This window comes from Chanodichthys erythropterus, chromosome 12 (genome assembly GCF_024489055.1).
Source record: "Chanodichthys erythropterus isolate Z2021 chromosome 12, ASM2448905v1, whole genome shotgun sequence".
Classification (NCBI taxonomy): Eukaryota; Metazoa; Chordata; class Actinopteri; order Cypriniformes; family Xenocyprididae; genus Chanodichthys; species Chanodichthys erythropterus.
In genome coordinates, this window is record NC_090232.1 from 37,164,746 (window position 1) to 37,236,834 (window position 72,089).

At 37.4% G+C, this 72,089-nt stretch overlaps 4 protein-coding genes across 4 annotated transcripts in view; 3 read left to right on the plus strand and 1 right to left on the minus strand.

Annotated features, from left to right (window-relative positions):
• The first annotated feature begins 362 nt into the window (after positions 1-362).
• On the plus strand, positions 363-5,279 carry btr01 (bloodthirsty-related gene family, member 1). The gene is made up of 7 exons (XM_067404115.1): positions 363-998; positions 1,088-1,183; positions 2,536-2,769; positions 2,923-3,070; positions 3,306-3,350; positions 4,570-4,596; positions 4,714-5,279. Exons 1-7 carry the CDS (start codon positions 363-365, stop codon positions 5,277-5,279), a joined length of 1,752 nt encoding a protein of 583 aa, XP_067260216.1.
• Positions 5,280-11,142: 5,863 nt separating this feature from the next.
• LOC137033106 (adipose secreted signaling protein) lies at positions 11,143-16,940 on the plus strand. The gene is made up of 5 exons (XM_067405220.1): positions 11,143-11,161; positions 11,456-11,589; positions 11,744-11,894; positions 13,867-13,992; positions 16,870-16,940. The coding sequence occupies exons 1-5, from the start codon at positions 11,143-11,145 to the stop codon at positions 16,938-16,940; spliced, it is 501 nt and encodes a 166-aa protein (XP_067261321.1).
• Positions 16,941-22,599: 5,659 nt separating this feature from the next.
• On the plus strand, positions 22,600-27,281 carry LOC137032360 (uncharacterized; the record flags this gene model as incomplete). The annotated part of the gene is made up of 3 exons (XM_067404116.1): positions 22,600-22,698; positions 26,061-26,262; positions 26,497-27,281. Coding segments are annotated over exons 1-3 (1,086 nt in total), but the record flags the coding sequence as incomplete, so codon positions are not given.
• A 43,476-nt stretch (positions 27,282-70,757) lies between these two features.
• The window catches only part of zgc:111983 (uncharacterized protein LOC550501 homolog), a 4,033-nt gene continuing 2,701 nt past the window's right edge, over positions 70,758-72,089 (minus strand). Inside the window, exons 8-9 of the mRNA XM_067405095.1 lie at positions 72,077-72,089; positions 70,758-71,526 (exon numbers count right to left, since the gene is read on the minus strand). The exon at positions 72,077-72,089 is cut by the window's right edge and continues 154 nt beyond it. Coding sequence (XP_067261196.1) covers positions 71,441-71,526; positions 72,077-72,089 — 99 coding nt within the window. The 3' untranslated portion in view covers positions 70,758-71,440. The remainder of the gene's footprint in view (positions 71,527-72,076) is intronic.

Sequence of the window (72,089 nt, forward strand, 5' to 3'; positions counted from 1 at the left end):
TGGTGAGTTGGCTGCACCTAGCTTTGTTGTATCTGTGTAGCTGGTCTGACTTCATTCCAGCATTTCAGTTAGCAATAGTTTAGAATAACTGAAAATATTTCCTTTTTTAAGCCATTTTGTGTATTTTGCTTTTGACAGGTAAGTAAAAATTAATGTTAAGGGAATTCAATTTTTGGGAATTCATATACACTACTGCTCAGAAGATGATTTCTGAAGGATCATGTGATTTTTCTATGTATAAATGATAAACTTGTAAAACAAACATCTGTATAGCAGTTATTTATGCAACAATGGTTGACATCTTTGAGTGTATCTGCATATTTTTTTTTTTTTCAATCAGTCTGTCTGCTTTCAGGTTTAGAATGTCATTTCCTGGTGAATTCCTGTCAGAGGAGCAGTTTACCTGTTCCATTTGCCTAGACGTCTTCACCAATCCTGTGTCAACACCCTGTGGCCACAGCTTCTGTTCATCATGTATCACTTCCTACTGGGAAGGCCAGGGAAAAAGCTGCTTCTGTCCTTTGTGCAAGGAAAGCTTCCGCAAGCGCCCTGAGCTCCACATCAATCACACGCTCAAGGAGATCACAGAGCAGTTTAAACGGATGGCGGAGACCACTATGAGCGCACCCAGAAGTGCACCTGCAGATTTACCCTCCAATCCTTTCTCTGCAGCGAAGCCTGGAGGGCAGCACAGACCGGTAGCGCTACCCAGTGGGCTATTGCCAGAGATGAAGAGCCGCTTCCAAAGAACATCATCCAGTGAGCTTTTGGCATCCCATGATGCTTCTGCTCTGCCTCCAGCCAAGACACCTAAACGAAACTTTAGTGTGCATGGAGTGAGTGGAGCAGGTTCCAATGGGCCACAGTGTCCCAGGCATGGGTATAGTTTGGAGCTGTTCTGCAAGTCTGACCAAACATGTATTTGCACATTATGTGCAGAGAGGGAACATTATGGACATTCTGTGATGGAGGCCAAGAGAGAGATGAATATTAAGAAGGTTAGTGTGAGAATGTAATATTGAGGTGGGCTCAGTGTCAGTGTTTATTTATGTATGCATCCATTTTAACAATTCATATCTCTGCTCAGTCCCAGTTGCGTATCTTGGAGGTGGAGCTACAAGGATTGATCACAGTCAGAGAGAAGAAGATAGAAGAGATCCAAACATCACTTGCAGAAATTCAAGTGTGTGCATCTATGTCATATAATGTTTTAAAGGAGTAGTTCACACAAAAATGAAAATGTCATTTACTCATCTTCATTTTGTTCCAAACCCATATGCTGTTTTTATCCTATGAAACACAAAAGGGGATTTTTTTGAAGAATCTTCACATGACCATATATGTTAAAGTCAGCATGAAACGGAAGCTTGCAATACCTTTTTCTTCCCTGTTGTGGCGTATATATCTGATTGAAGTGGCTTCTCGAACAAAAAAAAGTAGGATGGGACTTGATTTTGTCCATTTGGATTGATTGGCTTTGATGTCATGTGAGTGACAGGTTGTCCTACCCTCACTCTAGTAAACGTCAACAGAGAAGAGATGTTGAGGGAGGGGAAGTTACCTATTTTAAAAGAGTAATTATGTGTACAAATAAATCATTTATAATAAATACCTCATTATTCCTTAAAAAAAGAATAGTCAATTTTGATTTCATGATGATTTTAAACTCTACACGCAGAAAAATAATAGCTCAAAAGTCACTGGGGCGGTTCCCTTTCAAAAGCCCTGTCAATCTTTTTTTTTTTTTTTTTTTTTTTTTTTGAATAGATTTCGCCCACAAACATTTGTTGAACAACAGTAAATGTGATCACACCTATAGTCTTCTGAAGTCACGCAAGCTTTGTGACAGCAACAGACCAAAATTTAAGTTGTTTATTCACTTATTTTTCAGAGTAATGACTTCAGCTATTTTTTGTACAAACCAAATCTTCACAGACCAAAATCCATATGGGCTGAAAGGGATAGTTCATCAAAAATGAAAATTTTCGCATCATTTATTCACCCTCATGTTGTTTCAAACCTGTATGAGTTCTACTGTTGAACGCAAAATAAAGTATTTTAAATTATATTGGTAATCAAGCAGTTGACATTAGCATTGACTTCTACAGTAGGAAAAAAATGGCTATGGTCAACTGTCTGATTACCAACATTCTTTAAAATATCTTCAACAGAAGAAAGAAATTCATGCAGGTTTGTAACAACATGATGGTAAATGAGTAAATGATGACAATTTTAATTTTTGGGTGAACTATCCCTTTAACTGTCACAGTCACCATTAACTGTTGCTGTGTGGAAAAGATGTTTGTGAATATTCTTCAAAGTCTCCAATTTTTGTTCCACAGAAGAAAGTCATATAGGTTTAAAGGACAAGAGGGTGAGTAAATGATGATAGAATTTTTCATGTTTGGGTGAACTATGCCTTTAAATATTTTATCTATACTTAAGCATTTCCTCACCCTCATAATTTTCTTTATTTACATTCTTATCTACTGGTTTCTACTACAATATTTTCTCACTTCATTTCCTTGCTACAAGGTGAATGCAGAGCGAGAGAAAGCAGGAACAGTGAGTATGTTTGCTGAGTTGATGAAAGCTGTTGAGAAGTCCCAGGCTGAACTTCTGGAGGTGGTGGAGATGGGACAGCGGGCTGCCGAACTGCGCTCTCAGGCCTTCATACGTGAGCTGCAAACGGAGATGTCAGAACTTAAACAAAGATGCAGCAACCTCAACCAGCTGACCCAATCCCAAAATCATCTTACCTTCTTCAAGGTCTCATTTGAATCCAGACTTGAACTGTTTTAGTTATTGATAGTCGAGAAATTGTTGCATATATTCTTAAATATTTTAACATGTCAAAGTCAATTGTATTGTTCGTTTTTTATTTTATACTCCAATATTTTATTTATTGTCGTTTCTTCTCAGACATATCCAGCCTATAGTAGTTTACCTGTGACAAAGAGCTGGGCAGAAGTGGCCTTGACCCCTGACCCCACTGCAGGGGCAGTGCTGAGAAATGTCACTCAGATGGTGGAGGAGGTTCAGGAAAAGCTGAGGAGACTGTCTGCGATCTGTAAGAGAAAGTTCCTTCCTGAAACATCCTGACATCATACTGAATGCACATTCATGTACTGTATTTCACATTGCACATGGTTCATGTGAACAAAACGAGAACATCTTTGACTCAATAGCACTTCCGATGCTTCACCTCACCAAACATATTAATTGTTTAAAACCCACAGGGATTTTAAGAAAAAAATTAACATTGTTTTCAGTCATATTCATGGTATGTATTGTTGTATTGTCAGGTTTGTACACTTCCACGGAAAACTCACAGGAATTACATCAACAAAGTAAGTTTTTTTTTTTCTTCACTTTTTTGGTATTTTTCAGCGTGTACTCCAATTTCAGCAAAATCATAAAAGTTTCACAGAGTTTTAATGTCACTTGTCATGAACTGCTCCGAGACTCAAGGCTGAGGATCCAAACGCTGTAGTTTATTGAAAGGATAATCCACAGTCGTAGTCCAAAAACAGGCAAGAGGTCAAAAGCACAGGGTAAACAGTCAAAACAATGACAGAGTCCAAGGCACAGGCAAACAAAGAAATCCAGGGCAAAAGATCAAAACCAACACACAGGGAACCAGGATACAAGGCTCAGAAATGCAGTAAAAACACATACAAGACTTCGCAATTAATGACAGAATGATCCAGGCTTACATGTAGGCAGGGACTGACAAGGCAATGAGAACCAGCTGAGAACAATCAAGCATGAGACCAAGCAGAGAATTATGGGAAGTGTAGTTCAGGACAAAATAACATTGAACAAGTAAGTGCCCTCTGGTGGACATCTTCACATAATCATCTCACGCTTTTGCTTTTGACAGTATCAGGGGAAATCTTCTTAATATTATCAGTGTTGAAATGTTATTGCTGTGTAATATTTTTTTGAAAAAGTGTTTTTTTTTTTTACAAGTTTCTTTGATAAATAGAAAGTTCAAAAGAGCCACGTTTATTTGAAATACATTTTTTGTAACATTATTAATGTCTTTTATGCATCTTTGCTGAATAAAATAAATAAGTGATTTTATTTTATTTTTTAAACTAACTTAACCCAAACTTTTGAATGGTAGTGTATCATGGTTTCCAAAAAAATATTAAGCAGCACATTTATATTAATAATAAATGTTTCTTGAGCAGCAAATCAGCATATTAGGATGATTTTTGAAGGATCATGTGACACTGAAGAATGGAGTAATGATGCTGAAAATTCAGCTTTGCATCACAGGAATAAATTACATTTTAAAATATATTCAAATAGAAAACACTTATTTTAAATTGTAATAATATTTCACAATATTACTGTTTTTACTGTATTTTTCATCAAATAAATGAAGCCTTGGTGAGTATAAAAGATTTATTTCAAAAATATTAAAAATCCATATTGTTCCAGACTTTAGTAGTGTATGATTAGGGTGGCTCTGTGCTTTACTAAGTCTTTTACAAAGCCACTTAATTGTGCAATTTTTTATTTTAAAAGTAATATTTTTCTTCTGCTTTTCTTTAACTGTAGAAGTGTGGATAGCGCCGGAATTTGCAAGTATGAGATCATTTTTTATACTCTGCACATCATAAGATACTCTAAATATTTATGTCCCCACTTTCATTTGTATGCCTGCGATCATTGTGTTTTCAACTCTTCTGTTTCTCTCCTCAGTGGACGTGACCCTAGATCGAGACTCAGCCCATCCACGTCTGATCATCTCTGAGGATGGAAAGCAGGTGCGCTGCAGTGACCGCTACCAGATGGTGCCAGACACACTCGAACGATTCGACCGTGTGGTGTGTGTACTTGGCCGCCAAGGTATCATCTCTGGCTGCCATTACTGGGAGGTCTTGGTGGGTGAGAAGACAGACTGGGATTTGGGCATTGCCAGCCGCTCTATAAACAGGAAAGGAAAAATAGCTGCAAACCCAGCTAATGGATTCTGGTTCCTAAGCCTGCGTGACAAGAATGAATTTGTCTTTCGCACAGAACCATCGACGCCTATAAACATAACCCCAAAACCGCAAAGTGTTGGTGTGTATGTGGACTATGAAAAAGGTCAATTGTCCTTTTATAATGCGGAAACAAAGTCACTGATATTTACATTCATAGACACCTTTACAGAGACTTTATATCCTTTCTTCAGCCCATGCACCAACAAATCTGGCAAAAATGAGGCACCCCTTATCATATGCCCTGCCTATTCAGCTGACCCAAGCTGGCTGACTGAAAAATGACAGAGTAGTGGTATGAAAAAAAAATAAAAATAATAATAAATATATATATATATATATATATATATATATATATATATATATATATATATATATATATAGCTCACAGATTTTATTTACTTTAGTTATTTAATTCCAATTCAAATGATATTTTTTATGGTTTTAATTTACAATCCATGTGATAATTTCATTGATTTTATTGCTTTATATATATATATATATATATATATATATATATATATATATATAATATTCAACAAAACATTAAACAGTTCATCTTTTATAGACTTATGAAAGGTTTGAAATTTAAATGAATTTGACACTGAATAATAAAACATTGAGTGCTGATCTTACATGTAATTGTAAAATAACCTCCCATTTAATTTGTATTTAGCTTAACCAAGCATTAAAAATGTATAAAGTTCAAATATGTGTTTGGTATGTTATAGTAAAACAAAAATAAATGTGAATAATAATAAAAGTTGAATCTGTATACAGTATAGGTGACTGCATCTCCTATTTCTGGGTTGTCTTTACTCTTTGAATCTCTGCAGTCTGGAGGGATTATGTATAGTCCTGCATGCATGACAAACCAAAAGGAAATAATGTACAGTACAGGATTTTTTGCAAGCCAGGGACTTTATGTTACACAATAGTCTAATAATAAAAAATAATTTTGCCTTTCATCAATAATTCACAATTCTTTTCATATTCTTCCAAAAGCACTCGTGTTGCTTCATAAAACTGTAGTTAAACCACTGGAGTCGCATGGATTACTTTAAAGGATTAGTCCACTTTCAAATAAAATTTTCCTGATAATTTACTCACCCCCATGTCATCCAAGATGTTCATGTCTTTCTTTCATGAGTTGAAAAGAAATTAAGGTTTTTCATGAAAACATTCCAGGATTTTTCTCCTTATAGTGGACTTCAATGGAGCCCAAACGGTTGAAGATCAAAATTACAGTTTCAGTGCAGCTTCAAAGGGCTTTAAATGATACCAGATGAGGAATTAGTGTCTTATCTAGTAAAACGATCTGTCATTTAAAAAAAAATACAACTGCATATGCTTTATATAAACAAATATTCGCCTTCCAAGTGCTTCCGCCAAAACCGCAGTTTCGTATTCTTCAAAAAGCTTACGCAGTATGTCCTACGCCTTCCTTATTCAACTTACAGTTGAATAGTTTTTTTCCGTAAGTAGCATTTGTGTTTATATAAAGCAGTTGTATTTTTTCGAAAATGACTGATCGTTTCTCTAGATAAGACCCTATTTCCTCATCTGGTATTGTTTAAAGCCCTTTGAAGCTGCACTGAAACTGTAATTTTGACCTTCAACCCTTTGGAGTCCATTGAAGTCCACTATAAGGAGAAAAATCCTGAAATGTTTTCATCAAAATCCTTAATTTATTTTCGACTGAAGAAAGAAAGACATGAACATCTTGGATGGCATGGGGGTGAGTAAATTATCAGGGAAATTTTATTTGAAAGTGAACTAATCCTTTAAGGATGTCTTTACTACCTTTCTGGAGTTTGAAAGTGGTAGTTTGCATATAGGCTGTTGATGGAAGCAAAGAAAGCTCTCAGATTTGATTAAAAAAGATCTTCATTTATGTTCCGAAGATGAACAAAATTCTTTCGACATGAGTAATTATTGACAGAATTTTCATTTTGGGGTGAACTAATAAACCTTTAAAGCAGCAACAGCATGTTTTTATGTATTGCAATGCATCTTTGATTTTGGCTGACCATTTATTGTATTTCATTCTATTATTGCCAGCAAGCACCTCATTTATATACATATTGAATTTGCAGTGCTGAGTATCAGGACACTGATAGCCAGGGGCTCTGGGACACTGGTCTGGACTTAAATCCATCGTTGTTCCGCTCTTCTTGTTGGCACATTGCATGTATATATAATGAGAGAGGAAGAAAAAGAGAGATAGACGTTAAGTAACCATCAGTAACCAATAGCTGCAGCTCCTTTCTTGTGACCGCGCGTAGCGTCAGACCTGCTGCACGCTGCGTTCGAGGGGACTGATGGCACAGCGCTTCAGGCAACGCCACAAACCTGCACCTACTGTACAGTACATTCAAGATAAGTAAGTTTGATTTACATTGTATTTCCTCTTAGTATTATTTTGATATTAAACTATGTGTGTATAGTCTACGTGCACGCGCACACAGTTCAAAGCCTCATTGCAGAATTTCAGTTTTTAAGTGGGACATATTAATAGAAGACTCAAAATTCCCTCCTAAAGTCGGTCTGTTGTTGAATAATTCTGGAATAAACTGCCTTTAGAAGACGTGTATTTATAATTCTGTTCAAACCTAACATAAGCTATATGATTAATAGACAAAACATTTTCGCTGAACCAGTTACTCTTTTAATGTCAAATTGTTTTTTTATACTGTCAGTGGTGCCGTACGGGACACTGGCACGCGACGCCCAGTGTTATTCCATTTTTACACAGAATATAACATAATGTACTTTAATAAATTATGAACGAGAGATGCCTTGTCGTCAAGCGCTGCTATCGCAGGTTTTGTTTATCCACTAAAGCCGGATTCCTCGGGGACGCCCCATATTAAAAATCGACATCTCTATAACTTGCGTCGCCCATCTCACCGATTTCAGAGCGATTATTATTGCATAAGCCGCTTTTTTCTTACCGTCATATTTGACGTGATTTTGCAGGGGTGGTTTGGAAGAATGGCTGGGTATAGGTCAGTCGGGATGAGAGCGGTATCATAAGCCTCTTTAGTTTGAATGCGAGTGTCATTCTCTGAAATAACCTTGACTGAACTGGTGTAATGATCCCGGTTAAGCCTAAGATTTTCATGTGAAATTGCTGTTTGGGTCACTACTAATCAAGATGGATCTGGAATCCCATCTGCGTGCATGATCTACAGGGAAACAATCAGGGACAGCTTTACCTCTCTGCAGTTCTTCACTCAAGTACATCATTTATGGCACAAAACAAAGATTACAGTGTGCAATGATGTGATTACAACAGCTTCAAATTGGCAATTAGGATTGATTCTATAAATTTGCCAAAACATTTTTTAAGGGTGCACACACTATTAAAAGTTTTAAACTTCAAGATATGAACAGCAGTTTTGTAAAATAATGTATGTTTTATGGTTTTGTTGTTGTTGTTGTTTTATCATGGGCGTGGCCATGCCATATGCACCGATAAGGCATAACATTGTGACCACCTTCCTAATATTATGTTGGTCCCCCTTTTACTGCCAAAACAGCCCTGACCCCTCGAGGTAGACTCCATAGACCCCTGAAGGTGTGCTGTGGTATCTGGCACCAAGATGTTAGCAGCAGATCCTTCAAGTCCTGTAAGTTCTGAGGTGGAGCCTCCATGGATTGGAGTTGTTTGTTCAGCACATCCCACAGATGCTTGATTGGATTGAGATCTGGGATATTTGGAGGCCAAGTCAACACCTCAAACTTGTTGTTGTGCTCCTCAAACCATTCCTGAACCATTTTTGCTTTGTGGGAGGGCACATTATCCTGCTGAAAGAGGCCACAGCCATCAGGGAATACCATTTTCATGAAAGGGTGTACATGGTCTGCAACAATGCTTAGGTAGGTGGTACGTGTCAATGGATGGCAGGATCCAAAGGTTTCCCAGCAGAACATTGCCCAAAGCATCACACTGCCTCCGCTGGCTTGCCTTCTTCTCATAGTGCATCCTGGTGCCATGTGTTTCCCAGGTAAGAGACGCACCCAGCCATCCACATGATGTAAAAGAGAACATGATTCATCAGACCAGGCCACCTTCTTCCATTGCTCCGTGGTCCAGTTCTGATGCTCACGTGCCCACTGTTGGCACTTTCGGCGGTGGACAGGGGTCAGCATGGGCACCCTGACTGGTCTGCAGCTATGCAGCCCCATACGCAACAAACAGCGATGCACTGTGTATTCTGACACCTTTCTATCAGAACCAGCATTAACTTCTTGAGTAATTTGAGCTACATTAGCTCATCTGTTGGATCGGACCACATGGGCCATCCTTCGCTCCACACGTGCATCAGTGAGCCTTGGCCGCCCATGACCCTGTCGCCGGTTCACCACTGTTCCTTCCTTGGACCTCTTTTGATAGATACTGACCACTGCAGACTGGGAACACCCCACAAGAGCCGCAGTTTTGGAGATGCTCTGACCCAGTCGTCTAGCCATCACAATTTGGCTCTTGTCAAACTCGCTCAAATCCTTACGCTTGCCCATTTTTCCTGCTTGTAACACCTTTGAGGACAAAATGTTCACTTGCTGCCTAATATACAGGTGCTGTGATGAACAAATAATCAGTGTTATTCACTTCACCTGTCAGTGCTCATAATGTTATGTCTGATCGGTTTGTGTCTGTATATATATATATATATATATATATATATATATATATATATATATATATATATATATATAATATATATAGTATTTTTAACATTCTCCCTCCATCAGGTGCAATGCAAATTTTATGGTCTTTAACATACATGCAGGTTATTTCCCCAACCTCTAAATTATTAATTGCGTGTCCCACAAGATTTGCATTTCATTGATATTGTAGCAAATTCCCACTGGGTTAAACACCACAGGATGGAGGTCCCCCACAACTGTAATGCTTTATTATCATCATTAGTTCTCAGTAGAAATTGAGGTTAATATGGCGAATCATCTGAGTAATCTTTTATGAGGCCTGTTATTTGGCATGCCAATTATTATCCTTCTCCTCCAATTCAGAATATAGAACCAATTTGTTTCCTGGAATGTCAAAATCAAGCTAAACATGAAAATAAAACTCCAAGGAAATAAGATTCCAAAAATTAAGTACTTGTAATAAGATAATGTTATGTATTAAAATGCTCGTAATCAGACTACAGCTATTTTTTTGTTGATTACATGATTACATGTTATTCTCACAATGACAGTAAATTATTCATAATCCACTGATTCTCCCTACTACTACTTTATTTTGTAAATTTTCCTTTCTAAAAAAAATTCTACTGCTTATATACGTTCAGAAGCTCTTCCAGGTTTGTGGAATTGCACACAGCGACCAGCCACTAGTCATGTGACACTGAAAACTGAGACCTACAGCATGATCACTGGATTTACAGGAATCATTTCACTTTTAAGAAGTGTTTTCTCAACATTGCATATCAGCTCCTGATGAACACATTCATTATAATTAAAATTATCACTCAGTAAGTCATTTAACCATGTATTACTGTATCTGGAAGGCTTTTGTTTTTTAAACACATTAATATGTACAAATTCACATTTCATATTTACATGCAATGCAGGGATTCCCAACTTTTTTGTCAGCTGAACCTCTTTGACCTAATATATTTACTTGTACCCCCAGAGATTTTAAGTTAATAAGTCAAATATAAAATTAAGTCAATAATAATAACAACAATAATAATAATAATACATATAAATATATATATATTTTTTTAATTTAATTAATAGCTTTTCATTAAATTCACAAACCACTGCAGTTCCCAATTCTGGGAAACCCGGAAGTAATTTAATATGTAAAGCACTTCATGTTGTTGATAACAAAGAATTGAATATATTTTCTGTCTCTTTGTATTTTTATATCAATATGACAATATGTACAATATTACAATATCTACAATTTCTGTAGTCATTACAGTATATGTATATTTGTGTGTGTGTGTGTGTGTGTGTGTATATATATATATATAGGACATTATAGGATCACAATTCACAGGCATCTTCTGTTCCTCTGCAGGGTTTATTCTCTGTGACTCAATATCTGTTATTTGGAGATGAAATCACATTGACGGCAATAATCATCCCTTGATTTCCCTGGCCTTATGTCGACATGGCAACAGGAAGGAAAAGTCAGTGTCTATTCTGTGTTCCCTAATGTCTGTCAGAATGTGTGTGTATGTGTGTGTATATATACATTTTTTACATAATAGTAAAAAAAATGCTGGACATTATGATTTGATCTAAATGTGCTTTAGGCCTATATATTTATAGATCCTGATTTCTCGTTGTCTCAACACTTTCAGAGTGTGTTTGTTCTAGCAGCTCTCCCACACTGGGTGCAGCCTGCATTAATCATCTCAGCATGTATCTTCTGGTCCAGTATCCATCTTTGTGATATTAACTCCATGCTTTCTCTTCACCAGGCTCCACTTCAAAAGGTGGAGTACATTTCCCTGATGATGACGAAGATGCTCCCATTAACAATAGCTGTGATGAAAAGCTTCAGGATAAACTCATTACTGCTCTACCAGAGCCTGATGGTGCATATCTTGTTAAGGTGAAAGAAAGCATTTTCTCCTGTCTTGAGTTAAAAAATAAGCAAAGAAAAAAAGATATTATTTTTCAATAAAATGTAATAGTCTAAAAAAAAACATTGCCAGTATAAGATGTGTTGCATGCTGAAATCACTGTCTGCTTAACTCTTTATTCAGGTGGGATTTTTAAGGAGCCATCACAAATATGAAATCATCTTTTCTTTGCCCCAAGTCCCAACACTGGGCAAAGATGTCACCCTTTCCCCTGCGCTTCGTACTACGGCAAAACCACGGCTACGTGCAACACGCATCACTCCACGCCCTGAGGGTATGCATTTTTGTGGTGGTCTTAAACCAGCTTTTACTATACAGATAGTCTTACCACCCTTGAATGTTTATATATCCATATAAACACTATTGAGAGGTGTTGAGCTGTTCAACAGAGCTACTTACAGAAGACTTATTACAAACAGAGTCCCAATGGAGCAACCTGGGTTAAGTGCCCTACTTAGGAGTAATGAACAATACTTGTGATTTTGAAAGTCTTGCTTGGGATTGAACAAGCAACATTTGTTATTCCTAACCATTCACAATGAAATCAAAATTGACAATTCTTATTTATTTATGGAATATTGCAGTAAATGATTTATTCGTGATTTGTCATGTGCCCTCATAATATTTAATCAAAGTAACTTCCCTTTCCTCTTGCAGCGACATCTCTTATTGTAGCAAGGTTTGTGTTCAGGGAAGAAAGAGGTGGGAACCAGCGAACGTTCAACATAAAATTTATTCTCAAAAATAAAACAAAACGAAAGTAAAGCAGTAGCCCCTCATGGACGACTGCCTCATATAAACAAAATAAAACACAACATAAAGTCCAGGCCTGGTCCTCTCTTGTCCGACAGTGTCGTCACTCCTCCTTTTATCCTTCCGGATCTTCCCTTATTTGTTTTTTTATATGTACGGGCCACAAGAAAAATGTTAAGAAGACTGTTATATACCATTATCAGAACATTTTGAAGTAAATTCAGCTCTCATCGGACAGGCTCAACGTGACATTTTTCTTTATCAATAATTGCTCGCAAAATGATGGACAGCAATTCACATTTCAAGTACTGTCCTACATTTTGGATGTTCAAGAGGCCATTTCACTTGGATATATGTTACAATTATAGGAAAGAAAAACTATCACAACTTCCGTTTCCTGCTGACTTTAGGTTAGTTCACAATCAGCAAAAAAGGGTCAATTTTCCATTGTCAATGGTGTAGCGATGTATGAAGCACTACTCACATAGAAATCATTTACAAACCAAGCAGCCTCCTGTTGGTCAGCATGGCACATTCGCATGACAGCATAAGCATCTGTGCGGGGAACGTTTTCGCCTTTGCTCGGATTGCTATTGAAATAAATTGGAAGTTGCCTGCGAAAATTTCGCAGAGCAGCAGTAAATGTGACCACAACTTCAGGCTTCCTTGATGACTCAATGAAGGATGTGAAATGACAGAAAACATGCATTCATGCACATGCACCACTAGATATATGTAGCTAAAACTAAGCAATAACATACTGTAAATAATATGAAAAGGTTATAAAACGTACAATACCAGTCAAAAGTTTGGAATAATTAACATTATTTTTCATGATTTTGAAAGACTAAGGCTGCATTTATTTGCTCAAAATACAGTAAAAAAAAATCGTTTTCTACTTGATTATATTTTAAAATGTCTTTCTGTGATGGCAAAACTGAATTTTCAGCATCATAACTCCAGTCCTCAGTGTCACATGGTCCTTCAGAAATCATTCTAATAAGATGATTTGGTGCTTAATTATTATCATTATTATCAAAAATCTTAATTATTACAAACTTTTAACCAGTAGTGTAAGCACTATCAGAGCAAGACTGTCTGTACCCCTGATGGGTAATAAAACATCAAGCCAAATGCTAGACGTCATGTTACGATCAATAGTCACACTCCCATTTCAATCCGTCATCGATCTCTCCATTAGCTGAAACACATTTAGTGCGTTTATAGTGGTGTCATTTTTCCCACAGTTGAATCTCTAGGGAAATCTAAAGTAGGTTTGCCGTATCCGAGAATACAATTTGCCTTCTAAAAGAAGATGCTAGCACTCTGCACTCAGTTAAATGATTGTTTCTCTATGATAATTTTGATCTTCAATCTTATGCTGGTCATTGATGCTTTTACCTATCTTTTTTATTGTCACTGTTATTTTGTGTTGTCTTGCTATCTTTATCCATCCCACTCATTGTCTTCCATCTTTCTCTGCCCTTTTTAAGGGGGAGTGAAGGTGGTTTGTGAGTACATCGCTCAGCAGGAGGGAGTGGTACAGGAGGAACTCACCCTGGTCAACAGGAGCAGAAGGGACAGCAGCATTAAAGTTAGATTACAGGCCAGAGTTATGGGTGAGACACACTCTCTACACACACTCACTGCCAACAGATCTCTAGACATTCATAACAGAGCGTGAAGTGAAGTGTGTTGTTTTTGGTCCAGCAGTTGTCTCTGAATATTAAGCTGGGATAGCAGACATTATTTAAAAAATAAATAAATGAAAATAAAGTTGGTAACACTTTACAATAAGCTTCATTATTGAAAATAATAAACTCTCTAAAGCCCTCCTTTCCATGAGCCTACTTTGCTCTGATCTAGTCCTTAAAGCTACAACAAGTGTTTGAGGGTAGGTCAAAGTAGACGTTGTTTGCGGGCAGCCAATGAAGACCATAGGCTGGTATTATGCAAATTTGTTACAAACCTATATAGGTTGCAGGAAGTAAGACTGGAATTACTGACTAATAACTTTAAAACTTTGCAGACCTTTTACATTCACAAACAGCCACAGTGGCATGAAAAAGTATGTGAACCCCTTGCAGAATCTGTGAAAATGAGAATTTTAATAAAATAAGAGGGGTAATAAAAAATGCATGTTATTTATTGTTTAGTACTGTCCTGAGTAAGATATTTTACATAAAAGATGTTTGCATTTAGTTCACAAGACAAAACAATAGCTGAATTTATTGAAATAACCCCATTCATAAGTATGTGAACCATTGATTTTCAATACTGTGTGTGGTTACCTGATGATCCACGACTGTTTTTTTTTGTTTTGTGATGGTTGTTCATGAGTCTCTTGTTTGTCCCGAACAGTTAAACTGAGCTCTGTTCTTCAGAAAAATCCTCCAGCTCCTGCAGATTCTTCAGTTTTCAAGCATTTTTGCATATTTGAACCCTTTCCAGCAGTGACTGTATGATTTTGAGATTCATCTTTTCACACTGAGGACAACTGAGGGACTCAAACTCAACTATTAAAAAAGGTTCAAACATTCACTGATGCTCCAGAAGGAAACACGATGCATTAAGAGCCGAGGGGTGAAAACTTTGAATTTGAAGATCAAGGTAAACTGTACTTAATTTTTCTGCCGGGAAACATGCAAGTATCTTCTGTTGCTTCCGAAGGGCAGTACTAAATGAAAACCAATGTTTAAACAAATTAAGAAAAATTGTGGCATCTTCATCCTGTTCAAAAGTTTTCACCCCTCGGCTCTTAATGCATCGTGTTTCCTTCTGGAGCATCAGTGAATGTTTGAACCTTTTTTAATAGTTGTGTTTGAATCCCTCAGTCGTCCTCAGTATGAAAACACAGATCTCAAAATCATACAGTCACTGCTGGAAAGGGTTCAAATACTCAAAAGATGCTGGAAAACTGATGAATCTGCAGGAGCTGGAGGATTTTTCTGAAGAACAGAGCTCAGTTTAACTGCTCAGGACAAACTCATGAACAACCATCAAACAACATAAAAACAGTCAATGATCATCCAGTTAACCACACACAGTATTGAGAATCAATGGTTCACATACTTATGAATGGGGGTTATTTTAATAAATTCAGCTATTGTTTTGTCTTGTGTACTAAACAAAAAATAACATGCATTTTTTATTATCCCTCTTATTTTATTAAAATAATTCTTATTTTCACAGATTCTGCAAGGGGTTCACATACTTTTTCATGCCACTGTATATTACACTACATGAAATGTAATATCCGAAAAAGCAGTTTAATTAACACAACATAATAATGAGCCATTTATTAATAATAAGATTATATAATCCTGTAGGAGTATTGTTCATTGTTAGTTTATTTAAACTATTATATTTAGCTTGTTAACAAATGAAACCTTGTTATAAATTGTTACCAACTTATTATACACATAACCTTTAATTTTGTCAAACAAGTAATCTACCACTCGAAACTTTCTAATCTGCCTGGGAAACAATAACAGAATTGGTAATATTACTATTTTTGGTAATATTTTGTAGTAAGGACACTGAATTAGATTTATATATATATATATGCCAAAAAGTTTTCAGTTTGATGCTTAGAATTGTTAGGAAACATTAAAGGGTTAGTTCACCCAAAAATGAAAATTCTGCCATTAATTACTCCCCCTCATGTTGCTCCACACACGTAAGACTTTCGTTAATCTTCAGAACACAAATTAAGATATTTTTGATGAAATCCGATGGCTCAGTGAGGCCTGCATTGCCACGAAGATAATTAACACTTTCAGATGCCCAGAAAGCTACTAAAGACGTATTTAAAACAGTTCATGTGACAACAGTGGTTCAACCTTAATGTTATAAAGCAATGAAAATACTTTTTGTGCTCCAAAAAAAATAAAAAATAAAAAAAATAACGACTTATCTATGACAATATCTAGTGATGGGTGATTTCAAAACACTGCTTCATGAAGCTTTGAAGCTTTACAAATCTTTTGTTTCGAATCAGTGGTTCGGAGCGCGTATCAAACTGCAAAAATCACGTGAACCATTGCAATTTCAAAACACTTAATGACGTAACAAAGCTTCGTTTACTGAAATCATGTGACTTTGGCACTCCGAACCATGATTCGAAACAAAAGATTCGTAAAGCTTCGAAGCAGTGTTTTGAAACACCATCATTAGATGGAATACAAAAAAGTATTCACGTCATTTCATAACATTAAGATTGAACCACTGTAGTCACATGAACTGTTTTAAATACATCTTTAGTAGCTTTCTGGGCATTTAAAAAATGTTAATTGTCTTGCTGGCAACGCAGGCCTCACTGAGACATCGCATTTTATAAAAAAATATCTTAATTTGTGTTCCGAAGATGAACAAAGGTCTTATGGGTGTGAAACGACATGAGGGTGAGTACTTAATGACAGAATTTTCATTTTTGGGTGAACTAACCCTTTACGTTAGAATAACTAAAATAAGAATCTACCTATTGTCTTTCACAGAGCGCCACCACGGGACACCAATGTTACTTGATGGAGTGCGGTGTGTTGGTGAAGAAAAACACACAAAATAATGACATAAAGATGTGGCTAAACCAGTTTGTGTAAATGATGAGAATAAACTGAAAAGAATACACATGAGAATGTGAACAAACCATGTCACCCCTATCCTGGAAGATCACAGATTCATCTGATTTGTTTCTGCACTAACACAAAAATAGAGCCACTATTTTAGAGGCTGCTTATCATGTATGCTAATGGAATCACAAATTTGACTTTAGTTTTAAATGAGTTGTAAAGGTCATGGGTTTTTATTACAGCAGAATTTCATTAAAAAGCAATTTAAAGAGAAAAGCAATACCAATGCACCTGGTCAAGGATAACATATGTCAGAAGTTCAGCTTAGTTCAGCTATGTGCTGTTTGGTAGCCTGAGTATGAGTAGTTATTAATTCACTCTAGAATTTTACATGAAGCTTCTAATTTGGATCAGCTTGTTACTGTGTTGAATTTAAAGTGTGATTCAAGAACACTCACTGCTTTAGTTATTTTGCAAGTTCTTACTGAACCTCATCATAGTATTGCCTGAAGAAAATAATGTGTGCATAATCATGTGCATCATATACACTGTGTATACATAATTAATAATAATATATAATCATATTTTTATTCTAGAAAAAGTCATTATTTTTGTCTTCTTGTCATTTATATGGAAATATGATAGACCAAGACACTGGACTCCCACGGAAGGTCATTTTAAAGAGGACCTATTATGCTCTTTTACAATGGCTTGATTTTGTTAAAATAGGTATTCATGCTTGAATGTTTTTTTCACGTATGTGATATTGTTGCAGCACCTCTCTTCCCAGTCTGTCAGTAACGCTATGGGGTGCGTTTCCCATACAATGACGTAACTTGATGCTTCACTACCATAGTACGATGCATCGTTGAGCAAATCAACTAGCTAGTTACGGCTGTTTCCTGAAACCGTATTGTCGCAATCCTGACGTTCAGCCACGTTGGTGAATGATGTCAAGCAGGTGGTGGAATAATAATAACCTCTTTAAATGAATCCATTGGAGATCGAATCAATGCTAGATTTTTTTTGCTATAAATTATTTACATGGCATCTGATGACTAATTCTCATTTTTCTCAGTTATTTTGCTTTATTTCCCGATTGAATCATAGGCTCGTTCTAGAGCATAAACGCACATGCGCACTCTTCAAAAACGGTGCTTAAAATCTCTTGACAAACTAAAATATGTAAATGATATTTGTATATATTCAAAATAAAAGATATACATTGTACCTAATGTCAGCTTGCTTATTTTGCTCAAGATAAGGATTTATTAAGTCCACATGTCATAAACAAGAGCTGTCATTCCAACCACACATTTGTGGTGCAGTTTGCGAATATTTGTTTAAACTATGGTTTCAGGAAACACAAAATCATTGAAATATGTTAGTAACGACAGAACTTGCAATGTTAGTTGGCTAACGACGCTTTTGGGAAACACACCCCTTGTTTAGTTTCTTCTTCCGAAAAGCTCTGTGTGGTCTGATTGGTTGGCTGGACCAGTGCGTTGTGATTGGTCAACCGCTTCGAGTGTGTTTCGGAAATGTCATGCCCCTTTCAACAACTGCTAATGTAACTCAACCAGACCTGGCCCTATTATTTTGCGTATGTCTTGGGTGGGAGTTATTTAAATGAGAGATATAGTGACGTGTACGCTCCTGGAAGAAAACTCAAAGCGTTTCAGGGAGTTCAGAAACAGTGCTTACTGATATAGAGACATTGTGCTCTTTAAACTGCAGACATTTTTCATGCTCAAACAGCAACATTACACACAAAAGAAAATTGACAATGTAATAAAGCATATAGGTCCACTTTAACTTCTGTAGAAAACACGTGCTGCTAAATTTTTTGCAGACATAAATGCTCTTCGGACCAAGACACACAAAAGTCACAATGTATTTATGAGTATTAGTGACATTTTCTCTGAAGCTGCAGCTTAAACCTGCAAATTTGACTATGAAGTTGACAAATATGAAGTGAGGCAACACTTTTCAAATGCCAGTCAAGATGTAATATTGCAAATTCTCAGCTTTTATATTTGAGAGATCTGGTATTTGATTTTGACTAATATGCTTCCAAAACATTTTATGTATATTTTAATAGGGTGATTGCTCTATATAGTTTTTGTTGAGGGCAGTAACAAGAAATGTCTTGTGCAAAATATATTCTCAACTAATCTTGGCTTGGGCCAGGGAAGTAGCACCTTCTAGAAACACTAGATGGTGTTGCTGTCTGTGTTCACACAACAGGAAAAACAGGGGTTATGAATACTAATAGAAAGTGTTTGTATTATGGTGCGTGTGTTCTGTATATACATATGTGAAAATCACTTAAAATGGTTTTAATTGACCAATAAAAGCTATTCATGACTTATATATCTTGCCAAACCAAATAAAAGAAAATTCCCAAACTTTACAGTATTCTAGCTTGTCTTAGTAATAACAAAATGCACTTGCTGATCTAAAATCACATGTACAGGATGTTTTTGATTAGAGGTATCAGGAAGTGCATATAGAAGAGACACTAATGTTAACACAAGGGGAAAAAAAGGTTTAGACAAGCAACTGAATGGAGGAAATGCATATAAATAATAATAAAAAAAGACTTAATTAGTTACACTACTCTGCCTGTTGATTTTTACAGGGGTTATTTCTCTACTTAATATTCCTCCTTTTTTCAAAACAGCTTTGTGACTGACTGTGAAAAGTTTCACAATTTTTCATGTAGGTATTTTATTAATCTCTCAGAAAGTCCAGCCATGTTAAACTCTTTGAGCTACAGGCTTTTTACAACCATTTTTATTGGAGTATTCTTTCAATAAAAATAAATTCTCTTCAGTCATTTTATTGAGCAGCTGAATTTTGTTTGAGGTCTTCAAACTGTAAATGTACAGATTTTAGGAGCTACTTGTTTGTGACTAAGGTCTAGTCTAGTTTAACAATGTACTCTCAGCTTCCTCTTGCTCTGTTTGCCAGTAAAATTATTTGAACACTGTATTGTAGTAAGTAAATAGAATTTGTAAAACATCTTCTATGAAAGATAATATTTTCAAAGTCCTGCATCACTACAAAATCCCCGTTCTGTAAATCTAGGAGTGGTGTGGTTCACATCAGAGAGCTTCAGGGCAGCATGTTAGAAAATCATAAAGGAAGGGAGGATTTTCCATTCAAATGTCACTTAGTTAAGTGTGACCACATACATTTTTGGGCCACTATTATTGTGCATAGTATTTACTTATAATAATATATAATATATCTATTGTTTGTAACAAGTCACTTTTTTGATCAGCATTTCTTTATACTTAAAAGTTCCTTGATGAACCTGTTTTGGGTTTTTTTGTTTGTTTTGATTTTTTGGACTAGAAAGAATGCATGAACGAATCATTCTCATTGGCTGTGCTGCTGATGTTCATGCTCACACTACATGCTCATTGGTATGTCCAAATAAAAAGTAGCTGATAAACATGACTAATAAGGAAACATCGAGCTGCAGCTTGCAAATAATTCATCAGCCATTTTAATTTGCTTCCTTTAAGCACACACGCGCCCCTATGCCCCTAAGACATAGATTTCAATTTGTTTTTTTGTTTTTTGTGGGGACATTTGTGACCCACAAAACCAGTCACAAGTTGCACGGGTATATTTAATCACCAACAATACATTGAATGGCTCAAAATGTTTGGCTTTTATGCCAAAAATCATTAGGATATTAAGGAAAGATCATGTTCCATGAAAATATTTTGTACAATTTCTACAGTACATATATCAAAAATTTATTTTTGTGAGTGGATATGCGTTGCTAAGGACTTCATTTGGACAATTTTTCTCAATATTTAGATTTTTTTAGACTCACAGATTCGAGATTTTCAAATAGTTGTATCTCTCCCAAATATTATTCTATCCTAATGAACCATACATTAATTAAGCTTATTTATTCAGCTTTCAGATGATGTATAAATCTCAATTTTTAAAAAAAAAAAAAGATTTATCCTTATGTCTGGTTTTGTGGTCCAGGGTCATATTAGGTCCACACAATGTAGGATAAACAAGAACGAACACACACACACACACACTTAAATGGGGACATTCCATACTCTTCTTTTGTTGTTTTTTTTATATATTGGCTACAGCTATAAAATTATAAACACATAACCCTTAACAGTTAAAAAAAAAAAATTGCGGGAGGAGGGGTGATGGGTAATATGTGATGATATGTGATAATAACATTATTCATGTTTTATTTGTTTTTATTATATTACAAATTTAATTACATAAACAGACACTTCAAGAAATAGCCAATTATTCCTAAAAAGGAAGCTCCTTGTGCTGGCGAAGTTGGCTCGGGGATGGACTGAATAGCCTCCACATTGGAATGAAGTGGAGAAATGCCTCTCACAGACAAGCTGAATCCCACAAATTCTGGGCTAAGCAAAGAGACATTTGTCACCACTGAGAGTCAAGAGCTGCTTGGCTATCGTGCATCGAAGGCCTTACTTAGGCACTCGCCATGGATCTACCTAGTCACCCCATGCACAACCATATCGTCCAAATAAATGACCAAGCCCAGTATGCCAGCAAACACTGAAGTCATTATCTTCTGGAAGTGGGAAGGAGCAAAGCTAAGGCATCCTGGTATAATGAAAGACCCCCGTGAATGTCACAACAGCTGTCAGGTTCCTGCTGCTTGGGTGTAAGGGCACCTCCAGATACCCATCTCTAAGGTCCAACTTGGAAAACACTGTAAAGCCATAGAATTTGGGCTGTGAATTTCTCTGCAGTCAGCAAATGGTACTTGTCGGGGATCATCGTCATGTTCACTTTCCGCAAATCCACGCAGGTACGTAAGGCACCAGATTTCTTTTGTAGCCACCAACAGATTTGAAACCCGGTGTGAAGCGTACACAGGCTCAATGATACCTGCTTCCTGCAGCCGCTGCAGTTCAGCTGTCACCCCATCACGAAGGCCAGGAGATTGCGGCGTAGTGGTTGAATAACGGGGTTGATGGCGGGATTGAACAGTGCTGGCCAATGTTGCTGCCACATTGTAGTCACCACCAGAATAGCAGTCCCCACTGAGTCCACCAATCAAGACAAGTAAAGTCATTTTCATTTATATAGAGCATTTTACAATAAAGATTGTTTCAAAACAGCTTCACAGTGATAATAAGAAAATGAATCCATTTCTCCATTATCATTGAATTTCATTTTTGAGCCTATATATATATATATATATATATATATATATATATATATATATATATATATATATATATATATATATATATATCCCTCTGAAACTTCTGAAAGTCAACAATAGAAATTACTCAACTACTTAGAAGACATGTTAGAGTTCTTTAGAGATATAACATTCCAACATTCCAGCAAGTCTGCTTAATCAATTACCAAAGAAGCATGTTAAAATTATTCAGGAAAATAACATTTTCTTATCAAGGTGATGAAATGTTGTGTAGCAAAAATGAGTACACCCTCCTAAGTTACTAAATAAAATTAAATAAAAATTTTCTGATGTAAGTTTAAGGCAATGGTTGATCAATAGGTAAGTATGTTGAACCAAAACATTTAAAGAGAAGTAATTTCTTGATAATTTAAAGTGTTATATAGCCCACTGAATCATTCTCAGACTTAATGCTGACAACAATGGAAGCACTTGGGAGAGAACTGCCAGGAGACTTCTTAGCACAAAAGAGGACAGTGGTACAAGAGGATTACCAAATCAAGTGTGAAAATATAGCAAAAGTAACACAGAAATTCAAAACAATGGACTGGCCCCTGAAATAATCAGGCCTTCATTTTAAGCTTTCATTTAGTGATGAGGGATTTTTTTGCTAGACAAACAGCAGGAGAAATACCAAGCGAGTATCTATGAAGCCAGCAAAAGCTATGGAAAGAGTGACTGTTCATCTCACAGAGTAAGATGCAGCCTGCAGAAATGACATGCATGGTTGTTGTTCTCACTGGGACTACCTACTGTAGCCAAAGCACAATAAAGTCAGTTACCCATTTCCAAAGCCCATATATACAAAATATAGATTCTGGGAATCAATACTCTGGTCTCATGAGACCAAATCAATCATTTTGGATCTAACAGCATCCAAAATGTTCTGGTGTTGCTAGAGGAGGAGTACAGTGAGAAGTGCCTGGTTCCCACAGTAAAGTTCAGTGGTAGTAAAGCTCTTACATAGGGATGAATGAGTGCTGAAGGTGTGAGAGAGTTGTGCTTTATCAATGCTGTCATGAATTCCCACAACACTGTGTAATACTCAAAATTGAAACAGAAGATGTTACTCTTTCCTCATTCCCTGCATTGTTGGGCATTTTTTCAACATGACAATGAAGATATGCATTCTCCCAGGGTGAAAAACCTTCTGTTGACATGCATTGCACTCAATCTTAATATTCTTGAGCGCCTGTGGGGAAATCTGTAGAGACGAGTTGAGCAACACTCCTCATTAAAGATCAAGGCATTTAAGGAGCTCATCATCCAGGAGTTAAACAGGACAGATGTGACAGTTTGTCATGAACTTGTACACTCCGTGTCAAGAAGGGTCAGAGCAGTATATTCAAAATTATGGAGGGTATACTAAGTGCTAGACTATTATATTCGTTGATTTAAATCCAGGGTGTACTCATTTCTGCAATCCTAAATTTAAACAAAACTGTCTAATTTACTTATTTTATGGCTATTAATGTCTTATATTTCTCAGTTTTTATTATGTAAATGTTTAATACATTTTAGCATTGCCATCTTTCCATGAATTGTATTAGTGATCATAAAGAAAATACATATTCTTTATTTGTTCAGAGGGGGTGTACTCATTTATGCTGTGCACTGTGTGTGTGTATATATATATATATATATATATATATATATATATATATATATATATATATATATATATATATATATATATATATCGCTCAAGAATATTAAGATTGAGTGCAATGCATGTCAACAGAAGGTTTTTCACCCTGGGAGAATGCATATCTTCATTGTCATGTTGAAAAAATGCCCAACAATGCAGGGAATGAGGAAAGAGTAACATCTTCTGTTTCAATTTTGAGTATTACACAGTGTTGTGGGAATTCATGACAGCATTGATAAAGCACAACTCTCTCACACCTTCAGCACTCATTCATCCCTATGTAAGAGCTTTACTACCACTGAACTTTACTGTGGGAACCAGGCACTTCTCACTGTACTCCTCCTCTAGCAACACCAGAACATTTTGGATGCTGTTAGATCCAAAATGATTGATTTGGTCTCATGAGACCAGAGTATTGATTCCCAGAATCTATATTTTGTATATATGGGCTTTGGAAATGGGTAACTGACTTTATTGTGCTTTGGCTACAGTAGGTAGTCCCAGTGAGAACAACAACCATGCATGTCATTTCTGCAGGCTGCATCTTACTCTGTGAGATGAACAGTCACTCTTTCCATAGCTTTTGCTGGCTTCATAGATACTCGCTTGGTATTTCTCCTGCTGTTTGTCTAGCAAAAAAATCCCTCATCACTAAATGAAAGCTTAAAATGAAGGCCTGATTATTTCAGGGGCCAGTCCATTGTTTTGAATTTCTGTGTTACTTTTGCTATATTTTCACACTTGATTTGGTAATCCTCTTGTACCACTGTCCTCTTTTGTGCTAAGAAGTCTCCTGGCAGTTCTCTCCCAAGTGCTTCCAATGTTGTCAGCATTAAGTCTGAGAATGATTCAGTGGGCTATATAACACTTTAAATTATCAAGAAATTACTTCTCTTTAAATGTTTTGGTTCAACATACTTACCTATTGATCAACCATTGCCTTAAACTTACATCAGAAATTTTTTATTTAATTTTATTTAGTAACTTAGGAGGGTGTACTCATTTTTGCTACACAACATTTCATCACCTTGATAAGAAAATGTTATTTTCCTGAATAATTTTAACATGCTTCTTATATATATATATATATATATATATATATATATATATATATATATATATATATATATATATATATATATATATATATATATATATATATATATATATATATATATATATATATATATATATATATATATATAGTACAATCCAAAAGTTTGGAACCAGTAAGATTTTTAATGTTTTTAAAAGAAGTTTCGTCTGCTCACCAAGGCTACATTTATTTAATTAAAAATACAGTAAAAACAGTAATATTGTGAAATATTATTACAATTTAAAATAACTGTCTTCTATTTGAATATATTTCACAAAGTAATTTATTCCTGTGATGCAAAGCTGAATTTTCAGCATCATTACTCCAGTCTTCAGTGTCACATGATCCTTCAGAAATCATTCTAATATGTTGATCTGCTGCTCAGTAAACATTTAATGTGTACAATTGTACAAAATATTTGTGTACAATATTTTTTTTTTCAGGATTATTTGATGAATAGAAAGTTCAAAAGAACAGTGTTTATCTGAAATCTAATCTTTTGTAACATTATAAATGTCTTTACTGCCACTTTTGATTGATTTAATGCATCCTTGCTGAATAAAAGTATTCATTTCTTTAATTTCTTTAAAAAAAAATAAAAATAAAAATTCTTACTGACCCCAAACTTTTGAACGGTAGTGTATAATGCTACAGAAGCTTTGTATTTCAGATTAATGCTGTTCTTTTGAACTTTCTATTCATCAAGGAATCCTGAAAAAAAAAGTACACAACTGTTTTCAACATTGAAAATAATCATAAATGTTTATTGAGCAGCAGATCAGCATATTAGAATGATTTCTGAAGGATCATGTGACACTGAAGACTGGAGTAACGATGCTGAAAATTCAGCTTTGCATCACAGGAATAAATTACTTTGTCAAATATATTTAAATAGTACACAGTTATTTTAAATTGTAATAATATTTCACAACATCACTGTTTTTTTACTGTATTTTTAATTAAATAAATGTAGCCTTGGTGAGCAGACAAAACTTCTTTTAAAAACATTAAAAATCTTAGTGGTTCCAAACTTTTGGACTGTACTGTATATATATATATATATATGATTAATGACTAAATGATAAATGAAAAAATAACACTTGAACGAGTTAAACCAGGTGTCATCTTTTCTCTCACAGAGCAACCAATTGGATGTCAATCAATCTGGTTTCAAGAATGGCCACTCGACTGAGACTGCACTGCTGTTGGTCACTGAATCCCTGCGGATTGCAAAGGCTGATTCCAAATCATCAGTTCTCATTCTGCTTGATCTATCTGCTGCCTTTGACACGGTAAATCATCAGATCCTTCTGTCCACCCTCTCATCACTGGGCATCACAGGTACTCCACTTCTCTGGTTTGAATCCTATCTCACAGGAAGGTCTTTCAGGGTTGCCTGGAGAGGGGAGGTATCCAAAGCTCATCAACTGACCACGGGTGTTCCTCAGGGTTCAGTTCTTGGACCCCTCCTCTTCTCCATTTACACTACATCACTTGGTCCCATCATTCAGGCACATGGTTTCTCCTACCATTGCTATGCTGATGACACACAACTCTTCCTTTCATTCCAACCAGATGATCCCACAGTAGCTGCACAAATCTCAAGCTGTCTGGCGGACATCTCGGCATGGATGAAAGAACATCATATACAGCTCAACCTGGCTAAGACTGAGCTTCTCGTCTTCCCTGCCAATCCGACTCTAAATCACGATTTCAGCATCCAGCTAGGCACATCCTCATTTACCCCATCAAATTCGGCCAGAAATCTTGGAGTATTCCTTGATGATCAACTGACCTTCAAAGACCACATTGCAAAGGCAGCTCGGTCATGCAGATTTGCACTATACAACATCAGGAAAATCAGGCCCTTTCTAACAGAACATGCAACACAACTTCTGGTCCAGGCCCTGGTCATTTCTAGGCTTGATTACTGCAATGCACTTCTGGCTGGACTGCCATCATGCACAATCAAGCCTCTAGAAATGATTCAGAACGCAGCAGCACGTCTCGTCTTCAACGAGCCCAAAAGAGCCCACGTCACGCCTCTCTTCATCTCTCTTCACTGGCTACCACTTGCTGCTCGCATCAAATTCAAGGCGTTGACGCTTGCTTACAGATCTACCACAGGCTCAGCACCCTCCTACTTCCACTCACTCTTACGAGTCTACACTCCTACCAGAAACCTGCGCTCGTTAAAGGAGCGAAGGCTTGTGGTACCATCACAGAGAGGCACGAAATCACTTTCCAGAACATTCTCATTCACTGTTCCTTGCTGGTGGAATGATCTTCCTGCCTTCATCCGGAATGCGGAATCCCTGGCAATATTCAAAAGACAGCTGAAAACCCATCTCTTTCGTGAGCACTTAACCTCATCTAAAAAAAAACTAAAAAAAAACACTTCTTATTCCTATCCTTTCACTTCCTCTAATCCCTCTCTATTGTAGCTTAGGATAATCTGAGCACTGCCTAAAACTTTTATTGTGAGCACTTCTTGTCTATTTGCCTAGTCATGGCGACTCGCTTGTTGTATTCCTCACTTGTAAGTCGCTGTGGATAAAAGCGTCTGCCAAATGAATAAATGTAAATGTAAATTATTGTTTTCATTTTAAGAGTATTATGTATTGAACTGACCACAAAGTATAAAGTCTATAAACCACAGAGTCGATTTTTATACCTTTAAAAGGGCAACTTATCAAACATTTACAGGAAGATTATAAAAAATGTAAAAATTTAAATTCATAAATTTTCAACAACTTTTTAAACATGCATGTTCCCTCCAAATATTGTACATACGTGAAATATACTTTTAGCTAAAGGTGAGTAGATTTCCCACTACAGGTGGCCATGTTGTTTTTAAATGCTGCCTGTGAGTTAAACAAAGCAGTTAATCTAGTCAGTCTATGAGTTATATATTCTATGAGTTCATCTAAATATCCACAATAAACACCCTTTCAAACATGAAACGATGAGATCTACACTTCCACTGCCTCTCCCCACAGCCACACAAATGTTTGTATCCCCCAGGATACAAAAACCTTTTTGGGGTTAAACACCACACAGACGTTTTCTCCACAGGGGGTTTTCATCTTTTAATTTCTCAAACCAATCAGACCAGTTTTCAGTTAAGCTTGAATTTTTAGCCTAGTCTTCTGACTTATTCTGAAGTATTCTAAAACTTGTGAAGTCCAGTAAGTGAAGAGAAATAGTTGACAGCAGTGGCTCATTTGCACAGCCAATGTTATACAGAGGGTGTGAATCTCGAAAGTCTGTCTGTCTTAAAAAAAAATAAAGTCTGTCTACATTTAAACTATGTAATCCAGCTTGCCTGTTGCTTCAGGGAAGGTTAAGAAGTTAACAAAAGAATGTTAAGAAGAGTTAAACCCGCAGACTTGCACGTTAGAAAAGTAGTTCAGCAGACTTTGCCAGTCTTTATTTTAAATTGACCAATGAATTATATATTGCTTACACGACAGATTCTTTCAGTCCAAACATCACTTCTATTACTTTGGTTAAAGGTTTCCACAAATGGCTATACAAAAACAGATTTAACCATGTTCTCATTCAAAATACAAACGCATTCATTCGAATGAACTCAAGCTAATATAAGCAAATTATCATATTTGATCTAATAATATTAAAGGATTAGTTCAATTCAGAATTAAAATTTTCTGTTATTTCCCCCATGTTATCACCCATGTTTGTTTCTTTCTTTCTTCAGTCGCAAAGAAATTATGTTTTTTTGAAGAAAACACTTCATCCTGTGTCATGCGGGACCTTTCCAACATGAATACGTAGTCACAGAGCTAGTGCAAGACGAGCATTTGTGTTCAAAAAGTATTTAATTTTTTTAGAAAATGACAGAACGTTTCGCTAGACAAGACCCTTATCCCTCAGCTGGGATCATGTAGAGTCCTGCATTTAAATTGCAGTTTGGATCTCCAACCTGTTGGTAGCCCTTGAAGTCCACTATATAAAGAAAAATCCTGAAATTTCATTTTGACTGAAGAAAGAAAGACATAAACATCTTGGATTACATGAGGTTGAGTAAATCATCAGGAAAATTTTATTTGTAAGTGGACTAATCCTTCAAATCGTGTTGTATGACTAGTCTTCAAAAGCAGTTTTTGCATGTTTTGCAGTTGACAGTGTCACGGTTCTGCAAAAAGGACACTGCAATTTTTCTCTGAAGGAAAAACAATATTAAAAAGCTAATTCCTACACTTCAAGTCAAGCTATTTAACGGGAACTGTTGAGTTGGTAATTAAGACCTATACAACATTAGCTTATGAATGATTTTACACATTTTTTTCTGAACACAGATAAATTCCAAGATGTCTAAATATATGGATTTTTGTTTACAAATAACAATATCATGTTCATAAGTCTGAAGACATTTGATATATTTTAATAATTTTTAAGGTAATTCTGTCTGGTGGGTTTTTTTTCATTTGAAAAGGAAGTAGTCTATATAAAAGAAATGTAGAATATTTTTTATAAATATTTGTGGGGGTTTTTTGTGTTTGCAATAAGATCTTGTTCATTGATAAATAATGATTTATCTAATAAACAAGAAACAAAATATTGATTGAAATGAAAATATCTGAAAGTTTTCTTCAAACAGTATTATTCTTTGTTTGACACAATACATTAAATCCTCAAAAGCAGACTAAGTCTGAAAAACAAAACAGGCACAGATAACAACAGCTTAGCTGCCTCAAGGCAACAATCAAGAATGCTATAATAAGATACAATGCTGAAATTCGGGTACGTGATCTTTGAATTCAGGAACGTGCTTGACATTCCAAAAGTCTTTGCTATGATCTGCTCCACCTGGAACCGCAGTATGTACAGCCAACAAAAGAATTAATTGTGAAAGAAAACCCTGACTGGTTTAGTCTTCATTCAGAAATGAAAGCGGAGGACAAGCTTTGTCTGTAGCACTTGTTTTTCAAAATATGATTTTGAATTTGTTATTTTTAGGGTAACCAAGAGAGTTGGACAAGAGGCTAATAATAGGTAAGGATCTAAAGCTGATAAATGATCACAAAATGTATTTGTTATTTGCGGACATCTTAGAATTGAGACACTGTAGATTAAGTTTAATTTTAAGGTTCAATTTCTTCAGATTTTTTTTAAATACTGCTGTTTTATCAATTTGGATTTCCATATTTTATCCACAACATAGCCTCAAAACACTATGCAAATTTCAAACAGAATTAAAGTGGGGTTTTCTGCATGTAGTTTAAAAAATAAAAATTCCCCCAAGTGAATTTTGGCCATTTCCATTGCTGAATGAATTACAAGCAATTCATTAAGTGGCGTATATGAACAAAATAGGGGATTGCTTTAAAAAATATTGGGTTAAATGTAGACATTTCTAAAAGTGGATTCAGAGTTCGACTGCAGAATCAAATCTCCAAACAGAAACATTAGTGTAGTCTCAAAACTGCAAACACTATTATTGTTTACTGACTTTTTCAGCATTATTGCAGGTTCTTAAAGACATTTGTCACTGAATAACTCTGAATTGTTTTGCTGTTAATTTATTTATTTAAGATTTTTAATAACAAAAAGTATTAAATCCAACCCCAAATTTAGGACATTTTGTAAAATGTAATAAAATAAAGAATATGTGATTTGCTAATTCTCTTTAACCTTTATTTAACTGCCAAAAGTACAAAGAAAAGATTTTCAAATTAATTGTATTTTGTAAATATAAACAAACTTTTATTTTGATGGCTTTATTTTGATGACTCCAAAAAAGTCGGGATAGAGGCATGTTTCCCACAGTGTCACATCACCTTTCCTTTTAATTACACTATTTAAAGAGCAGTTGAGATGGTTAGAGAGTCGGACTTGTAACCCAAAGGTCTTCTGAATTTCTGAGTCTCAGTACCGGCAGGAAACTGGGTTGGGGGAGTGAATGAATAGCGCTCTCTTCCACTTTCATTACCCACAACTGAGGTGCCTTTCCCTGATACAAGACAGCTGTTCAACAGTCCTTGGTCATCGTTGTCTGATTGTCCTTTTCATGATGGCCATATATTTTCAGTAAGAGACAGATCTGGACTGCAGGCAAGCCAATCAATAATATCCCTTCTACAGTGTAAAGTGTCTACGAAACCACTCTGTTGTAGCATGTGCAGAATGAGGCTTGGCATTGTCTCGCTTTCCAGGGAAGATGCCATCTCAATGTCACTGTCACTGATAAAAGTCTGGTTGGTTGTCTTTGGGACTGAGACCTTGATGTTAGTTTTTTCCAAAAACAAGCTGAAATGTGCACTGACGTTTCCTTTGTCTTTTGGACCATCTGAGATGAGCTCGGGCTCAAAGAACTCAGCAGCATCTCTGAATAGAATTGATGTATAGCTTTCTCCTTGCTTAACAGACATTTGAGCTGAATTTCTTGACGCAGCAGCAGACTATGTTTTCCAAAGTATTCCTGAGCACATGTGGCTATATTTAACACAGTAGCATAACAGTTTTTCATGTAATGTGGTCTGAGGACTCGAAGTTCAAGCATATTCAACAGAAGTTTCATGCCTTACCCAACCGTGTATCACATGAAATACGTTCTGAGGAAACTATTTTGCAAATCGCAATTACGTTACATGCCAACATATAAGCAGTGCTATTACGTTGGTCCTTAACCTAATAAAGCCAATTTATTGCAGTGCTATTACGTTTGTCCTGAACATAATACATCCAAAGCAGGTTTCTTTTCACACGTAGCAGCTAATGCTGTTCATTTTGTTTTAATTATTTACTCCCTTTTTTCTGATCGGGCTACAAAATATTATTTATGCCAGGGGGAGTCAAATGGCGGCACCCAGATCATTTTTATCTGGCCCTCCAACTGGTTTTTGATGTTTAAAACCGCTCGCAATCTGATATCAAAGTTTTTCCCCGCAAAGGTTTTCATAAGGTTTTCATAATATTCACTCAGTGAATGTCAACCCGTTCTCACTCCTGACCGTTCTCACGCTGAAGAAGTCTCATTCAGAACACATCGCGATATTTGGCATCAGTTCGCGTGTGCTGGATGTTGGTAAGTAGTCGTAAATACGCTGTTCTAATGTTTGATATAATGTCTTTTCTGTTTGCAGATATTAATCAGATTAACGTTAGCTCCCTCATGTTCAGTCACTGCATTATATCTGTCACCTCCGCTGAGGTTTTGCTTTTCATTGCTTTCTATATTAAATACTAAACTAGGGTGATTAAACACTGTCACGTGACGTGCAATATATTGCACAATATATATAACATATTCATATCAGGTTCAAAGTAGTACAAGTGTAGTTTCAAAATGGTATTTGTTGTAGAAGCACGGTAAAAAACAACACTTACCATGCTTTTTACCACAGTATTGGTAGTTTTAATGTGATTTTTGTTGTAAATACAGAGTAACCACAACACTTATCATGCTTTTAATGCCTAATAATGTTAAATCCAAAAACTGTAAGGTCAATAAGAACTTCTTTCCTATATATATTTATATATAAACCTATATATTATAAATAATGATATTTTCTTTTCTCTTGTTTTAGCTGAAAAGACAAAAAGGGCCTTTTGGAAATGGATGAAGGAGACAGAAAGCTGCAAAAGGCAAATAATTGCAATGGTATGTATGTGTTGCTTTTAACCCTTTATCAAACATTTTATCAAGCATTTGTTAAATAGTCTCACAGTAAATTAAAATTAAAGTCAAATCCTGTACATATTTATCACCTTACTTGTAAATCAGTTGTGCCCCTTCTTGGACAGTTGGACGTCCCACACATAAAAGTTTATATTAATTCCATTGAATTCTTTAAAATGATTACAGATTGGGCCCAAAATGTTCCAGTGATACATGACGTCTCTCCACACCTCATAACCTACCTCTGTTTGCAAGAGTGGAAATTATCATTTGACTTGTCACATGACATCAGATATTCAATTATTTTGTCATAATCAAAATAATTGAATATCTGATGTCTATTCAATATCTAATCAGTTACACTGCTGATAATGTCCTGCTTGCATGTGAAACATGTTATTTTTTTTTTTAAATTCTTTTAAATATAAATATAGCTTGCTATTAAAGACGTACTTTTATTCATAGAAATGCCCCCACATATCAGTGAACTTATAATATAAAAATGCTTTTAAAATTTAATTATTCAACACTCTTTACAGAAGGAAATCCTACAGTTATGTGTAAATTGACAACTTGAATGTGATGTATTAAAATTACCTTCCTTTCCGTCTTGCAGGATTACTTGCAGATTACTTAGTCCTTCTTTTTAGGATCTCTACAACATCAAACTCAACAGCTCTTTTAAGAGCCAACCCTCTAAGAGCTACTAGTGAGTCGCTGCAAACCTGCCGTGATCAGCCCTTTCCAGGTAAAGTTTCTAGATATTTAAATCAGTATTTACTCATCAAATGCTCTCCTGGATGGTATGGTAAATTAACTTATTTATAACTGTCTTAATTTATGTTTCAAGAACAATAGTAATTGCACATAGAGTAAGTCGAGACTTTCTTGTTTTTCTGTGCAGAAGAGAAGACCAGTCCTTATATCAAAAGCAAGCTCATCGAAGTCCTTTGTTTAGGGTGAGGAAGGAACATGACCATCTCATGCCCAAAGAAGACAGAAGTCCATTGGTATGTCTTGTGTTGAGGCAATGCTGTAATATGTAGTACAGAATTTAATGTTGTTCTCTCAAAGGACTATTAAGTTCTTAAAAAGTTCTTAAAAACTGTTCCTTCTGTTTTTTTTGTTTGTTTGTTTGTTTTTTTAGATAAAAGCAGACAGGGAAGCTTTGGAAGATAATGAGTTAATATAATATAATATAGTATAATAGGAATTAAATAGTAAATGTTCTTTAAATTATGTGTAATACCTATTTTTTTTGGATTTAAAAAAGGCCTTATACTGCACAGACCTAAAACATTGTATTTGTGTTTTAAAACAGATAGCAAGTGAAGTCACTAACAGAAGATCCTAGAGGAAAAACGACTGATGTGCAGCTACGGAGGAACACAAGAGGCAGAAACTATGCATGGCCATGGCTTCTTCATGAGTACGGTAAGTCCTGTGCCTATTCTTAATTCTTGCCTTAAAGTTTTTATTGCAGTATTTTAACAATTTTACATTGTACAGGTTATCACTTGGTTTTTGACCAAATTATGCTCTTGAAACAAGAAACAGAAGAGTATGTTGTCCTGAAAGAAATCAAGGCTCAAAAGAGAGCATGCCTTTCTAAAAGATCTTTTAAAACAGGTTGCTGTTAATATGGGTAAAACAGTTTTTGTTCAGTTCTTAGCTTACAGTCTGTGCTGCATTTTTATTATAATATATATATTATGTACTGCTGTTTTGTAAAGTTAAATCAGGAACAGGCAACTCTAGCCCTTTTGCTGTCTCCTTTTTGAGGTGGAGAGTTTACCTCCAACCATAATTGAGCACACCTGAAAATTTTAACCAAAGTCTTCAGGTGTACTTATAGACAGTTATAGGCAGTTGGGTTTGAGGTTGGAGCTAAATCTGCAGGACCGTGGACGCTGAGGGCCAGAGTAGCCCACCACTGTTTAAATCATGCAGAACATAAGCTGACCTGGCTGTCCATTAAACTACTTAACTTGAATTGTGTGTTTTTTTGTTTTACTTTTAGACCAGGACTGAACAATGGGACTTTAAGACTTCTTCCTCTGGTTGAGAAAAAGCTACAGCACATCAGTGATCACATCTTCTGGTCATCAGTTGTACTGTAGAGTACAACTGAACAAACTGTTTAGAAGAAGAAGAACATGAACATGATAGAGACATGTACAGGGAAGAGCAAGAACCCAGTTCAGCTGTGATAATGAATCTTTATTTTAAACTCAATATCAAATCTGTTTTCTGGATCATAGTTGACTGGATGGGATTCTGTGGCGCTCATTTGTGCAATAGGAGTAAAGTCTGTGAATGGATTATTATGACGTTAACGTATTTTTGAAGACACGTTTTTATTTATCTTGAATCTCATTTGTCTTTATGCAAATTTCAACCTTATGCTGTATCCTCCAATAAAGTGTTGTGTAATAAATTATGGTGAACGTGGTGTTTGGTAGAGTAAATACAATTTAACTAAGCTGAGTTTATTTCATAATTTAAAAAAATGACATATAATTTCCATGATTGTTTTACTTATTAATACATAAATATATATTACATAAATATTTTTGATCTAATTCATGATATTTGGGACAACAATGCACCAAAAGTTGCATATACTTTCATGTTGTGACAAGGATGGCAGTTTCCAGATAAATAAAGGGAAGGAATGTGAATAAAGAGAGGCTGCAGTGGGTTATACTGACACAAACACTTCAAGCAGAGCTGAAGAAGATGGATGTTGATCATTCTGGTACATCTATACTGCATTCAAAATGACAGCTGGACATTACTGATGTCAGGCATGTGAGGAGCAAGAAGAGGGGGTGATAATGACATTTTGGCACAGTTTCTTATTTTACTGAATAGTGCATTATCCTTGTGTAACAGTAATAGTGAAGTGTAAATATAAATAGTTTTTAGTTACTGCCAACACTGGCAGCTGGATAATGGGCAAGTTGTTGTGGGTTCATCCATTATATTTATTTGTGTTAATAAAAAAAAAAAAAAAAAGCAAAGAAATAATCAACTACTATTCAATTAATCAATTATTATTATTATTATTATTATTATTATTATTATTATTCTATTACAACATTTTGTTATAATATTTCCATATTTCATCAGATGGTCTCACAATACCCATCAAAAACCTATACAAGCATGATGTTAGAATGGAAAATGAGGAAATGATAAAATACTGCAATATTTAAATGTGATTCAACAAAGTTTGTTATCCATGATGAGGAGTACACACCTGTGTAGATTTTAATGCCCTTCCACCCCCAAGGGGCCAGTACCGGCCCCTGGAAGAGCAAAAAAAATGCACATTTCAAATGGCTGTAACTCAAAGTCCGGTTAGCGTATCAAAGAGAAAATCAACAGGACAACTGCTTATGCTATGATTACTAAATAATGTTGGGCACAGTTTTCAGACATACATGGAAAGCTGGCATAAAGGTTTTTTAATAGTGATTACAGTAAAATATTAAATTTCAGCCTGTCGCTCATATATGTAATAAATGTTTGACAATAAACATATTTAGATATCGAGTTGTCCATTAAAGATCTTATTATTTTAACATTTATCATTTTTTTACTAAACGTTTTAAACTACATTACACATATGTCTCTGTCATTCTATCAATGAACAGGAAACATGGCGCTGTAGTTCATTGAGAAGCTAGGGTTAGGGTTGGGATCTCGGTAAAGGAGTAATTTCTCACAACATGGAAACACTTTATAGTTAACTTAATGTATGAGTAACGTAATATTCACACTAAAACAAACTTTGTAAGATAAAGCGCCGTTTTATATGGGTTGAAAGGTAGTCCAATCACAGCGAGTTCTGCGATAGAGTCACAGCCAATCACAACACAGCTGAACAGATGCGTCACGCTTACTTGTCCATTTATGGTAAATGACGACAGATCTCCTTCGGTTCCGGCTGACGAGAAAGATTCCTTAAATATATAATTAATCTAATTAAATATAATAAAAATCACATTTTACAACGAAAGACTCCTTTGTGTTTTAAACTGATGCATAAATATATTTGAAAGAGATATAATTGCATCTACTAAAGTGCTTCTAACATTTACAGTAGATATGTAGTATATTAAAGGTATACATTTAATCACTTATTTATACCATTCTTCACCATTTGAACTCTTGGAATTAAAATAAATATAAATAAAAGCATAATGAATGTACTCGATTTTGTAATCATATTCCAATATTTAGTGTCAAAGACAAATGTAGTCCCCAAACTACTGCACAACAGTATAAAAATCAGTTAATTGTGAGAAAAAAATATATCCAGTTACAGAGGCAATCTATTATAGTGAAATATAACTACACAAATCGATATGATGAAGTATTATTTTTACAAACCAAGAGATGAGATAAAATTCCATGTGAAAATATGTTTCTTTAAAGAATAGGGGGAAAAAAATAACATTTTACATTCTCAACTTTAATACAATACAATATTGTGTTTATTGTTCACTTTTACTGTAACTAAATGAAAGGCAAATTCAAATAGTTTATGCATTTTATAAATGTTAAATATTTTCAGCAATAAAATGCTTCTATAAAATACATTCATGGGTATGTTACATTTACATTATCCAGGTACTGATATAATGATACCATAGATGTAGTTAAGGTGGACATTTACTATAGTGACACTGTAATAAAATGTTTAATGAAACAAAATGCAAGACATTTTCAAGTCCATCTAAATGAAGAGGTAACAAACTCACAGAATAATGTCCAGAATGTCAATGTGTCATTTCTGTAATACTCTATATCAGCACCAAACAGAATTAAATAAATATTGATTGTTCTCAGAGGGTTTTCCTGAACACTCTCACTAACTTCAATTGTTTGGACAAACACCTGCTATACACACATGCAGAAATACATATTTGACTATAGTCGCAGCATTACTAGAACTTTTACCAAAACTCCGGATGAGCACTGGTGCTTCTTTGATAAAGGCAAGAATATGGAAAAAGATAAATTACTATTTTCAATATTGGTTCTGCACGTTTCAAGGAGATCATAAGGAGGAGTCCACGTGAAGACTTTTAAAAACTGTGACAGAGTGAAGGGTGCACCTCCCCGGACACACCCTAAGCATGACCAAACAACAACACCCAAAGACAGATATGAAGTGGACACCACCAGGAGAATGCAGGGGAAGACATGGAAACGAAGGCCTGAAGAATGTCGGTGTCCCATGGGAAGATGTGGAGAATGTGGTCACAGATTGGATGCGCTGGAGGACACTTGTTACCCAATGTGCCCAGCACAGCACTTGATGATGATGTTGTGAGTTCATACATAACCGTAGGATTTCCTTCTGTAAAGAGTGTTGCACAATTAAATGTTAAATGCATTTATGTAATAAGTTCACTGATGTGTGGGCATTTCCATGATTAAAAGTATAGCAAGCTATATTCATATTTTAAAAAATAAAAATAAATAAATAACATGTTTCACATGCAAGCAGGACATTATCAGCAGTGTAAATGATCATGACAAAATAATTGAATATCTGATGTCTTGTGACAAGTCAAATGATAATTTCCACTCTTGCAAACAGAGGTAGTTATGAGGTGCGGAGAGACATCATGTATCATTGGAACATTTTGGGCCCAATCTGTAATCATTTTAAAGAATTCAATGGAATTAATATAAACTTTTATGTGTGGGACGTCCAACTGTCCAAGAAGGGGCACAACTGATTTACAAATAAGGTGATAAATATGTACAGGATTTGACTTTAATTTTAATTTACTGTGAGACTATTTAACAAATGCTTGATAAAATGTTTGATAAAGGGTTAAAAGCAACACATACATACCATTGCAATTATTTGCCTTTGCAGCTTTCTGTCTCCTTCATCCATTTCCAAAAGGCCCTTTTTGTCTTTTCAGCTAAAACAAGAGAAAAGAAAATATCATTATTTATAATATATAGGTTTATATATAAATATATATAGGAAAGAAGTTCTTATTGACCTTACAGTTTTTGGATTTAACATTATTAGGCATTAAAAGCATGATAAGTGTTGTGGTTACTCTGTATTTACAACAAAAATCACATTAAAACTACCAATACTGTGGTAAAAGCATGGTAAGTGTTGTTTTTTACGTGCTTCTACAACAAATACCATTTTGAAACTACACTTGTACTACTTTGAACCTGATATGAATATGTTATATATATTGTGCAATATATTGCACGTCACGTGACAGTGTTTAATCACCCTAGTTTAGTATTTAATATAGAAAGCAATGAAAAGCAAAACCTCAGCGGAGGTGACAGATATAATGCAGTGACTGAACATGAGGGAGCTAACGTTAATCTGATTAATATCTGCAAACAGAAAAGACATTATATCAAACATTAGAACAGCGTATTTACGACTACTTACCAACATCCAGCACACGCGAACTGATGCCAAATATCGCGATGTGTTCTGAATGAGACTTCTTCAGCGTGAGAACGGTCAGGAGTGAGAACGGGTTGACATTCACTGAGTGAATATTATGAAAACCTTATGAAAACCTTTGCGGGGAAAAACTTTGATATCAGATTGCGAGCGGTTTTAAACATCAAAAACCAGTTGGAGGGCCAGATAAAAATGATCTGGGTGCCGCCATTTGACTCCCCCTGGCATAAATAATATTTTGTAGCCCGATCAGAAAAAAGGGAGTAAATAATTAAAACAAAATGAACAGCATTAGCTGCTACGTGTGAAAAGAAACCTGCTTTGGATGTATTATGTTCAGGACAAACGTAATAGCACTGCAATAAATTGGCTTTATTAGGTTAAGGACCAACGTAATAGCACTGCTTATATGTTGGCATGTAACGTAATTGCGATTTGCAAAATAGTTTCCTCAGAACGTATTTCATGTGATACACGGTTGGCCTTACCCTACACGGACTAAGATTTCTCTGAATTCCCTGAATCTTTTCATATATAAATATAAAGTTTTTGCAAGATTATAAATGTCTACACTGTCATTTTTGATCAATTTAATGCATCCTTGCTGAATAAAAGTATTAATTTCTTTTAATTTCTTTTCAAAAAAAGACCCCAAACTTTTGAACTGTAGTGATAATGTTACAAAAGCTTTCTATTTCAGATAAATGCTGTTCTTTTGAGCTTTCGATTCATCAAGTAATCTTGAAAAATAATGATAATAATAATAAATGTTTCTTGAGCAGCAAATCAGCATATTGGAATGATTTCTGAAGGATCATGTGACACTGAAGACTGGAGAAATGATACTGAAAATTCAGCTTTGATCACAGGAATAAATTGCATTTTAAAATATATTCAATTAGAAAACAGTTATTTTAAATTGTAAAAAATGTTCACAATATTACTGTTTTTTGCTGTATTTTGGATCAAATAAATGAAGCCATGGTGAGCAGAAGAGACTTCTTTAAAAACTTTAAAGAAATTCCTTACTGTTCAAAAACTTTTGACCGGTAGTGTATGTAAACCAAATGCTGAAAGACCTAAATACTTTGCAATCTTGCATTGAGAAATGTTATTTTTGAATTGTATGATGATTCTCTCAAATTTGGTACAAAGTGGTATGCCATGACCCACCTTTGCTTGCATCTTTGGTGGATGTTCCTTTTATACCCAAACACGATACCCTCACCTTTTACCAATTCACCTGCTGATTGAGAAGTGTTTCTAAACAGTCTTTTTGCTTTTATTTTGCCTCTGTCCAAACTTCTTTTGGAGCATGTTGCAGTCATCAAAATTAAAAATGTGTTTATATTTAGAAAATACAATTAATTTGGCCAGTGAAAAAATTGGAATTATTTTCTTCTTCTTTTTTTGTCAGTTAAATAAAGGTTCAATAGAATTAACATTTTACAAAATTTCCCAACTTTTCTGGAATTGGGGTTGTAGATTACAAATCAAACATCCCATATTACAAAGGTGAGTTCTAAAATCCACAATAATTTAGAAGTCTACACATATAGGGGATGGGTGATCTCCGGTATCTCTCAGATCGTATCTTGGGATTGTCAGTTTATTTGAATTCCTTGTCTGGCGACTTGTAAGCTCCTATCACGTTTATGTTCTGTTCTATGGTCTCATATTTTAATATTCTGTTTCATTTCCTTTAGTTTCCTGCTCTGTTTAGTTTCAGGGTGCATCTCATTCAGCTCCCTAGTTCAGTAGTCAGGGCACTTATCGGCCAAATGTCAAGAATGTTGCCACTAGCGTGTAACACACAACACAATCCAATAAATCCAAGGTGCCTGATGCAGGCAAATCAAGTCAGCTTAACATTGATGACACCAAACAACGAACAGAATGAATTGAAGGCTTAAGCTGCGTTCCAGGCAGGTTTTTGAGCCCATAAGTCATGACTTCAAAGCACAACTTGTGACTTTTAGCGTTCCAGGCAAGTCATGCCAAAATGCCTGAGTGTAAACAAATGAGCATGGCTGACCATATGGGGCTTATGTTCATTTACAATTATTTCTATCGCCAAAGGTGCTTACTCCTTACTTATTTGAGAGAAACAGATCAAGAAAAACGGTGCATAAGGCAAGAGAAGCTGTTATACCTTTTATTTTACGTTATTTTACCGTGCACTTGCATAAACACTGCATCAGCAGGGGCTGCCACTGTTGTTTCGCGGGCTATGTGACGTCAGAACGCATAACTGGGAGTACATCGATCTAGTACGAGTTCAAAGGTGGGAAATCACTGCTGTTCCAGTGCACTTTCACGGGTAGAAGGTTGGAAAAACACGGGTTACGGGTTGCCTGGAATTGCGGCATTATACACGCAGGGATGATCAATGGAACAAGAAACAGGTGCAACTCAGCATGCAACCATGGTAACAAATGAGAACTCAGGCAGGAACAGGGAAAACAAAATTAAACAGAGCATGACTGTGATAATGTGTTTAACCATGTTCACATTAAGGATAAGTTTACTCAACAACAATGTACAAAAAACTAAAATGTTTTTCCTTTCCGTTTTGTAAATAAATAAAAAAACTTGTGACAATCTTTGACACACACAATAGTCTGAAGTGAATCTTGGCCTTAGTGAATCTCTTAAAAAAATATGGGTAACACTTTATAATAATGGTCCGTCATTAATAAGTAACCATGCAGGAAGTAATGCAGGACTAATGAGTAGTACTACATTAACACTTCAGCTATTATTAACTAGTATAGAAACAAGCTTAACTAATTAGTAAGTAATATCAAATTTAGTACTAAGATAGTTCCTTATTAGCTAATCAATAATTAGAGAATGAGATTGGCATCAATAATAACTAATAGGTAACTATGACAAGTTATAAAGAATTACTAGTTAATTACTAATCACAACATTAATGTGTCTGAGATGTGAGAAACTGTGTTTTTTACTCTCAAAGTGGTCATAAAATGAATCATTAATTACTCAAGTGTTACCTAGTGACTATGCAAGAACTACTGGTGATCTGGACCATTATTTTAAAGTGACATTATTTTCACTTTAAAATAATAATGGTCCTGATCAACTAGTAGTTTTTGCATAGTGACTAGGTAACACTTGAGTAATTAATGATGCATTTTATGACTATATTCAGAGTAAAAATGATGACTGATTACATCTCAGACACACAATAATGTTCTTTACAATTTGTCCGTTAGTTAATAGTTATTAATGATGGTAATCTCATTAGGTAATTATTGATTAGCTAATAAGGAACTATCTTCTAAATTTTATATTAGTTACTGATTAGTTAGGGCCCGAGCACCGATGGTGTGAGGACCCTATTGGAATTGCTCAGCCAATTCTTCTTCTTCTCCAAAATGAATCACATTTTTGAGGGCCTAAACATTCTCAAAAACTCATGAAACTTTGCACACGCGTCAGAAGTGGTGAAAATTAACATCTGATATGGATTTCAGAATTAGGTGTGGCAAAATGGCTCGATAGCGCCACCTACAAAATTTCAATTAAGCGCCCTTTGTGCTACATTTCACGTACAGTTATGAAATTCGGTAGACAGATGTAACAGCCCAATACCTACGAAAAAGCCCCGGGTGCAAAGTTTGTAAACCCAACAGGAAGTGAGATATTTTTAATTTTCTCTACAAAATTTTGGCAGTTTTTGCCATTTCCACATGTTGTACTTTAACGAACTCCTCCTAGAGCTTTAATCAGATCAACATCATATTTGGTCAGTCTAATCTAAAGGCCTTTGAGACGTTAAATTGCGAAGATCTAGAGTTTTCGCTGAAGGGCGTGTCCATGGCGGCCTGGCAAAGTCTGATGTTTCGCCATGAAACAGGAAGATGTTGTAACTCGGGCATACAATGTTTGATCTGCCCCAAACTTCACATGTTTTATTAGAGTCCTGACCTGAAGCGATCTATATGACAATATTCAGTTACAGTCATAGCGCCACCTGGGGGCAGCAGGAAATGACATGTTTTACACTGTGATTAACTCCTCATAGAAATTAAACCAGATCAACATCATATATAGCCAGTCTAATCTTAAGGCCTTTGAGATGTTAAATATCAAAGATCTTGAGTTTTCGTTGAAGGGCGTGTCTGTGGCGGACTGACTAAGTCTGATGTTTCGCCATGAAAGAGGAAGCTGTTGTAACTCAGGCATACTATGTCTGATCTGCCCCAAACTTCACATGAGTGATAAAAGTCCTGGCCTAAAGACATCTATTTGACAATATTCACTTAGCTGTAGCGCCACCTGTTGGCAACAGGAAGTGTGGCACTTTTACATGATTTTGCAATAATTTTCCTGTATTTACTCGCTCACATGCATGTTGCCCACTGTTCGCTGTATTCCTGAGGCCAACGGGTGGCGGTGAGCCCGGGTGCGAGGGCCCTTTCATCGCTGCTTGCAGCTTTCTATATTAGTTAATAGAAGGAGCTGAAGTGTTAATGTAGTACTACTCATTAGTCCTGCATTACTTCCTGCATAGTTACTTATTTCAGTCAGGACCACTTAAGTCAAAAATTACAAGAGACAAAATTTAGTAAATTTTTTCCTGGCATATTTTTCTAAAGTTACAATTTGGCGGTATGGCTCTGTTCTAAATTCCCCAGTCCTTTTCATGAGCTCCATGAAAGCCAAGACCAGGAACAGCAACAGCAGGAAAACCTCCCATTTTGAGAGCAGCAGAAAATCCCCCTATTGAGAACAGAGCATGCATCAATGACAACAGAATGACACTGATTAAGTTAAACACAAGTTTTAGGAGGAGCTGGGGAGGAGGTGGGTTGCAAGCAGCGTGCAGTGGAAGCAGCCAAGCAGGCAGAGAGACAACAATAAGTATTTTATTAACATTATTTTCATCAGACATTTTTATGATTGGTAACATAAAATACATCTGAGCTCAAATTTTGGAAAAGAAATCTGATAAAAGGTAACCAGCATCAGTATAAGCATAAATGATGCTTTCTGACTAATAATACTACGGTCTATCCAGTGTCCCAAAGTCCCCTTGCTAAAAGCGGTGCCTTGTTTTGTTGATGAGTTGGCGCAATAACTTTTAATGTATTTGCAGGTACACAGGGTCACATAAAAAGGACAATGTCCCCCTTAGTGGTTCTATTGATTTTTATAGGTAAATATCTATTGAATATTTTAATGTGTGTGCAAAATATACATATGGCAATAGCTTTCGAATATGTTTACATTCAGAAACACTGCAAAAAGTGTCAAACTAATGGCAAATATCTCTTCCATCAGGATTGTTGGGGCCAGTGTGTGAAAATGTAAATAATGTGTCTGATTCAGGTAAAAACAAATGATCTGTCCTTGTCTACAGTGGGGAAATAACACCGGCAAATAAACAACACACCCACACATACATACATACATATTATTGTTTTTCTTTCTTTTTCTCTCTCTCACATCATCAGCAGTTTCAATTCATGCAGCCTCATCAGACCAAAGTGTTAACAACAGGAACCAATCGAATGTAAGGTCATGGCACAGTCACAGTTTTTCAATATTCATTTAACACATTTTAACAGTGGCATGTTCCTATATTTCTATAGAACAGCGCACTGGAATACTGGCATATGGCCAAACGTACAGATACTAAAATTTTTAGGTAAGTGAGAAAATGCCTCATATATACGTAACAGAGGCAAAATAGGTAACAAAATCTTAAAAATACAAATGCATCGTCTTTAGCTTTTTTCCAGCTTCATCTCAAATTTCAGTTCTGTGGTCATGATCATAGCAAAACATTTGATTTGCTGTTTTAGCCCTTAGATCTTACAAGGTCAGGATACAGGAGTAGGGAAATAAATACATTTGGTTTAGTCTGAAATGACTGATTGAATTTTACATTTAAGATTATTTTTTTTGCCTAGACTCAATGTGTTTCTTTTGAACAAAATGTGTTTTCTTCATGCAACATATGCTAATAATTTAATGTTTCAGGAAAGGATCACTTGTTATTTCCAGACAATATTGGTACCCCGTTTTAAAAATAGGTAAGGAATCGATAACAGTATTCAAAATAAAATCAGTACTTTATTAAACCCGGAGTAAAGCATGATGACAGATATTCTCTATATTTTCTAAGTTCATACAAACAAAGTTCTCTGTTCTTGTAAGGAATGTCAATATGTTTTCATCTGCATGTTTATGAAATACATTTCATTTTTTGCAGTCGTTAAAAAAACCATATCCCCTGCGATCACCTCGGCCACAACACCAACACTCTCATTTACAACACAGCCTTTCAGCTCGGTGTCCTTACCAACTTCAAGTATGCTGCCCACTTCGTCTTTCCCATCAACTGCGCATACAACCACTTTAGACCCACCAACAACCAAAACAACAAAGTCTATGATTTCAAAAGAGCCCTTAACAACCAGCATTCAAGCACATACAAGCAAACAGACAACAACATCAAGACAAATATCAGAAACAACAGAGTCACAAATTTCAAAACTACCAACAACAACCACCAATCCAACAACAACGATCTTACCAACTGCCTACCCAAGACAACCAACATCCTTCACAAATTCTATAACATCAGTGCTACCAAAAACTACAACTTCAAACAATATACCTTTAGACACCTCAAGGCAACTAACAGCCATCACATCAAAGCTGTCTGTATTTCCAGAAACAATCACTCCATCAACAACATCAGCAACTACTTCAATACAGATAACTGCCATTTCATCTGCAAATCTGCCAGCTACATCAGAAGCAGGAATTAGTGTTGAAAGCTTAAAAACTACAATTGCTGAAAGAACATCCAGAACTGCAGAACCAGAACTTGCTTCCACTACAGCTTTATGGACTGCAGTGGCACCTGGAACAACAACAGTTCTAATACATAAAACAGGTTTGACAAAGTATTTTATGACTACACACTTCTGTTGAAAAGTTTTTTTTTTTATGTTTTTGAAAGAATGGTCTCTTATGGCCTCCAAGGCAACATTTGTTCAAACTACAGCAAAACAGTAATATAGTGAAATACTATTACAATTTAAAATAACTTTTTTATTGTAATATATTTTTAAACGCCATTCATTCATTAAAGCTGAATTTTCAGCATCATTTCTCCATTGTCACATGATCCTTAAGAAATCATTCTAATATTCTGATTTACTGCTCAAGAAACTGTTCAGTTACCCTTTATTTTACAGTATGTGCACTTACATGTACTTAACAGTGTACTTACCTAAGAAAGTACTGGGTAATATCAGGTGACAGCATGGGTCAACATTTCTTATTTTCCCCCTAGTATTCTCTTTCTTTTTTTGTAACAATGACTATGTTTTTGAATCAGACTTAAAAGTTTAAGTATGTTATTCCATTACCACTAATGGCAACAAACAGAGTTGAAAAACTGCAACTGCAAGACAGATCTTTAAAATAACTCTTTTTTTTCCAATTTGACATGCCATATTAAGAAAAAAATGTCTGGACTTCAGGAACTAGACAAGCCAGTGAGATAATTATGCTTTACAGTGAGCTGCAGGAAGAGCAGACAATGTTTTAGATAATATGAAGTTTTGGGTTTGCCCAAATTTTTGAATTTTTGAATTTTTGAAAGTTATTCATAAATATATGTGGTGCTGGAAAACAAAAGCGAGATCAAGCAAAGTAATGTTTAAAAAAATCAATGATAAAAGAACATATTTTAACAAACAAAAACCTTCACTTTTTTAAACAGTTATATTACTACCAATATTGTTACACTAAATGATTTTAATGGTATTATTGTGCACAAACCTGATGCTCATTTGATTTACCTATAGAAGTCATGGCAACACTTCAGCCTACACAAGCATTAGCTACAACAGAGGCAGTCACAACAGAACCATTACCAGCCAAAACATATTCAGTTACACAAAGTGAAACAACAGTGTCTGCATCAGAAACGTCATCACCAACAACAAAAATACCATCTAGTGCTATTTTTACAGCTTCAGAGGCAACTACTTCAACCTCAACTTCAGCGACATCAGCAGCTGCACTGGATACAACCACAGCAGAAACTGTTAGAAATGAAACAGAAGCAACCAAGACTACTCTAGCTGAGGTTTCATCTACTGGATTACATTCAATGGCAGTAGATACAGTGACGACAACAACAGGCCAATCAGAGTCTGCTACCTCAGCCAAAGCTTCAACATCGGTACCAGAAAAAAACACAATGTTAATGTCAATGAAGCCAGTAACAGTGGATCATACCTCAGAGGTCTTCATCGCTGTCAAAAAAGTGACAGAAGAGCCGACAACACAAGCTGATATGGGTTCATCAGCAGGAAAAACTACATTAAGAGCATCTGGTACAACAGAATCAGCAATTACTCCAACTACAGCAGCACCATTAACAGGGGAATCATCACCTCTAACTGAAGCCGGTGAAGTAAAGACAACAGCTGCAAGAACATCCAGATCTTCAGAATCATCTGCAGAAACCTCAACATTGTTAGTGCCAACAGTGGCACAGAGCACAGTCAGTGTAACAGCCATGAGCACTACAACATCTGAAACTTCAGTAGCTACAGGGGAGTCAGTGGCTGCAGTAACATCCAAAGAGTCTAAAACTACTATGATAATGCCAACAACTTCAGTTGACAAACAGCATATAACCACAGGTAAGACACATAATACTAATAATTTTTTTTTCCCCAGTAAAGCTGTATTGGAGAAAATGGCCTCGTGTGCAGTAAGGCTGTCAATTATTTTTTTATTTTTTTTATCGAATTTCGAATATTCCTCGATTTTTTTTTAAATGGCACATTCGAATGTAAAACCCGCGCATTCTAATATTTTATGTGTCGAGAGGAGCGCAAGCCATGATGACGTAACTGATGCAGCTTTTCTATTGTTCGGTTATCCAGTACAGCGCGGTGCTGGGTCCATTAATGTGATAAATATCATGGAGGAGTCAAATAGTGAGCGCGCTGATGTTGTAAAATAACCGGACGAAAGAACATAAGACTGCGCTGTCCGCCATGGGCAACCAGTTTGACGCCGTATGCAGTCAGACACTAAGCAGTGCTGAAGAAGGCATCAGGCCTTTGGAGCATGAGATGGATATATGAACGAGAAGCTACGCTACCCGCTGACGAAAACCCTCTCGGTGGCTAAAACCATGCGTTCCCTTTCGTGGGAACTATTGACGCTGCGTGAAACGCATTGGGAACCTTCTGCGTGATATCGTCATTGAAGCACTCCTGTATCCAACCAATCGTGTAACGAGACGTCAGAGACAGGTGACGTCACGGACCAGGAAACTATAAAGCATGCCCGGATGCAGAGAACACTAGCTTCTGCTATCTTCAGCAAGCGCTCCATGTTATCCCGTGTGTCTTATTTAGTGTTTGTCTGTCCCTTTATCATTTTGGTTTCACTCTTTGTCTGAGGACAAGAGTTTCAGCAACACTAGTGTATATTGTGATCGCTGTTTGTGCATCCTATTTAGTGTTTGTTTGTCGTCTCTTTGTCTGAGGACAAGAGTCTCACAACACTACATATACACAATAAAGACACATATATATATATAAAATGGCGGAAGGCAAGCGGTTCAGGAAGTGTGCGTCTCCCTGCACTCGTTTTATTCCTGACGGGGACACACACGATATGTGTGTCATTTGCCTGGGGGTTAAGCACGCGCAGGCAGCTCTCGAGGGAGCTGTCTGCATGCACTGTGAAAGGCTCACCCTTAAAGTGTTGAGATCTCGCTGGGCACTATTTGATAATAAAGAGGGTGCCTCGGTCGGTGTTCTCCACGGATCGGGTCCCGCTGCTGCCGAGGCGGAGCGGAGACTCCATTCGTGGGGTTCACAGATGGATCTGGCAGCGGGGGTTGAGACGGGCCCCGCCCTATCTCTCCCTTTAGCTGCCAGACCCAGTGTCTCTCCTGCCACGGTGGAAGCACGCCCAGCGGTTTCTTCCCCTCGGGGAGAGACATCGGCGCTTCATCTATCTTCATCTGAGGATGTTGATGTGATGAGCGTCGACGCAGCCTCTTCCACCGCACATGAGGAGCTCTTAGGGGTAGTGACCAGAGCTGTAGCCAAATTAAATATCAGCTGGCTTGAAGCAGAGCGGGGAGATTTAAAACAAAAAAGCAAGCTCGATGAACGCTTTCTCACCGCGCATTCACTACCCCAACGTCGGTGCTTATCATTCTTTCCGGATCTACACACTGAGGTGTCTAGATCCTGGAACAGACCAGTACAACATCGAGTGTTCAGCCCCCAAACTTCGGTCTATAGTAACATCGTGGGGCTGAAACAGCATGGTTATGCGGCGATGCCCCGGGTTGAAGAGACGCTCGCGGGCTATCTCTCGCCTGAGTCGGCATCGTCCCTGAAAGCACCGACGCTGCCCACCAAGCCCCTTAAGAATACATCTAACTTGGTGGGCAAGGCTTATGCGGCGGCAGGTCAGGCGGCAGCGTGTCTTCATACCATGGCGCTGCTGCAGGCTTACCAAGCCGACCTGCTGGGGGAAATTGATACCAGCGGGGAGGCCACATTTGAGTGCATCCAGGAACTGCGCATGGCGACAGACCTGGCTCTCCGTGCCACTAAGGAGACGGCTAAAGAGGTGGGCCGTTCTATGGCAGCCCTGGTGGCCACGGAGAGGCACTTGTGGCTGAACCTCTCTGACATAAGGGACAGAGACAAAGCTGCCCTTATGGACGCGCCGCTGTCTCCTGTGGGCCTCATCGGCGACGCAGTTACAACTGTCGTCGAGAGGTTCCAGAAGACCAAGAAACAATCTGCGGCGTTTCAGAGGTTCCTCCAGCGCCGGTCTAAAGTCCCCGCCGAGACTGTTGAACGGGAGCAGTCTCGGCCCGCAACGAGCTCCTCAGTGCACCACAGAGCGCAACAGAAAATAAGTGTGGCCGCCCATGCTCCCCACGTAGATTCTGGGGACAGGGGCGAGCCGCACAACAGAAGCCTTCCCACGGCAAGACGGACCTGCAGGCCGTCATTGTAGTGCGGAAGGCTTCTAAGAAGCGGTCCTGATATCTGTGGGTCAGGACCCAGGAGGGCGGCCCCCGTCTGGAGGAAGCCTGGTGTTAATACATCTGACACCCGCTTCCCTCTAGCGCCCTCCGGGGACCACGCCATATCTGTCATCCAGTGTGCGTCAGGTCCCCACCGACCTTCCGAGGAAGGACGGTTGTCACTTAATTCGGCTGACTTCTGCCGGCGTGCTGTTTCAGAGCGCCGAGCCAAGTGCTCAAAAAACACCAGAGACCAGTCTCGAGAGACTGGTTCCCTTAGTAGATTTTCTAGAAAAATGGAAAACTCTACCGAATATATCAAATTGGGTGCTGCTCATGATATAAAAGGGTTTCAAAATACAGTTCGGGTCTCGCCCGCCCAGATTCAACGGGGTCCTTCCCACAGTGGTGACCCCCGAGCAGTCTCTGGTTATGGAACAGGAAGTCATGACACTTTTGCAAAAAGGAGCTATAGAAAGGGTTCCTCCTCCCAGAAAGCTGTCAGGCTTTTACAGCCGTTACTTCATAGATCCAAAGAAGGATGGAGGACTTCGTCCTATCATAGATTTACGTGTGCTAAATCGGTCTGTACAAAAACAGAAATTCAAGATGCTTACACTCAAACAGATCATTCCCCAAATCAGGTCCGAGGACTGGTTTGTGACGATAGACTTGAAAGATGCATACTTTCATGTGTCCATCCTTCCTTCTCACTGGAAGTTCCTCAGGTTTGCTTTCGGGGGCGAAGCTTACCAGTACAAGGTTCTTCCGTTTGGCCTATCATTATCACCCCGCACATTCACGAAGTGTGTGGATGCAGCCCTGGCTCCTTTGAGACTCCAGGGCATTCGCATACTGAATTACATTGACGATTGGTTGATTCTAGCTCGCTCAGAGCAACAAGCAGTTCAACATCGAGATGCTGTTCTGTCTCACATGAAAAGGCTTGGGCTGAGGCTCAATGCCAAGAAGAGTGTACTGATACCAGCTCAGACCACCAATTATCTAGGGGTTATGTGGGACTCCACAACAATGCGGGCACGTCTGACTCCTGCCCGTGTGAGCTCTGTTCTGTCAGCCGTAAAAGGGGTGAAGTTAGGCCAGTCTCTCACTGTGAAACAGTTTCAGAAACTGTTGGGTCTAATGGCAGCTCCGTCCAACATAATTCATTTTGGCCTCCTGCATATGAGACCCCTACAGTGGTGGCTCAGGACCAGGGGGTTTTCCCCGAGGGGGAACCCTTTTCGAATGATCAAAGTCACACGGCGATGCCTTCGTGCTCTAGCCATGTGGAAAGACCCCTGGTTCCTGTCCCAGGGTCCCGCGTTGGGAGCCTCTATAATAAACCATCAAGGGGGTATACGTTCTCGCCAACTAAATTACTTGGCCCGTCGGATCCTCCTGTGGTCTCAGGGGAAGCTGCATTCGTTGAAGGCAGCCTATATCCCCGGGAGTCAGAATGTGGGGGCAGACGCCCTGTCGAGGAAGGGGCCGAGGCCCGGGGAGTGGAGACTCCATCCAGAAGTGGTGGATCTCATTTGGAAAAACTTTGGTCAGGCACAAGTAGACCTGTTTGCTTCGGGAGAGTCAACCCAGTGTCCTCTCTGGTACTCCCTCACGCATCCAGCACCCCTGGGTCTGGATGCCATGGTACAGACGTGGCCGAGGCTACGTCTGTATGCATTTCCCCTGTTCGCTCTGCTCCCACGAGTCCTGGAGAAAGTACGCCAGGAAGGGGTCAGCCTAATACTGGTGGCCCCGTACTGGCCGACCCGAATATGGTTCTCGGACTTGGTGTCCATGATAGAGGGCTCTCCAATGGAGCTTCCCCTAAGGCCAGATCTTCTATCTCAGGCGGGCGGCGCAATAATACATCCCAGTCCAGAACTATGGAAACTGTGGGCCTGGCCTCTGAGGGGTTCATAGAGGTTCATAGAGGCTGGTCTCTCAACTGAGGTCGTTGAGACCATACTTAGCTCCAGGGCTCCCTCCACGAGGAAGCTTTATTCCTACAAATGGAATCTATTCTCTACTTGGTGTAGACAGTATGAAACAAACCCTGTTCATGCTCCTATAAGCTCTGTGCTATGCTTTCTCCAAGAAAAATTCTCGGAAGGCCTATCTTATTCAACCTTGAAGGTTTATGTTGCAGCTATATCAGCCTACCATGTTGGGGGGGATTCCTCGGTGGGTCGAGACCCCCTCGTGTCACGCTTCCTCCGTGGTACACTGAGGTTGAGGCCTCCAGTGCGCACAAGGACCCTGGCTTGGGACTTATCAGTGGTTCTACAAGGGTTAGCCAAGGCTCCCTTTGAACCACTGGAGGAGGTGTCTATAAAGTTTCTGACTTTAAAGATTTTTATTTTTAAAGTATTTTTGCTTGCTATTACTTCTCTGAGAAGAAATGGAGATCTTCAGGCCCTTTCAGTGGCCCCCTCGTATCTGGAGTTCGCTCCTGGAAAGCCTTCCATCCTCCTCCATTTATATCCTCGGATCAGGAAAAACTGAATCTGCTCTGCCCAGTTAGGGCTTTGGATGCATATGTCCACAGAGCTGCCCTGTGGCGGAAAACAGAGCAACTGTTTGTCTGTTATGGCTCCCCTAATAAAGGCGGACCGACGTCCAAGCAGAGAATGAGTAAGTGGTTGGTCGAGGCCATCTCACTAGCATACAAAGCGGCCGGACAGGCTTCTCCATTTAATGTCCGTGCTCATTCCACAAGGGGTATGGCGGCATCAAGAGCTTTGATGTCTGGCCTCCCTATGAGTGACGTCTGTGACGCAGCTGGATGGTCAAGCCAGCACACGTTTATCAGATACTATAACCTTGATGTGGCCTCCACTCCGGGCTCCTCCGTACTTTCGAGCTAACATGAACAAGCATTTGAAGTACGGCACAGTTGGGATAGCGTTCCCAATGCGTTTCACGCAGCGTCGATAGTTCCCACGAAAGGGAACGTCTCGGATTACAGATGTAACCCTGGTTCCTTGAGTAAGGGAACGAGGCGCTGCGTCTCTTGCCGTACCCCTGCATGCTTGCGAGTGCTTGCTTCAGATTTACCACAGAAGCTAGTGTTCTCTGCATCCAGGCATGCTTTATAGTTTCCTGGTCCGTGACGTCACCCGTCTCTGACGTCTCGTTACACGATTGGTTGGATACAGGAGTGCTTCAATGACGATATCACACAGAAGGTTCCCAATGCGTTTCACGCAGCGTCTCGTTCCCTTACTCAGGGAACCAGGGTTACATCTGTAACCCGAGACGGTATGTTTCCACATATTGCGCAGCTGGCAAAAACATACTTGACCATATCTGGCACATTGGTCAGGGGTGTGTTTCCCAAAGCAAACTATGACGTCGCATAGAGTTCAATAGAGTTCAATGGAACTTACAACCAGACTAATGATGCTTTCGGGAAACACACCCCTGAGTTAAAGGATTAGTTCACTTTTAAATACATTTTTGCTGATAATTTACTCACCCCCATGTCATCCAAGATGTCCATGTCCTTCTTTCTTCAGTCGAAAAGAAATTAAGGTTTTTGATGAAAACATTCCAGGATTTTTCTCCTTATAATGGGCTTGAATGGGCACCACACGGTTCAAGGTCCAAATAACAGTTTCAATGCAGCTTCAAAGGGCTTTAAACGATACCAGACGATGAATAAGGGTCTTATCTAGCGAAACGATCGGTCATTTTAAAAATAAATAAATAAAATGTAAGACTTATAAGCACAAATGCTCGCCTTGCTCTGTTCTCGGATGCGCATTCGTGACGTCACATAATACTCAATTACATTAAAAAGGTCACACTTGACATAGGCGGAAGTACAGAGTCGGTGTTTACAACTTGAACGTGCAAATACTAACCCTGCGTCTCAATCAGCTCCCCAGTTCCCTAGGTCGTGAATCAGTATATCATGAAAGTGAATGTGGCTGATTCCCTGATCAGTGCCGTGACTACTGAACTAGGGAGCTGATTGAGACACACGGTAAGTCAAACGCCGTTTACAAAAAAAGGTAAAACAACTAATGGTTCTTCCATCCTGTGTTGTCAGTGCCATCAGACTGCATACCCTTCTCCATCAGAACAAAAACACCTTTAAAGGGGGTCGCACATTATACGCGCAAGCTCAATTTTGACTCGACTCCTGATAGAAGAGCTGCACAATGGGAGTGTTTTACGTCAACAGGGAAACGTTACATATGCTTTAATATTTCGCACTGAGGTTAGTGTACATGGAAAATGGCACAACAGAGCAAAATGAAAGAAAAGGCTACGTTTATTATACATTTTTAGACTTTATTCAAGCTGTTAAAGTGTAAAACTAATGTATCTTGCAGCACAGGGTGAAGTCAGTATGTACATTAACGACGATGTGAGAGAAATATTATATACATTTAATGTAAAACAATGTACATGGCGCTCTGTGGCGCGGCAGGATTTTGAGTCGTAGCTGGGCACCGCGGACAGGCGCAGAATGTCGCCGCCGGTGTGTACACTCATAGAAAACAATGCGTTCAAATTTTAAAGACGTGGTGCGGTGCTGAGCTTCGCATCCGGTGTGCGACGCTGTTGCTTAGTAACGGTGGAAATCCATTTTGTCCGGTAATGCAGCGAGATGGAAACGACTGATTCTAATGGCGGGATTGAAATGGTCCAGTCGTGGCAGCACTGAGATTCTTCCTCTGTTGGCAATGGTTGGCATTTGCCACATGTGCACCACCACGTCTGCCCAATGCTGAAGAGGTGTGTGTCGCCGCAGCAGTCTCCTCCATCTGCCTAATTTCTTTCTCTGTGTATTCCGGTTCAAAAAGGTAGGGCAGGGTGAAAAACTCATCTTCTCCTCGTCCGACATTGTTGTTTTGCCTTTTTTGTAAACGCCGTTTGACTTAGTATTTGCACGTTCAAGTTGTAAATACTGACTCTGTACTTCCGCCTATGTCAAGCGTGACCTTTTCAACATAATTGAGTATTACGTGACATCACAAATGCGCATCCGAGAACAGAGCAAGGCGAGCATTTGTGCTTATAAAACTTAAATTTTATTTATTTTTAAAATGACCGATCGTTTCGCTAGATAAGACCCTTATTCATTGTCTGGTATCGTTTAAAGCCCTTTGAAGCTGCACTGAAACTGTCATTTGGACCTTGAACCGTCTGGTGCCCATTCAAGCCCATTATAAGGAGAAAAATCCTGGAATGTTTTCATCAAAAACCTTAATTTCTTTTCGACTGAAGAAAGAAGGACATGGACATCTTGGATGACATGGGGGTGAGTAAATTATCAGCAAAAGTTTATTTAAAAGTGAACTAATCCTTTAAGCGCGTGTTTTCATCAGTTGGAGATATTGTCAAAAAAAAAAAAAACACACCGTCTGGTGTTTTGATGAGTAATATGTAGATGTGTAGTGAGCAGATTGTTTCTGAACCTCAGGTTGCTACTTTGTGTTCATGTAATACAAACATAACGCTGTCTGTTGAAGCGTGTTTTCTCAGGTTACTGATGTGCTTACACAGTTTTCATGCACTTTTTTGTTTTGTTTTGTACGACTTAATACCTAAATCCAAAGCCATTGTAATAAAAATAACATCAGACTAGACTAACTTCATTTTTTTTCTCCACAGACACTGTCAGAACAGTACAAACAACATCAACACAGGAACCAGCAACAGAGACGACAGTGACAGTTGGTTCAACAACGGTGACAATTGGTTCACCGATAACAGAGGAATCATCACCTCTAACTGAAGCCGGTGAAGTAAAGACAACAGCGGCAAGAACATCCAGATCTTCAGAATCATCTGCAGAAACCTCAACATTGTTAGTGTCAACAGCAAGTGCAACTACTCCAGCATCAGCAGAAGTGACATCAGCATTGCCAGCAACTGCATCAGAGACAAACACGGCATCAACTATCAGAAATGAACCAGAAACAATCAAGACTACTACAGAATCGACTGCAGAAGCCCAAACATTGTTAGTGCCAACAGTGGCACAGAGCACAGTCAGTGTAACAGCCATGAGCACTACAACATCTGAAACTTCAGTAGCTACAGGGGAGTCAGTGGCTGCAGTAACATCCAAAGAGTCTAAAACTACTATGATAATGCCAACAACATCAGTTGACAAACAGCATATAACCACATGTAAGACACATAATACTAATACATTTTTTTCCCCAGTAAAGCTGTATTGGAAAAAATGGCCTAGTGGGCAGTATTCCAACATGTTGTGCTTTGGGCAACCAGAGGTAAAGTCTAGGCCCATGTACCTTTCTGGATCTCACCATCCTCCTCAACTATGGTTCCTGCCGTCTCTCCAACTGCACTATTAAATTATAGACAAAAATGACAATAAATAAATAAATCTTTTAAAAAAAAGTTCAAGCAGTTGTAATTCTAGGAGCAATTTGTATCAATAGTTAATAAGACAGTTACAGAAATGTAAAAAAATACAATAAATAATATGCTACATACGAAACATAAAAGCATTATATAGTTTAAAAGCCATATAAATAGATGGTGAGTCATTGAAATTCAGAAAGAAAATTTATAATATGATACCATATTTATATTTTGGCATACATGATGAAAATGTGTGATTTACATAATACAGACCACTAGCGAAAATGCCTCTTTTTGCTTTGTACTACTTAATACCAAAATCCAAAGTCAGTGTAATGCCATAAAAATACAACATCAGACTAGACTAACTTCGTATTTTTCCTCCACAGACACTGTCAGAACAGTACAAACAACAACAACACAGGAACCAGCAACAGAGACGACAGTGACAATCGGTTCAACTACAGAAGCCATCATGAAAAAGGGGTCCTCAGAGGTCTTCACTACTGTCAAAAAAGTGACAGAAGAGCCTACAACACAAGCTGATATGGGTTCTTCATCAGCAGGACAAATTACATTAATAGCATTTGGTACAGAATCAACAATTACTCCAACTACAGCAGCACCAATAACCTCAAATACTGATCATCCTACCCTTAATGAGGGAAGCACAATGTTAAAATTCAGTCTAAATGAAACTTTCCAAGAAACATATAGGAACAAATCATCCCCTGCTTTCCTTACATTGGCAACCAGAGTGATATCTGTGGTAAGTATAACTTGTTTCAGACATCCAATTAAGAACATAAATGCTTACTTATAAGATGGCATTTGTTAAAATAGATTGTTGATGTAATGCTTTTTATCATTCATAGTTACTTAAGACTAGTGCACACTACTACACAAGTTTACATTTAAGTCTGCAACTAAGAGCCCGAGATCATTGCTGTAACCATCACTCGCAATAAATTTCAAGCTGGTTTGAAATCTAGTTTACTAGTCAGTTAGATGACACCACAGGGGAGCACTTGAAATATTATATTTGTTAAATGAACAATTAAATTGAGAATTTAATTAATCAAAATTATTCAACCCCCTTAACCTGCAAGACATTTTGCTGCTGAGAACAAAATTTTATGAAAACAAGGCATCAGTAAAGTATTATACAAAGTTTATTAATACACATTTGAGTGATTCCGAAAATGTAAAGTTAAAAAATCAAACACTCTTAATGACACATGTACCCCCAAAAGTCAAATTTTGCGCAGAATCATTTATTCTTTATAACCTCCAATAAACACTGCCTGTAAGTGCTTAGAAGCTTCTGTCACCTACTGCAATCTAGAAATCTTGACTATATGAAGGACATCATGAATGAATCGAAGTCAAATTTGAATCGAATTCGAAGTATCAAGCCATTTTGGCAAAGATGTTGATGCCTTCGGTGCAGAGACTGAAGATTGATGGTCAATGGACTTTTTTATACATCCAAATCTACTTAAGCTTGGTTCAGGGATCATTCGTAGAATGTTCTTGAGTGGCCTATACAGTCTTCAGATTGAAATCTCATTGAAAATATTTGGTGGAATTTGTAGAAAGCAGTGGTAAAATAGAAACCAAAGACTATCAGTGATCTGGAAGCTTTTTCAAGTGAGGAATGGGCCAAGATTGCAGTATATATCCTTATTTTAATTTTACAGCAATGTGTTATGTTTTTAATATAAAAAAAATGGGAAAAGATAAATCCCATACTGTACTTTATTTATAATAAAATTACAGTGTTTTTCATTGCATGCAGGTAAACTTAATTTACACGGCAAGCAATCTCCAAGGATTCAGGCGAAGCAGAGTCGAATCCTTCACGTAAGCATGACACTGTGGTCTTTCACATTCATCATAAAGATGTCTAGGATGATTATAATAATTGGATCACACTGTTATAGGACATTGGGGGTTATAATGATTCTGTGTTTGTGTGTTACAGGAATGGCTCCATTAAAGTTGAAATGACTCTTATCTTTGAAAATTCTTCTGTTGTTCCAAGCTCAGTTGAGGTAGAAGTTATTCTTTATAGAAACACTATGAATGGCAACATACCTCTGAACATCATACTGGATACTATCAGGGCGGGTGAGTGTGTGAAGTACAATACACAAATTAGCATGATGACAAAACTTTTAAAATGAAGTTTAATGCGCTCTGTTCGTTGTATATTACAGGGGAAATAGTTACTTCTACACCTGCGCCTGTCACAACTGGAACCACACAAACTACTACCATGAAATCCACAGCAAGTACAAACGGTATTGAATACTATGTTTCACTCTCAAATAGTATTTCATTTAATACTTTTAAATACATAATATACACTATTTAGAATATACTAAGTGTGAAGTGTATTGACCTAGTCCTATATATATAATATACATATTTATTTATTTCTGTACTTCTTACCTTTTCAGAGAACACAAACTCCACCTCTGGTGCCTTTTCATGGATGGTTTGCTGTTCACTAATGGCTATATCTCCATTCATCACTGTTTTATTAGTTCAAACTGTGATGTTTTTGTAATTATATAGTGCACTAGTAAAGTTCAAACACTATAGAAAGATACCATGTTTAACCTCCTAAGACCCAAGCTTTGGTTTGAGCCATTAGACTCAACTTGATGAGTTCGACGTCTGGGATTGCTGCTATGGCAATGCTATGGTCTGAACAGTAACAGATGTCCATGTTCCTGGCTGGCCTCAGTGGACTGTGGAGTGGGGTCTTCATCCCCACCACTCTCCTCCTCACTGCTGCTTGGCTCCTGTTGTGGAGGATGGTAATCAACATCCTCTACGGGGTCATCAGTGTCAGACCTCTGAGTCTCAAAGTCCTCTACCTCTGAGTTGTCCCCAGCAATTGACTGAGTACTGATTCAAGTGCCTTTGACAGAGGAATACGTTCTGGAAATTATATCATGAGAAAAATTAAAATCAATGTAAAGTTATTTATCAGACATGCAATGTAAATTTATACTGTTGTAAACTAATGTTTTCTAACAAATTCTACCCAAACTACATTTTCACAGCTGCTTTAAATTTTTTTGCTAATATATTTACATTTTCAATTAAGCTAAGTCCCACTGTCCACATATGTGGACCTCAAGTTTAGTCAAATTTGCATGCCATATTATTCATACAACACTATTATGCATAACTTAACAAGAATCAACAATGAAATTTTATTAGATTTTTTACCTTGTGATTGTTTTGGTCTGGTGTGGCTTCCTGACTTTTCAGATGTTTTCTCCGCCATCTTGAAATTTCTATGTAAAGTGTTTTTCTCTTCTGACACCACTAGATGGCAGTGCAAGTGTCCACGTTTGTGTACAACAGGTTCCAGTGACACAGAATTAGTATTATTCCAGTTACACAGAATATAGAATTAAGTATTATGGTGCACACAAGCAAAAATGTGATGTCCATGTATGTGGACGCCAGGTCGTAGGAGGTTAATATAATATTTATGCCGATTTGATTAGTGAAAATAGTCAAATTTAGAAATGATTGCATTAAAATTAAGCAATATATTGTTTACAGCATTTATAAATGTTGGCGCTCTGCCTTTATTGGCACCAAATGCCAATTACACCGAATCGTTCTTTTTCATAGTCTTGTCACCGTATGAACAAGCCCAACATAGAAGCTCCACTGCTGTATGCATTCTGTATTTTTGCATTGCATGTTTTTCAATTTAAAAAAAATCTTTCCGTTTTTATAAAAAAAAATTCAGTAGAGTTATTTCGGTAGTCAATTTTTTTTTAAAGGTTTAAAGTGGGTTCCAAGTCTGGGTGATTGAACAGTTCCGGTTAGAACATCACTTTTATTACCCATTGCACTTTTAATAAATGAAACCTCATTGTAAAGTGTTATCATATTAGCTAAAAAAAAGTAATTAGTTATGGTCAGTCCTTCATCTGAGAAGTAGTCATCAGGGATTTGTGCAATTCAATAGTTTGTTATATAAAACATTTATTTGTTGGTTTGGAAAATAAGATGCTTCACTTTATTCTTTTTGAATACTTATGTTTTGTTAACATTATTTGGTTGATATTTCATATATTTTGAGTACAGAATCTGTGTTTTCTTTGTTAGTAAAGTTAAGGCATTCTGACATCTATCTTGTTTTGTCTTCTTTTTGTGTATTTTGTTGGACAACTGATCAGTACTGTATTAGGGCTTGTGCTACAGCAGTAATTAAAATAGGGGAGATTTAAGTCTTTGTATTCAGATTTAAGTCTTGGTGTATAAATAAAACATGACATTTACTGTCCTGTAAGTCTTTTTGTTATACAATATTGTGGGTGATCTGATGTTTTCTAAAAGTAATTTAGAAGATATGAGAACAGGCTGGATCCCAGCAAAGTCAAAATTCTAGAGTATTTATACTTTGAAGTGAAGCATTGATGTTACAAAACAGGAACAGGATTCTGCCTTCATTTTATTAAACATAAGTACTTCATAAAACATAATACATATAATTTATCAGAACATTTTTTCATTTCTATTACTCAACCCCCTGAGTTCACAGACAAGCTAGTCCTAGACTAAAATTCATGTTTGAGCATGTTTTTTACTATAAGCAACTTAGACTGACATATCTTAAAATATGTCACTGCCATTGTTTTGTTTCAAGATGCACACCAGTCATATTTTTTTCTAGTGTATATTTATAAAAGCTACTTAAATGCCCCAATTGAAGGTCCAATCCTGGCTTAGGCTAAGCCCTGTCTGTGATACCGAGCCAAAGATTAAATACATAGATTGCACGTGTGTACCTTTGTTACCAGAAAAAGAAAAAAAAAAAACATCTAGCTTCAGCATCTAATTAATACATTTATATTTTATTGAAAAAAAGAAAAACGTGATTCTCAGTTCTGAATCACATTATAATACCTTTAAATATAAATTTCATTTGTATGGTATAGAGAAATGTTTAGATTTATCAGAACATTTTTTAATTTCTATTACTCAAAGATTAAATGCATAGATTGCATGTATACCTTGGTTACAAAAATAGATCTTCGGCAAAAACATTGGCAGTTGTGTCATTTTTGTGGCATATAGAGGAATGTTCAGTTTTGGTTTCAATAAACCAATCCTCATTATTTCTCAAGCTCAGTGTATAGAGGAACAATGTGCTTTTGTAAAGCACAGACCAAAAAATTTAAACTCACACATACGTTATGTAGGCTCCATATGCAGCAAGAAAGACCATAGATCATAAGATCATAACTTGACTTGTTTTGCTCTGTGATTTGAAAATATCATTCAAAATATCAGACATTTCACAATCATTTTGTAGTCGCATGATTTTGTGATTAGTTAATCACAGCTGACAACAGAAGTGACGCTAGGGTCATCCACACAGCTGTGAGCATACTAGCCAGGACTGGAGACCTGTTAGCTGTAAAAAAATAAGGGGAAAGGAAATGCATAATAATTATTGATTCATTTAGGCCAGTAAACAAAGCCTTTGGAAACAGCTTAAAATTCATTTCATACACCACAAAGCATCTTACAGTTTTTTCCAATTGCTAACACACTAAAATGACATGCACAGCACAATTATTTAAACTGACACACAGAGAGCAAAACTTCTTCTCAAGTCTCCAAAAGTCTAAACACCTTTTCTGTTTTACACACATTTTGCATTTCAAAATAGCACTTTTTAAATTCACTAAATACAGTTCTCTGCATAAGACACAACAATCTGACATAAAGTCACATGTTTGCCATTTCAAAACACTGCCATTCAAAATGACACTACATGAGCTAATTGGCCAATTACATGTGCCACCTGGCCAAACACCTCAGTGGTTAATTGTTAACACTTCAATCAGGATGTAAGCACTATGAAAAGACCACAGGTGAGAACCTTTTTTTTTTTACAACAACAATGGAAGACATTGCAGAGAGAGGAAGAGGAAGAGGAAGAGGAAGAGGAAGAGGAAGAGGAAGAGGAAGAGGAAGAGGGAGGTTGAGAATAAGAGGGGGAGGAAGAGTGAGAGGTAGGGGTAGAGCAGGTAGAGGAGTTCATGGCCAAAGAAGACAAACACTTTCAAATGAAATCAGAGCAACCTTAGTAGATCATGTCATCAACCATGGGTTGACAATGCGTGAGGCTGGACAGAGAGTGCAGCCAAACTTGAGCCGTTTTACTGTCGCCTTTGTCATCCGGACCTTTAGACTGGAGAACCGGTATGTAACCAAAATTTCATGTAGTACACATGTAGTATACCCCATGTCATAGTGTATCAGTTGGGTGACACCTGTTTACTTAGTGTATGACATCAGCCATTCATGAACTGTACAAGTTTCCTGTACAATGTACTCTACTGTGGGGGAAAATATTTAGGCTGCATTGTCCAAGCCCTATATATATTTTTATTTTATTTTTTCTAAAGGACTGAGAGACGACACCATGGTGGAGGAAGGGGCCAAATGTTCACCGGGGTACAGGAAGCTGCCATTGTAAACTTGGTTTTGGAAAATAATGAAATCAGATTACGAGAAATTCAAAGCCACATCATCCAAGACAACACCTTATTCAACAACATTCAACGAGTTAGTCTGTCCACATTGGCTCGCATTCTCAAGCGAAACCAAATCAGAATGAAACAACTTTATAAGGTGCCGTTTGAGAGAAACTCTCAAAGAAACAAAGAGTTCAGACGAGCATATGTGGATGTAAGTACTATATTGACTGCAGTACACTACACACAACATTGTTTCCCAGTGTACTGGATAACACCATATTGAGTGATTTTTGTTCTTTGTTTTCAGGGAGTACTGGAAATGGATGCTCATGCAATCCCACATGAGTTCATCTTTATAGATGAGGCTGGGTTCAACCTAGCAAAGACCAGAAGAAGAGGGAGAAACCTCATTGGCCACAGAGCCATTATAGATGTTCCTGGCCAACGTGGTGGGAACATCACAATGTGCGCTGCCATCTCCAATATGCATGGTGTCCTCCACCGTCATGCCAAACTTGGACCATACAACACAGCCCATATTCTCACATTTCTGGACAGACTTCACAACATTCTCATACCACCAGATCATATGAATGATGCAGACCATCAAAGAAACCGGTACGTTGTAGTATGGGACAACGTGAGCTTTCATCGTGCAGCCCCAGTCCAAAACTGGTTTGCTGACCACCCAACATTTCTCGTGCAATACCTCCCACCATACTCACCATTTCTGAACCCCATAGAAGAATTCTTTTCGGCATGGCGGTGGAAGGTATACGACCGGCAGCCCTTTGTGCGCATGCCTCTTGTGCAGGCCATGGAAGAGGCATGTGATGAGATTGATGTGGGTGCAATTCAGGGATGGATAAGGCACTCAAGGCGCTTCTTCCCTCGATGTCTGGCAAGGGAAGATATTGCCTGTGATGTTGACGAGGCGTTGTGGCCAGACCCGGCTGTGCGGCAAGATGCTGCCTAATTATTTTTCTTGCCTTTTTTTTTTTGTTTGTTTGTTTTTTTTACTGTAATATATTTTTTTTTTCAGAAATTTTCTTTTTCAGTTTTCTTTTTTGTAAGAATATTTTTGTTCAGTCCCATGTAAATATATCTGCTGTGCTTATGTTGTACTGACTTGTTTACTGTAGTGAAGGAAAAAAAATAAAAATGTTGCAACAGCATGTGTGTGTATCTGCAAATATTTCTGTGCATGTGAACAATCTGATACATATTTTAGTATTATGGCAAAGCATACTAAAGATGGGGGTGCTTTTCATTATGCCCAACAGTGTGTAGGTGGTTAGGCAAAAATCTGGTAATCTGAATGAAGTGTGTCCCATTTCATGCAAAAGTTTGATTTTGATAATGCTCTGTGTAGTTTCGGTTGCAGTGCTTCATTTTGCAGGATATATGAGGTATTTTGCAGTTTGGGTGTGTGGTTTTGTGAATTGTGTTAAGTGTTTTGATAAAACCAGACTAGTTTGAAAAATTGTGTGTTAGCAATTGGAAAAAACTGTAAATGATTTATTATTTGTCATGGAATATTATTAGAGCTGCTAAACCCACACACTTTTAGAGAAATTATGTATAATTATTACATGAAAACATATGTATAAATGTATACTGACCACTGACTCCTGAGGAATCAGTAGTTTTTGGATCAATTGACAATTTGACTGTTCCATTTATAATGGTCTCAGCAAGAGCCTTTGTCAGTGCTGACGTGGAAGGAAGATTATTGGCAGTTTTGTTAAATCCAAGTAGAGCATCTACATCAGTAGAGCCAGGGTAGGTTTAAGGATATGTAAAGTGGGAGGAGTTGGATCCAGATCCAGGGTGCGGAGATGAGTAGGTTTAGGGATATGTAAAGAGGGAGGAGTTGGATCCAGATCCAGGGGGTGGAGATGGGTAGGTTTAGGGATATGTAAAGAGGGAGGAGTTGGATCTTGATCCAGGGGGTGGAGATGAGTAGGTTTAGGGATATGTAAAGAGGGAGGAGTTGGATCCAGATCCAGGGGGCGGAGATGGGTAGGTTTAGGGATATGTAAAGAGGGAGGAGTTGGATCTAGATCCAGGGGGTGGAGATGAGTAGGTTTAGGGATATGTAAAGAGGGAGGAGTTGGATCCAGGGGGCGGAGATGGGTAGGTTTAGGGATATGTAAAGAGGGAGGAGTTGGATCTTGATCCAGGGGGTGGAGATGAGTAGGTTTAGGGATATGTAAAGAGGGAGGAGTTGGATCCAGGGGGCGGAGATGGGTAGGTTTAGGGATATGTAAAGAGGGAGGAGTTGGATCTTGATCCAGGGGGTGGAGATGAGTAGGTTTAGGGATATGTAAAGAGGGAGGAGTTGGATCCAGATCCAGGGTGCGGAGATGGGTAGGTTTAGGGATATGTAAAGTGGGAGTAGTTGGATCCAGATTCAGGGCGCGGAAATGGGTAGGTTTAGGGATATGTAAAGTGGGAGGGGTTGGATCCAGATCCAGGGGGCGGAGATGGGTAGGTTTAGGGATATGTAAAGAGGGAGGAGTTGGATCTAGATTCAGGGGGTGGAGATGGGTAGGTTTAGGGATATGTAAAGTGGGAGTAGTTGGATCCAGATCCAGGGGGTGGAAATGGGTAGGTTTAGGGATATGTAAAGTGGGAGGAGTTGGATCCAGATCCAGGGGGCGGAGATGGGTAGGTTTAGGGATATGTAAAGAGGGAGGAGTTGGATCTAGATCCAGGGGGTGGAGATGAGTAGGTTTAGGGATATGTAAAGAGGGAGGAGTTGGATCTTGATCCAGGGGGTGGAGATGAGTAGGTTTAGGGATATGTAAAGAGGGAGGAGTTGGATCTTGATCCAGGGGGTGGAGATGAGTAGGTTTAGGGATATGTAAAGAGGGAGGAGTTGGATCTTGATCCAGGGGGTGGAGATGAGTAGGTTTAGGGATATGTAAAGAGGGAGGAGTTGGATCTTGATCCAGGGGGTGGAGATGAGTAGGTTTAGGGATATGTAAAGAGGGAGGAGTTGGATCTTGATCCAGGGGGTGGAGATGGGTAGGTTTAGGGATATGTAAAGTGGGAGGAGTTGGACCCCGCCCTCTTGATCTCTGTTCTGCAGTGAATACCATCTCATATTAATAAATATCCTGACACATACAAGCTTTATAATGGCAGTGATAGGGGTCAATGAGTATGAGCTGAAAGTGCTTCCGTCCAGTGGTGTAGTCTATGATATGCAGGTATATGCTGTATACCCACTAGGAAAGGTCAAGGATTCCTTAAAAAAGCGCAAGGATTACCATCCAATAAATCACAATAAGATTTGTAGTTTGTTGCTTTTGACATGAAACAAAGTCTCATATTTCAAATTCTGCCTATTTTACTTAAAAAAACAAAAACCGTTTTGGCGCTCTTTAATGTGGCATGACAGATCACTGTAGTTCAAGAGAAATGGCAGCATGAAGTTCACATTAACTGATCCTCTCTCTCCTCTGCTTTAAAGGAACACTCCACTTTTTTGAAAATAGGCTCATTTTCCAACTCCCCTACAGTTAAACAGTTGAGTTTTAACGTTTTAGAATCCATTCAGCCAATCTCCGGGTCTGCTGTACCACTTTTAGCCTAGCTTAGCATAGTTCATTGAATCTGATGAGACCAATAGTATCTCGCTCAAAAATGACCAAAGAGTTTCAATATTTTTCCTATTTAAAACTTGACTCTTCTGTAGTTACATCGTGTACTAAGACCAACGGAAAATGAAAAGTTATGATTTTCTAGGCCGATTTGGCTGGGAACTATACTCTCATTCCGGCGTAATAATCAAGCCGTACCATGGGTGCAGCAGGCACAATGATATTATTATGCAGCGTCCCTCACAAATGTCTCCATGGTTGCAAGGCACGCTCCCTGCGCAAACAGGGGGTCACAGGCACTGCGTAATATCATTACACCTGCTGCACCCATGGTACGGCAGCAAAATTTCCTTGATTATTACATTCAATGAACTACGCTAAGCTTTGCTAAAAGTGGTACCGCCAGACCCGGAGATCGGCTGAATGGATTTGAAAATGGTAAAACTCAACTGTTTAATTTTAGGGGAGTTGGAAAATGAGCCTATTTTCAAAAAAAATGGAGTGTTCCTTTAATACCATTTACAGTGCGAAGTAAACATTAATGAACATCTCAAGGTATGTTAAAAGATACAGTACAACTTGACGAAATCCGTATCATGTCTCGTGTAATCGCTTAATCAGTGTTTCAACAGTGGAAAGACGTTAATAACAGCTTGTAAACAAACAAACGTATCGTCACATATACCTCAGAACAAACATATTCAGTGACCATAAACTCGTTAGTCAGCTAGAAAAATTAACTATAAAGAGAAGCATTTAGCTAAATAAACCAAACTATTTATTTTTTTACTGTAAGCATTTGTGGTTGTGAATACAGTATTACACAGTATGAAAGAAAAGAAATACATCAACCATGTGTAGTTGGACAGTGGTTATAGTGAGGCCAGCAGGGGGTGCTCACTCCTAGACTTGCATGGCTCCTAAAGTCTGAGTGCAATGATAGGGGCTCTAGACTGAAAAAACATCCTTTAAACCAAGGTCCTGACTTGCTGTGGTCATTACAGTTTTTTTTTTTTTTATGATTGCTTAAGCACAATTTTAACTTTTGCTTAAAGGTGCCCTAGAACTTTTTTTAAAATGATGTAATATAAGTCTTATGTGTCCCCTGAATGTGTCTGTGAAGTTTCAGCTCAAAATACCCCATAGATTTTTTTTTTATTAATTTTTTTAACTGCCTATTTTGGGGCATCATTATAAATGAGCCGATTCAGGGCTACTGGCCCTTTAAATCTCATGCTCCCTGCCCATCGAGCTCACGACTCTTTAATACAGTGCATTTACAAAGTTCACACAGCTAATATAACCCTCAAATGGATCTTTACAAAGTGTTCATCATGCATGCGCCGGATTATGTGAGTATAGTATACTGTTATATTGTTTACATTTGATTCTGAATGAATTTGAGGCTGTGATCTGTGGCTAACGGCTAAATGCTACACTGTTGGAGAGATTCATAATGAAGTTGTGTTTATGAATTATACAGACAGCAAGTGTTTAAAAATGAAAATAGCGACGGCTCTTGTCTCCGTGAATACAGTAAGAAACAATGATAACAATGGTAACGAAACATTTAGAAAGACAATTTACAAATATCACTAAAAATATCATGTTATCATGGATCATGTCAGTTATTATTGCTCCATCTGCCATTTTTCACTATTGTTCTTGCTTGCTTACCTAGTCTGTTGATTCACCTATGCAGATCCAGACGTTAATACTGGCTGCCCTTGTCTAATGCCTTTCATAATGTTGGGAACATGGGCTGGCATATGCAAATATTGGGGTCATACATATTAATGATCCCAACTGTTACGTAACAGTCGATGTTATGTTGAGATTCGCCTGTTCTTCGGAGGTCTTTTAAACAAATGAGATTTATATAAGAAGGAGGAAACAATGGTGTTTGAGACTCACTGTATGTCATTTCCACGTACTGAACTCTTGTTATTTGACTATGCCAAGATAAATTCAATTTTTCATTCGAGGGCACCTTTAAGCAACCGTAAACGATTGCTTAAGCTCACTTGTAACTTTTATACTTTTCTAATGATATAGTCTGGGTTTGATTTTTTTAAAGATATTGTTAGAGTATAGTACATGAATATATTGACAAAACACACACACACATACACAAGATCAGTACTGCACATTGATGAAAATATTTATTTCTCACCACATTGTAAAACCATTCAATACATCCATGCCTTTCCAAAGGTTGCATTTTGCACTGAAAATCAGAACATATTCTAAATACAATATTTTACACAAACAAAAACATTTGTGGATACAAAACAAAAGCATGATTTTAAATAAAAAAAAAAAAAAAATAATAGAAAAAACACCAGCATCATCATCACCTAGCTGGATCTGGCCATAGCACTTCATCCACATCACAGGTGATGTCCTCTCTCACAAGACAGCGAGGAAAGAATCTTCTTGAATGGTGAATCCATCCTTGCACAGACCCTGCATCAATTAGGTCAGGCCTCCTCCATGGCTTGAATGAGAGATTTCCTGACATAGGGCTGGAGATCAAAAACCTTCCACCATCATGCCCCCCAAAAAAGTCAATAAATAAAAAACCCTCCTCAATGGGTTTAAGGAAGGGACAGTATGGTGGGAGGTATTGGAGTGAAAATTGTGGACGCTTATGAAACCAGTTTTGGACCAGAGCAGATGGAAATATACAGTCATGCTCAAAATGATTCATACCCTAGGTAAATATGACCAAAGAAGGCTGTGAAAATAAATTGGGGCTCAGGTCAGGGGACTGGGACAGCTGTGGCAGATGCTTGGTTTTGTGCTCAGCGACTCATTTTTGTGTTGGTTTTGATGTTTTTTTTGGATCATTGTCCTGATGGAAGATCCAATCACAGCCCATTATATGACTTCTAACAGGCACAGTCAGGTTTAGATTTTTTTATCTGTTGGTATTTGATAGAATCCATGATGCCATGTATCTGAACAAGATGTCCAGGATCTCCAGCAGGAAAATAGGCTCACAATATTTAAGCCTGGCTCATTCCTGAAGGTAAGCGGGCTCTCGAGCCAGGTTGTGACATAGATTGGAGGCATTTTTTTGAAAAAAAAAAAAAAAAACTTGATTGCAATTGGAAGATTCTCTAATGAGGCCAGCAGGGGATGCTCACTCCCAGGCTTGCATGGCTCCTAAAGTCAGAGTGCAGTGATGGGGCAATAGACTGTAAGAACCATCCTTTTAACCGAGATCCTGACTCACTGTGGTCGTTAATTGCCACTTTAATTATTCATTTGATGGTATCATATTCTGGTAAGACTGGGTTCAGTACAGTGGCTCTAGGACTGCTATATTATCAAAGAAATATTATCAGCAATATGGTGTAAAAGCATACATTTCTTGCTCTGGAAACTACATCACAAAACATTGCATTCTGGGTAATCGCTGCCATGTTTTAGGACAGGCTCAGGAGCAATGACAACACAAATCACCAGAAGAAACCTCTAAAGTTTATGTTAATTTTTTTTAAAAAATTTATGCTTATACCCAGCAGGCACCGGACGTCAATATAACGTCAGATTGACGTTGGACTACTACGTCGGATAGACGTTGCATTTTGGTTGAAAATGAAAATCTGGTTGACGTCATAACCAAACGTCAGACTGACGTCAATCTCAACGTCGGCAATCGAGCAATCGCACCAGGGTTCGTTTTAATCGAACCAAACATGACAAGTGTGAACGCACCCTTAGAGTTAAATCTCTTTTTTGGTTCATTTTGCCTGTAAAAGAAAACTTGCCTAATGATTATGCACACATCAATATAAGGTATTTTTCATTTCCAGCCACCTCGTAGAATAAGTACGAATTGGTCGTGAGATAGCGTTGGTTATTCATTAGGTAAACATGGCTATTTATGTTGTGACAACTTGTAATGTTAATGTAATATTTTAAGTTGGGTGGACTTTAGTCCCTATTTGTTGAGTTTACTCAAAAAAGCACTTGCGATAGGTTGCCATATTATTTTAAATTTTGCCTTAAATTATTATTATTATTTATTTATTTTATTTTTTTACAGTCTTTCATCTGAGAAGGAGTCATCAGGGATTTGTGCAGTTCAATAGTTTGTGTTAGATAAAACATTTATTTGTTGGTTTGGAAAATAAGATGCTTCACTTTATTCTTTTAGAATTCTTAGATGTTTCATTTTATTAAACATAAGTACTTCATAAAACATAATACAGATAATTTATCAGAAAATGTTTTCATTTCTATTACTCATTGATTAAATACATAGATTGCAAATGTGTGCCTTTGTTACAAAAAATAGATCTTCAGCATCTTATAAATTGGAAGATACATTTTATTGAAAAAAGCAAAAAGCAAAACAATATCAGTTCTGAATCACACCTTTAAATATAAATTTCACTTGTGCAATTTGTATGGCTTAGAGGAATGTTCATATTTATCAGAGCATTTTTTTCATTTCTATTACTCAAATATTAAATGCATATATTGCACATGTATCTTGGTTACAAAAAAAAAATAAAAAAAAATAAAAAAATAGATCTTGAGCATCTAACTAATACATTGGCACTTGTGCCATTTCTGTGGCATAGAGAAATGTTCAGATTTGGTTTCAATGAACTGATCCTCATTATTTCTCCAGCTCAGTGTATAGAGGAACACTGTGCTTTTTGTAAAGCACAGACCAAAATAATGTAACTCACTCATACCTTATGTATCACCAGGCTCTATATGTGGCAAGAAAGACTAGTAAATGGTACAGCTAGATCATAACTTTAATTGTTTTGCTCTGTGATATGCTGATTTTGAATGAGACGGAAAATATCAGCGATTTCACAAGCGTTTTGCAGTCGCATGATTTTGTGATTAGTGAATCACAGCTGACAACAGAAGTGATGCTAGGATCATCCACACAGCTGTGAGTGTACTAGCCAGGACTGGAGATCCGCTAGCTGTAAAAATAAGAGAAAAGAAAATGCACAATAATTATTGACTCATTTAGGCCAGTAAACAAAGTCTTTGGAAACCCCTTTAAAAATCTTAAGACATCTATGGACTTCCAAACCATCATTTATTCATTCAGTTTGCTTCTGCTGACTGTAAACACAACACGTTTTTTGCTAGCTTTGTGGCTCTATCAGATGCCATATTTGAAAGGTCAGTTGGGAAAGTTTGATTCATTTTGTAGGTTATATTATAGTCTTTAAGACCAGAATCTGCAGAGACATGTTGAAGTATTAGCAGAAGTCGTCACGTTTGTTCCATTATTGGGCAGAATTAAGAGAAAATGAGTCACAATTCAATAATATTTAGTAGGCATACCAAGATACAATGAATCTCAACCACAAATGCAGCAGTTTGCATGTTTTAGAAGTTTTGTATTTGTGTGTGTGTGTTTATCATCAAACAAGAATGATTAGGTCTATGTCATTCCTTTAAAGGGTTCACAATGTAACAGAAAATATCTAACAGGAAAAAAAATAAATCTGTAAATATACTGACCGCTGTCTGGGAT

What these genes read in the sequence shown, in the direction of transcription:
- btr01 (XM_067404115.1), top strand. Translation starts at nt 363, where the DNA reads ATGTCATTTCCTGGTGAATTCCTGTCAGAGGAGCAGTTTACCTGTTCC. An exon ending in GAGGAGACTGTCTGCGATCT is followed by an intron (nt 3,071 to 3,305) that starts GTAAGAGAAAGT and finishes TTGTATTGTCAG; the next exon opens with GTTTGTACACTTCCACGGAA. An exon ending in GATAGCGCCGGAATTTGCAA is followed by an intron (nt 4,597 to 4,713) that starts GTATGAGATCAT and finishes TTCTCTCCTCAG; the next exon opens with TGGACGTGACCCTAGATCGA.
- LOC137033106 (XM_067405220.1), top strand. An exon ending in CATCACTCCACGCCCTGAGG is followed by an intron (nt 11,895 to 13,866) that starts GTATGCATTTTT and finishes GCCCTTTTTAAG; the next exon opens with GGGGAGTGAAGGTGGTTTGT. An exon ending in ATTACAGGCCAGAGTTATGG is followed by an intron (nt 13,993 to 16,869) that starts GTGAGACACACT and finishes TGTCTTTCACAG; the next exon opens with AGCGCCACCACGGGACACCA.